At 50.1% G+C, this 71,740-nt stretch overlaps 1 non-coding gene across 1 annotated transcript; it reads left to right on the top strand.

The window, feature by feature from the left end:
* The first annotated feature begins 1,876 nt into the window (after window positions 1-1,876).
* Window positions 1,877-37,245, top strand: LOC123800064 (uncharacterized). Its single transcript, XR_015724659.1, has 3 exons — window positions 1,877-2,014; window positions 2,972-3,152; window positions 37,069-37,245. It is a non-coding gene; the product is annotated as an uncharacterized LOC123800064 (transcript).
* The last annotated feature ends 34,495 nt before the right edge of the window (window positions 37,246-71,740 follow it).

Genomic DNA, 71,740 nt, shown 5'->3' on the forward strand with positions numbered 1-71,740 from the left:
CATGCATCGGCAACAAAGTTCATGCTTCGACGTCCCGTTCTGCCTCTCGGCAGTTTTCGCGGCACGTCCTCGCGGTCCCTCGGCCCGGCGCTGGGGAGCCCTCGCCCCAAGGCCAGAGTTGGGACCGCCCTGGCCACAACTTTCGCCTGGGCCGGGGTCGCTGTCCAGAGAGCGGTGCTGAAGTAGCGGCCGCTGGAGCCCAGCGTTGCAGCGGCGTACCGTGGCTGACTTATCGCAGAGAAGTTAATACTTTTACAGTCTCTGCCAGACTTGAAAAGCAAGCTGGGAATCAATAGCTATTTCTGATTCTGATCTGGGTTTTTTTTTTTTTTTGAAAATAGACTCAGGACAATGCTTAAAAGAATTCAAACCAATGGAAGCCGGCAAGGAAATCCTGCCTTTAATATTGAGAAATATTGCCGGTGATTTCCCCTCCCACCCTAGGTCAGCCTGAGTCCACCAAATTAGCTAATGCCATATTGCACTCTAGAAGAGTTTGGGGTTTAAAACGTGGAATTAAAAAGAAAAAGTGATTGTACCTTTGATTAATGGTGCAACAGAGCAGGGCAGGCTGGTTTTGACAAGATCCATTGTTTGCTATCTAACTATGCAGATGCATTTAAATCAGGGAATAACATGTATTTTATTCCAAAGATTGTCCTCATTAGCATATTCAAATGAGTGGTGTGTTAGAATACATCATTTAATTAATTTAATTCCAATATTATCTTATGAGCTTTTCTAAAAGATGTTGTTAAACTCCTCCTAAATTGATCTTTAGACTTAATGATACATCACATATGCGGTACTGGATATCACATTTCGGTGTGTGATGCAGTTCATATTGGGTTTTATTGAATAAACGTTGGTAGCTTTTTCGATGTTTTGAAAGGGTTGTTATATCAGAGTCCTACCACTAGAGGTATATAATGTCAAGGAACTGCATTTTTTTTCTGTAGAGAACACTGCATTAGTGTGTGTGTGTGTGTGTGTGTGTGTGTGTAATTTAAAAAGAAAAATAAAAAAAACTTATCTCTTAAATATTTTCGTGCTACATATTTTCAGTTAAATGACAATATTTAGAAGCAGAAGAATATTTTCACATTAACAGGAAAATCAAAGATGCTTTTATGATTTTAAAACAAATAGATATCAAAGTGTTCCATACCATTGAACAATGATTTTATTAGTTCTTCACTGATGAAGACTCAGTTATTTGAATTAGGGAGACTGTATCCTAAATTGTCTGTCCCCTTGCAGTGTTTGCAATTTTATTCTGTGCATGGGGATCTTCAGTTGTGTGATAAGCTCACTTACAATTTCTTTGCCTTGGAATGTATTTGCCTTTGTGAACCTCGGGAAACTTTGAATCCTAGCCCCTGAGCTAATTTTATTTTGAAAATATTAGTTGTGTTGGTTTTTAAATGGTAAGTGTAATTAATACAAAATGTTGTATTGAAAGGATTATCATAAAATATAGCTGCCTGCTTGCTTGTGAAAATAATTCCAAAATTATAAAAGGAATACCCAGCATTTCATCTTTCCATTGTGGTTTCTCATTATCTCAGGGCAGAAACCAATTTCTTACTATATTCTCATGGCTTTGTGCTTAGAAATTCTTTTGAAGTATTGAAGAATGCAATGTTGGTGATGCTTTGTGATGATTCAAATATGAAAACTTTTATACATTTTTAAAATTTGTGAATATTCATGTTTTTTTCACTGTTGAAAGGAGGAATTTCTCTCTTAATTGAATACATACATTTTTAAATTATTTTCTCAAAGCAGCTATCATGGGATCTTGTGGTACAAAGTAGTTGATCTGTTTAGGCTAATGAGCACTCCTTTATCTTTTCTTGGGTTTCAGTGGCTGTGCGGTGGCCATTCTCCATCCATAGGACTGTCCCCCTCTTCCACTGTGGAGTTGGTGCCCATTTTCCCACACGTCTGTCCATCTGCTCTTCCACCTCCTGTTGGGAAAAGTTGGATAGACAAAAGGATACCTAATTGTAAGGTAAAATGCAAATAGTTTAATTAGATAAATGGACCTTTAATTATGAATTTGCTGGGTATTTCCATACCAGCAGAAAACATTGTGTGTGTTCTAACTGTAATATCTAGATCTAGAGATAAACCTTGTCAGAATAAGATCAATCTGTTCAAAAACACCAGCCGAGGTGGGGAGTCATTTTGTTTCAACTGGAAAATTTGGATTCCGTAGAATAATATAAAATTTCTACTTCTGAATCAGAATCCACTTTAAAATTTTTTTAGTTTTTAGATCTGTAAGCATTGATCAAACTCTAGTCTTTTTTTTTTTTAAGATTTTATTTATTTATTTGACAGAGATAGAGACAGCCAGCGAGAGAGGGAACACAAGCAGGGGGAGTGGGAGAGGAAGAAGCAGGCTCATAGCAGAGGAGCCTGATGTGGGGCTCGATCCCAGAACGCCGGGATCACGCCCTGAGCCGAAGGCAGACGCTTAACCGCTGTGCCACCCAGGCGCCCCTATCAAACTCTAGTCTTAAACATTACATGATTTAAGTATAAATTTTATGAGCAGGTTTTTCTTGCTGTTATTGCTTTCATCTTTCTGATGGTTTATCTTAGCTTTTGAATTCAAATTTAAAGGCCACACTGTGTTTGCTTGGAAACTAAAGGCGAGTGGTACGGTAACTTTTCTACAACACACTATTTACCTCACTGGGGTTATTCTTCAATCTGTGAAGTGGCTGCTAGGCTGAATTAACCAAGTTGATGGTGGAAGACCAGCCTTGGAGACTTTATCTCGAAGGGGATTGATGTCAGAGCACCGTGGATCTTTAGGTTTTAGAATGATGCTTCTACAGAGTCCTCACTTGTAGAATCCCCAATATTTGATCAATGTAAGAAAGAAAAATATGTTACAGCAGTGTTTAGCTTTTACCATGTGCCTTGTCTTAAATGTGATGCTTGCTTTATTTTTGGACAGATCTTTTTTAATAATTCCTTTTCTCTGGACTCAACGTGGATATATCCTGAAGAGTCAAGGTTGTTCCATGGCCATGAAAAGCCTCATTTGTTGGCAAATCAAGTCGCTCTGTCTCTGTCCAGACCAGCTCCTGCCTCCCGGCCTCTTCCCACTGTGCTGTTAGCACCTCAGCCAATACCAGGTTGGTGCCCCAAATATATATTATTTTTTGTTTCTGCTTTAGTTCATCGGTTAGTTTTAGGTATGGAAACTGTATTTGTCGTTTTAATGAAATGATTATTTCAAGTTCTAATTTTTTTCATGAGCGTGATTCCTTTTTATAAAGAAATTGGATGTTGAATAGCTCATTCATTGTGTTTTTAGACTGTGGGATCTGTTTTTCAGATGAAGGTATGGTTAGGGGATTTTGATAGAATCCTATTTTTCGGTGCTCCATTTTTAGAATTGGACTAAATCTTCTGCTGACAGCTCTTAACGGGAGCACTAACTGACGAGGCAAGTCACTGCCCACATTACTCGTGTGGGGCGAGGTGCCTGTAGCAGAGCTCCCTGGTCTGCAGGACAGGGGCACTTGTAAGATGTTTGTGAGTTTTGCCTGCATGCTGGGGGTGATATTGGGAAGGGCCTATAAAAATGTACTGTTTGGAAGATGGATTTTGTTCTATCTTTGGAGCCTAGTGGCCTGAAAGAACATTTGTCCTGGAACAGAGTCCCATGAAATTATCTCTGGATGAAAGATTGTATAATAACCTATATAGCAACAGAAGAATAAAATCATCTTATGAATTTTTAAATTGATTTTTAAAATCACCTTAACATAGATCATATTATAAAAGCAAGCATTGTCCATGCCAAGATTATCTTGCAACGCCTTCCATTATGGAATATTTTATGACTTCAGAATTACATTATCTTCCTGTAATTTCCTACCTATCAAGCTTTTCTCAATGTGTGTCTCTAAAATTTTGTAATAAGGACATGTTCCTGTGGATAGTGCAGTGCTGGTTTAGGAGATACATTTATTTTCTTCTCTCTTTGCCTACCTTACGCATTTTTAATCTGCTACAGATCTTGTTTAGTAATAAGTCAGGAAGAACAACTCAACTATTGTGTTTTTCACAGGCTTTCATGATTCTTGACTGAAACTTGCCTTCTGTCCCTGTAATTGTGCATTACTGAGTTATTAAAATCTGAATGCGTATCATACATACATTTATGAACTTTTTACACTAAGATGATCGTGTTGCCTATTTAATGACCATGAAAGATGACCAGATTGCATGTATTATGTAAGAATTCCATGGCTTTAGCTGGCTTGCGTACCACCCTTGAGTATCATAGAGACATTTCTCAGTATAGCTACTCCTCTTCTTAGAAAACCCGTACTATGAATGTGCTGAATACCTAGTTGAAGAAGCTTATGGCAACTTACAGCTTTTCTCTCAGATGGATATTGTTTTTTGTGTGGCAAACATCTCATACTTTATTCAAAGCATATTTATGTTTGTTGTACCTTTGACTTTTGACTACTCCATTTTAAAGGACAAAGTATTTCTTACTAACGTGGTTGATAATAGAATAACCATTCTGACCTGGTCTACCCTCTGTTAAATCTCTGCTTTTATTTTTCCCTGAGTTTTTTTTTTTTTTTTATAACCCATAAGAAAATAACACTTATAGTTTTACTTATCTTTTGGGGAGAAATGTGTCTGCCCCCAGAGGTAATTTAATAACAGTTAAATGCATGTGTTCAAGATGGGAGTTTCCAAACTCTTTGTGAAGATTTTGATTTTTTGATAAATTTCAGAAGTTTTAGGAATTCCTATTCTGGAAAGCATGTGTTAAATATCCTGTGTGCAAAGAACATATGCAGGGGGTTGTCTGTATGTTACTGACTGCTTAGCAGAGAAGCGGGGAGGGGAGCTGGCAACTGCAGGAGGTGAGGTCAGCTCCAGGTCAGCTAAAAAAGAAGATAACATCATTGCAGTTTCAGCATAGTTAACAAGAAAATGAAAATGCAATGAAACATTCTATATGTCAGTTTTCAGAGTATTGTTAAAAGTAATTATTAAGGGGTGCCTGGGCAGCCCACATGCTTGAGCACCCAACTCTTGATTTCAGCTCAGTTAATGATCTCAGGGTCATAAGGTCGAGCCCCATGTCAGCCTCCATGCTGGACATGGAAACTGTATAAGATTCTCCCTCTCTCTCTGCCCCTCTCCCACCCTCCCACCCTACTCACCCACACATGCTTTCTCTCTCTCTCTCTCTAAAATTGCTATTAAATTTTACATCCTATTATAAATCAATAAATTTAGATATTATATTTAATTTTCATTATATAGTTATACATTTTAAATGTAAAACATATTGCATATCTTCTATTAATATATCATGTATAAATATGTTATAGAGTTGTATTTTAAGTTGATCAAACTTGTTACAAATTGTTATATTCATAAGTAAATAGCCTCATATCATAGATATATTTTATTGATCTGTTTTCAATTCGTCAAAGACACACTATTAGAACTCCAAAAGAACCAGAAGAATGAGTCAAAGACCCTCATTTTAAATAGGTCTTAGTGAGCGAAGCTCATTTTCCTTTCCTGGATAGATAGTAGTTTAGTGTAATAATCATTTTTGAAGTAATGTTTTATACGCAGAGTTGTTTTGTCTGCAGTGCAATGTCAATATACACCATGAGCTCCACTGAAACGACACTAGATAGCAGCTTTGTTTGAATAAGCATGTTGTTTGTTGAACTGAATTAGAGGTTGTAACAGGTAGAGATGCCGGCCTTGGTGACCTCTGAGACTCATGTTAATATCGCACAACCCGATACATTGTTGGTTAACTGACTGCGCAGCAACAGGGTCTCCTGTAATATTAGCACAGCTGTGAATTTGGATAAGTCATCTAAAGTCTAGGAGGTATTATAAAGGACTTAACTTCATTTTGGTCTATACTAGACTCATGTTGACCGTAATAGTGATGATCTGCCATCATATGTGCATCTGAGAAAAGCTCATTGGCCACCTTTAATCGTGGAAGCAGATGGTTAATATCATATTCTTGCCTTCATTCACTGGACCCCTCCCCCCCGCCAGCCATGCAAGGAGGTCATGCTCCAGTGGGGAACAGGCAAGTCAGCAGATAAAATCACACAACATGGATCCTCCCCAGGGGAGGGGGGGTGATACCACCTGAAACACATCTCCAAGATTTAGCAGAACTTTAACAGGGCAGGAAGAGGGGAATGGAATTCCAAATGAAGGGAGTGGAATGGCCCAAGACACAAACACATGAGAAATGTGGTGTCGGGTCATAACACATGGTTGAGTGTGGCCGCACCGCAGAAGTAGACGGGGAGGGGCAGGGATGGGGCAGCAAGTGGACCAGGCTCTGCAAGATGAGCCCCATTACCCCACTGGAACTGTGTGGTGGGTACGCCCCAAGCTCTTTAAAGAGTGTTGCGGAATTTTCCATCCTTCCTTGGCTCAGGATCCATGGTTCCTTCAGTGAAGAGAAGCAGAGCAGACACAGAGAATACAGAGCCTTTTCTCATTGAGAAGTAAATCCAAGCATTTAAAAATATGCAAAGTTACAGCTGTACTAGAAACTTAAGTCTCTAATGAATAATTTAGCGGCTTTTTAAGGAATTATCCCTAATTACAGTATGAATGGGTTGAATTGAGAAATAAGCCAGGACTCACTCATTTCCAGACCTCGGAAACTGATTCAAGGCAAGACTGCTGGGGAGGAGAGGCAGCGTGCCACCAGCACGGAAGCTGTCCTCCTGAGGAGCTCCTCCACACTTAGGGCAGCCTCTTTGCTTGATCTCCTCCACTGACATCCCCTTTCTCCCATGCAGCACTGGGAGCCCGTCTTCCCAGGGAGGAGAGGCGTGGCACCACATCTTAGGACATGGGGATAATAGCAAGTGGAAGAGGAGACAGGGCTGCATGGAAATCATGCTTCCTAAGGAGGCTCTGTACTGTACTTGTAAAAATGAGAACTCAGAGCCCCTGCAGCTGCTCAGAAATAAAATGACTTAGATTCAGAGTATCACGCAGTGGGAAGGGGAAGATAATTAATTCAGCCTCTGTCCAGTAAAGATGCATGAAATAAGAGTTTAGTGGAACATGGAGATTGGCCTAAAAGTTGTCTGTATAACATTGCCCTTCAGCTTAAGATCAAAGAACCTGATTCTACCAACATCTTTTTGGGAGAAAAAACAAACCCACCTCATTCAAAGATGACCAGTGAGAGAGAGAGAGAGAGAGAGAGAGAGAGCGAGAGAGCAAGCATGCCAGTGGAAGATGAGGTGGGGAGACCGAACATACTCTGCTTCATGAAAGATTCATTTCCTCACAAGGCATGCAAGAAAAACAAACTTAGAAACAGGTTCTTGCACAGGAACTTGTCAATATGTTGGATAAATCAACTTCTGGTCTTAGTAGGAAAAAAAAAAGTATGTTATAGAAAAGCAGCAAAAGATAAGATCAAAAGTGCCAAGTTGCAAAGTCGTGCAGAAAGATAGTCGGACATGAGAAAAGAATGCAAGGGAACTTTTGAACACTGGCAATTAAAGTCATTAAAGACGAGAGCTGATTCTGGAGGTAATGACGGAAGACAGCATAGGAAAAGTCTCAAGCACGCGTGTCTGGGACAACGAGGGACGAGAATAATGAGAGGAGGTAATATGCGAAGTAGAAAGCAAACAAGGCATCTATTTGTATCGGACCTCCGTGGAAGACTTAGTGAGGCAGGAGCGTGACATGTGGCCACACCGTGTATCTTGCTCACTATGTCCTGATAAATTGCAGGAGAGGGAGAGGCACGGCTTGAACAGAATGGGTGTCGTTTCACATCATTCCTCAGCACCAGATGTCATTAGTTGGTGGGGAAGCTTTAGAGAATTATGAGGACAAAAGTCTGTGATCGAAGAAACGTATGCCAACAGGGAAGTCATACACATGCATAAGCAAGGAAAAGATGTTCTCAGATCAGCAACGGATCGGCTTTGTCACACCCAAGTTTTCACCTCAAATTCCACTTTGTCTACAGTGAACGTTGCTTCTCTTCTGCCTCTGCACCCATGCCCCAGCCCCCTGTTATCTTGCCTGTCAGTTTTGCCTTGTCTTTTGTTTAAAGCTCAGGTTAACTATTGAAAGGCATGGAAAAACATTTGTCTGTGTTCATGGATCAGAAGAATTAATACTGTTAAAATATCCATACTACCCAAAGCCATATATAGACTGAATGCCATCCCTATCAAAATTACAATGGCATTTTCCACAGAAATAGAAAAAATCCTAAAATATTTATGGAACCACAGAAGACCCTGAATAGCCAACGCAATCCTGAGAAAGAAAAGATCAAAGCCAGAGGCATCACATGTCCTGACTTCAAACTATAATACAAAACTACAGTAATCAAAACAGCATGGTACTGGCATAAAAACAGACACATAGACCAATGAAACAGACTAGAGAGCCCAAAAATGAACTCCTGCATATATGGTAAGCCAATATTTGAAAAGGGAGCCAAGAATATTCAGTGAGGAAAGGATAGTCTCTTCAATAAATAGTGCTGGGAAAATTGGATAACCACATGCAGAAAAATGAAATTTCCTAATATATAAATGTTGAATTACTATGTCATACATCTGAAACTATTCTAATGTGTGTCAACAATACTTCAATAAAAAAGGTAAAATTAGATCCCTATCTCACAATACTTACCAAAATTAGGAAGACTTAAGCATGAGACCTGACACTGTAAGACCCCTTAAAGAAAACAAAGAAAAAACTCCTTGATATTGGTCTTGACAACAAGGTTGGATATGACACCAAAAGCACAAGCAACAAAATCAAAAATTAAAAAGTGAGACTACATCAAACTTAAAAGATTCTGCACAGCAAAAGAAACAATGAAGAAAATGAAAAAGCAACCTATGGAATGGGAGCAAATATTTGAAAATCATACCTCTGTTAAGGGGTTAAGGTCCAAAATATACAAAGAACGCCTACAACTCAGTGACAACAAGCAATCCATTTAAAAAATGTGCAGAGGGGGCACCTCGGTGGCTCAGTCGTTAAGCGTCTGCCTTCAGGTCAGGTCATGATCCCAGGGTCCTGGGATCGAGCCCCGCGTTGGGCTCCCTGCTTGGCGGGAAGCCTGCTTCTCCCTCTCCCACTCCCCCTGCTTGTGTTCCCTCTCTTGCTGTGCCTCTCTCTGTCCAATAAATAAAATCTTTAAAAAAGTGTGCAGAAGAACTAAATAGACATTTTTTTCCAAAGAAGACATCCAGATGGCCAACAGACACATGAAAAGATGCTCAGTGTCACTGGTCATCAGGGACATGCAAACCAAAACCACAATGAGACGTCACCTCACACCTGCCAGAATGACTATTATCGGAAAGACAAGATCTACGTATTGGTGAGGGTGTGGAGGAAAGGAAACACTTTCGCACTCTTGGTGGGCATGTCAATTGGTGCAGCCACGGAGGAAAACAGTACAGAGGTTAACCCTAAAATTAAAGGTAGCACGGCCCTACGATCTGGCCATCCCACTTCTGGGTATGTATTCAAATGAATTGAAATCAGGATCGTGAGGGGATACCTGCGCTCCCGTGTTTACTGCAGTATTATTCACAGTAGCCAAGATGTGGAAGCAACCTACGTGTCTGTCTTTTAATCCCAGGGACTAATGGATAAGCCTGTGGGACATATGGTCAGCCATGAGAAAGAAAGAGATTCTGTCATTTCTGACCACACGGTGGACCTTGAGGGCATTATGTTGAGAGGAGTCAGATGGAGAAAGACAAATACTGTATGATCTCACTTCCATGTGGAATCTAAACAAGCTGGACTCAGAGAAGCAGAGTAAACTGGGGGTCACCAGAGTTAGGCGTGGGGGCTTGGGCAGATGTTGGTCAAAGTGTACAAGCTTGCAGTGAGAAGACAAATACCTTCTGGGGATCTGATGTACCGCCTGGTGACTATAGTCAAGAACACTGCATTAAATGCTTTAAAGTTGCTAAGAGACCAGATCTTAAATATTCTCATCAAAAAAAAAAAAAAAAAAAAAAAAGAAAAATCAAGAAAATAAGAAGAAAGGTCTGAAATCAATGATCTAAGCTTCCACCTTAAAAATCTAGAAAAGAGTGAAAGTTAATTAACCTGAAACTAGCAGAGGAAGGAAATAGTATTGACAAGAGCAGAAATAAAAAACAGAAAAATATAAAGAAAATCAGTGAAACCAATTGCTTGCTTGCTTGCTTGCTTGATTTGATTGAATGGTTAGGACGACTGACAAACCCCTGGTTATAGAGAATAAGAGAAAAAGAGAGGGGCACCTGGGTGGCTCAGTCGGTTCAGCGTGACTCTTGATCTCTGTTCAGGTCTTGATCTCAGGGTTGTGAGTTCAAACCCTGCATTGGGCTCCACGCAGGGCGTAGAGCTTACCTAGAAAAAAAGAAGAATAAAAAAGAAAAAAAGAGGGACAACACCAATTATTAACATCAGGAATCAGAAGAGGAATGTCACTATGGATCTTACCGTAAAAATCAAACAGGAAAATATTATAAGCTACTTCATGACAATAAACTCAATGGCTTCGATGAAAGAGACAAATTCTTCCTGAGTTGCAGCTACCTGTGCTCACTCGAGAAGTAGAAAACACGAGAGCACTCTACGTATTAAAAACATTAAATTCATAATTTCAGTCCTTCCCAGAGAGAACATGCCAGACCCAGACAGCTTCCGTGGAGTTCTACCACATGTTTAAGGAAGAAATGATACCAAATTTAAGCAAACTTGTTTGAAAATAAAAGCAGGAATAACACTGGCCCATGTTTGTTTGTTTATTCAGCACTCCCCTGATTCGGACACCAAATAGTGCGAAGAGAGACAACTACAGACCAACATACTTCATAAGCAGAGATGCAGATGTCCTCAACGTGGTATTAGCAATACATGAAACTGATAATACATCATGACCAAGCAAGGCTTTTTCTAGGAAATCAGTGCTGGTTCCACGTTAGCAAATCAATGTTATTTACTTTATCAAAAGGATAAAGAAGAAAAGCAACATGATCATTTCAATAGATGCAGAAAAGGCATTTGTCGAACTCACCATCTATTCAGATTTAAAAAAATAACAACAAATGAAGCTCTAAGTCAACTAGGAATTATTTTTTAAAGATTTATTTACTTGAGAGAGAGAAAGAGAGCACGAGCAGGGGGAGCGGCAGAGGCAGAGGGAGAAGCAGGCTCCCCGCTGAGCAGGGAGCAGGACACAGGACTCCCTCCCAGGACCCTGGGATCATGACCTGAGCTGAAGGCAGACACTTCACCGACTGAGCCCCCCAGGAGCCCAAAGACAACTAGGAATTAAAGGGCATGTCCTCAACTAAGAAAGGACGTCTTTTAAAGAGGCCCAACTAATGTTGTATTTAGCAGTGAATGCCTGATGTTTTTTCTCTGGGATGGAGAACAGGCAAGAGTCTGTGCTCTCCCCATTCCTACGTGAAATTTTACCAGAAGTCCTAACCAACTCAATAAGGCAAAAAGAAAACTTTGGAAAGCATACAAAGTGCAGACAATATACAGACAAAAAGATTACCATAGGGACTATCTCAAAGAGTCTACTACAAGCCACTAGTTCTCGTAGGTGAGGTTAGCAAGTTGCAGGACACAAGCTCAGTGTGAAAATTCCATTGTATTCCTATATTACTGGTGATGAACAACTGGAAATTAAAATAAAATAGCAGTATCATTAAAGCACTCAAACCATGAAACATTTACAGGTTAACCTAACAAAGCATATGTCCTGAAAACTACAAAACATTGATTGGAGAAATCAAGGACATTAATAAATGGAGCAATATTTTGTATTAATGGGTGGGAAGACTCCATAATGTTAAGATATTGGTTCTCTCCAAATTGATCTTATAATCTATGTAATTCTAAACAAAATGCCAGTTTATTGAAATTGACAAGCTGAATCTATCTGGAAAGCTGAAGAAAAGAGAATAGCCATAGTAGTTCTGAAAAAAGATGCGGAGGAATCATACATAACTGATTTGAATGCCTATGATAAATCTCCAGGAATGGAGGAGATATATAATTGGCAAACCCATAGGAACAAAGATCAATAGAACATAGTAATAGACCTTCCAGAAAGAGACACGCACATATATGGTTAATTTGTTTTTGACAAAGCTGCAAAGGCATTTAATAGAGAAAACTTGCCTTTCCAATAAATGGTTTAGGAACAATTCATCTTTAAAATAAACAAGTAGACCCTAACCAATACCTTGCATCATATAGAAAAATTAACTGAAAATAGATTATAGGCCTTATTATAAAACAAAAAACCCTAGAACTTCTGAAAGAATACATAAAAGAAAAAATTTTAACCTTAAATTAGGGAAAGATTTCTTAGATATGACACCAAAAGCCTGAACCATAAAAGAAAATGTATTTGATACATTGTACTTCATCAAAATTAAATGTTGTTTTTCGAAAGGACTTTTAATAAAATGAAAAGAAAAGTCACAAGGTGGGGCAGTCCGGTCACAGCCCACAATATGTTCGCAAAACATATATCTGATAAAGAATTGATATCTAGAATATACAAACATCTCTTAACAGTCAAGAATGAGAAAATGGGCGAAATATGTGACCAGACCCATCACCAGCAAAGATACATGGATGGCAGTTGAGCACGTGACAATACGCTCAGTGTTCTCTACCATTAGATGCAGGGGAAATCCATAATGAGACTCCCCCCTTCATATTAGAACAGCTGTGGATTAAACCCTACACCGGCAGGGCCACGTACCCGTGAAGATGTGGGGCAGCTGAAACGTTCATAACTTGCTGGTGGGAATGCAACATGATAGGATCTCTTTGGAAATCAGTTTGGCAGATTCTTGTAAACACACCCACGTCATATTATCGAGATCTCATTGCTGGGTATTTATCCAAGAAAAACAGAGGCACGTCCACACAAAAACCTATACACAAGTGCTTATACTGGCTTTCTTGATGAGCAGCAAACTTGGGGACAGGCCAGATACCCATTACCTGTTGAATGGATCAACAAACTTGGGCACGTCCCAACAATGGACTGTGACAGGAACGGACCTCTGGTGCATGGCAGCAACGTGACCTAATCCCAAAAACATTATGCTAAGGGAGAGTGCGGAATCAAACATTTGTGTTGGATATGACTCCCTTTTCAGGACATTCTAGGGAAAGTGGAACTGTGAGACCCAAACCACATCAGCCATTTCCAGGGATTGGGGGTGGGAGAGGGGTACTGACTACAGAGGGACAGACGGCACCTTGTGGGGTTGTGGTCAGTTGTCTGACTATGGGCGTGGTTACACGGCGGCAGTTGTGGAGAAGAGTGAATTCCACTGTATGTGAATTGTATCTGAATGCACCCAACCTTATTTTTTTTTTTTAAAGAAGAGTCATAAGAGACATTCCCAGTAACACATGCAAACTTCACGTGATCCTGGTTTGAACAAACCAAACCAAACAATTGTGAGACAACTGGAGAATCTGAGCACTGACCAGGTATTCAACAGTTCTAAGGAGTTATCGTTAATTTGGTTCATTGGTAGGTGTAACAAGAGTTCCATGCTTATGCTTTGGAAAGAACCCTCCTAGGGGAGAAAGAACCTACTGCAGCTCGTGAGCGGAGCTGGAGTGGGGAACTGGGGGTGGGAGTGTGAGCCCGAGCACGCCCGGCCGGCAGCCACTGCTTGTGGAAGGGGTGCTGGCGATGTGGGGGTCATCACACTGTTCTCTATGATATTACTGTTGGAAGTTTTCATAATGAAAATTGAAGGAAACAGGGTAAGCAATAGGACCAGGAGCACATTCAAGAAACCGCAGAGTGATGGAGCACAGTCCACCTGCAGGCCCCAGTGCAGCGAACTCGGCGATTCAAGGTCAACTGTAAAGAGGCACCCAGCCCCCATGAAATTGAAAGACCACTGAAAAATAAATGAATGAGACAGAAATCAGCACGACAAAAATAAACCTTTTATGAAATAACCGAACACGATGTGCGCATATTAGAAGGGAAAGGTTGCGGCCCGTGGTACCGCTTGGCAAACCTAAGCCCCAAAATGACGATGATGTCTCTACGGGCACAGCGTAAACCGCTTTCAAATCAAGGCATTAGGGAGTTAGACAAAACTAAGGAAATTGATAAAAAATAAAGACAGACATTCATAGTTTTAGAAACAAATAAATTGATTTAAAAGAAAAAACACCCCACCCATAGTCAGAAAAAAATAAACATATCAGGTGGAAACACTCCTGGTCAATATCAGTAATTTTTTTTTTTTTTTTATGATTAGTTGAACTGTTTTGGGGACATAATGAGCTATTCAACTTGGATCAAGGTGGGGCAGCCTGGTCACAGCCCACAGTCTCCTGCCTCCTGTGACGGCCGCGAGCTCATGGACCTCACTGCCACGGCCCCTCCACCTGCGTCCCTTGCGGGGGGCTCTGCGGGTGACACCTGTCAGGTCTCCAGACTCCAAGGAGAATCTTCTCCTGACACGGAGCTTGTTTCGGAACATAGAAAATGGTAATATGCTGGTGTAGATTATAAAGTCGGCTACCCATTTTACCAATGTTTCTCAAAAACAGGAAAAAAAGAGAAGCAAATAAATTACTTGGACAAGCAAATAAATTACTACAAGATCTCAGTTGTAAAAGTGGCTGCAAAAATCCTGAAAGTATTAATGAAAATGTGACAGTATGGTAGCGATAACATCTGCCAGGATCCAGTGGGGTACATTTCATGGCAGCAGAAATTGTATAATAATAAGAAAGGGATTGGCAACAACATCACGTCAGTAGGTTTAATAAGAAAAAAATACTCTTTAATTGGATTTTAGGAAGATGTATTGTTTGATAAAATTCAACCGCCATTTAAAAAATGAGGAAACTAAAAACTGAAGTGTAATCCCTCAACAGGATACATATTTATCTAAACTTGCCACATCACACAGCAGACGTCACTGTCATTCCCATGAAAACCAATCACTATGTATCTTTTACTTGGCTGTTTCCTGGAAGTTCCAGCCATTGCAATAAGAAATGAAACACAAATATGAAATTCTGCTTGAAGTTTGCCGTACCTTTGTATTTTGAAAACTCATGACATTCAGCTTAAAAATTCTCAGAATTAGAAAGGCAGTCCAGCAAAATGGGTTGATAAAATATAAGCATACAAAAGACAGTATGTTTCCTATGTGTTAATAGTTAGAGATTGTAGTGGGGGAGATACTTTCTTCCACATGGAAAATGCATAAAGTACATGCACACAGCCATCGACACAGGCAGGTGCGTCAGACCTTCACCTGTGTTTGAATCCAAACAAAGGAAACTAAGAATTTGCTGAAAATGGTACTTTTCAACTGAAGAGACTCACTATACGTTTGGATAGGACAATGGGGCATCGTGAGGGTATCAATTCTTCTCACATTAGTTTATGGATATAATATAATGCTAGTTATGTTACTTTTTTGAAATGTGAGCAAATCATTTTAAAGTGTTGATCAGGGAACACACACATGAGATCGGCAAATATATACTTTTATGGATTTAGTTTCTTACTCTGAAGTTGCATCAGTTTTTAAAGATGTGCTGATATACTAATCTACATATAGATTAATGCAATGAGTGTTAAAAGAACTGTTATATAGGATGATATTCTAATACCATCATAAAAAATAGACATAAACAGATGACTCACAGAATAATTATCAGTGATCATTATGCAGTTTGTGGTTTACTCATAAGCAATTCAAGGAATGCAAATTTAAACCACCAAATATAATATTCCCATTAAATTAGCACAGACTTTCCAAAACCTTGGCGCTGCTCGTGTTTGCAAGAGTGCAGTAGGGTGTGCACTCATTCTTAACGCTATTAAATGTAGTGTGTAATGGGTCATGCATCTGACTTTCTGATCTTTTAAAAAAGTTAATATAATTTCACTCAGTGATTCTACTTCTTGGAGAAAGAACAAATGTGTATGTACAGTGATTCAGCACATCATTAGTTAGAATGCCAAAAAGAAAAAATAAAATCTCAAATATCCATGATTAGATAGTTGGTTAAGCGAGTTAGGCTATGTCAGTATTAAAATAGTCTTCAACCATTAATAAAATAACACTTGGAAGGTTATTTAGACAAAAGGAAGTGCTCTTGTTTTGTTTTGGTGAGTTTGAAAAGCAGCTTGCACAGTGTACGGACGGGGTGATCCCAGTCTCGAGAGCACCGTCCACACGCACGCTGCTGAAGACAAGGACGCGCACCGGAATGATGGTCCCTGTTTCTGGAGCCTGGAATGGGGAGGCACCATACGTCCCACTATAGAGTATCTTTTATTTTCCGTTTTTAATGAACACGTATTACTTCTATAATCAGAAAAAAGGCCATGAAAGACATGAAAATGCTTCTTTCGCCTTCATGCCATTGAAGAGAATGTTTCCTGCTGCTGGAGCCTCTCCTCAGCCGCGTACCCCTGGCAGAGCGACCCTGGAGCTGTGTCCGCCTGCGCCACAGAGAGACGGCCGTGGGTGCCACTCCGCTTCCTCTAGCCCTCATCCTGTCTGGGGAAGGAGCGGCGTCCCATTTTGGGGCCCCAGCCTGAGACAGGTGTCTCTCTTATTTCCTCCTTGGAAACATAACCTTGTGGATCCTTGGGGGCCCACACAGGTGGCGGCACCACCTTCCCATCAGTGGTGTCCCCATGGACACCCCCCCGAGCGGTCTGATGGGCCCCCCCAGGACTGGACGTCCAGGTCCTGGGGATGGGCCAGGGCGGGAGAGCAGAATATGTGCAGAGCTCATCACTGCTCGCCAGGACTCGGCCCAGCTTCCTAGGAAACAAAACCATGACCTCCCAGCCGGCTGTCCCTTGGCCTCAGCTCTTCAACTGGCCACCCAGGGCCCAGTGATTTCTGCAGAGAGAGCATAAGCAGATAGATTTCGAGGACCCCACACTTCATTGAGAGGGTTGGGGGAAACATGCTGCTTTTATATGATAGGAATCCAGGTATTTTTTTAGTAGAAGATGCTAATGTGTTTGACTCAGAACACGGAAAGCCCTCAGGGGACTACAGACTTGCAGCGACCAGTGTAGGGTCTGCCTGCACCCAGCGAGTACGTTCACACTTCCCTCCAGCCCCAGAGACTGTGTGTGTGTGTGGCGGGGGGCGGGGGGAGGGGGTCCAAGAAGCACTCTGAATTGTGCCCTCTGCAGGAAGTCAGAAAAACGCTGGCATGGGAAAGACATGCATCCAACATCATCTTTTAATAAGTGGCTTAAAAGTTTGTTTTGGAGAAATGGATCACAGATGGCAGGCGGTCTGGGTTCAAAATGACCTTGCCACTGGCTAGCGGTGTGACCTTGGGGGCAGTATCTCTCATCTGTAAAGTGGGGCTATTTCCAGAGTTCAATACATTATTATGACTACATCAGTAATCAATACACATGCTAACATCCCCATCGCACCTTGGATGCTGGCATATCCCAGCTGCTTTGCAGAGATGTTCCCACCTGATGTTTCTCCAGACACAGTGGATGCAGTGCCTTCTTGGAGATCATTGAGTGAACCCACTATCCCTTTTGATGACTTTGTATTTTCTCTGTGTCTAGACTGTACTTCAAGGCTCCACTTCTAGGAAAATTAGTTGTGCCCCCAGAACCACTGGTATATTATTCAGACGTCAACAACAATCGAGAGGTTGCCTAGATAATGAACAAATATCCAACATAACTCATACCTTTTTACAGAACTGGGGGTTTGCATCCCGTGATCTTTTTGTCCTTGAGTGTTTGGGGACATTCCACAAAACAGTGAAACACTCTGTTGAAAGATGAGAGTCGTAGGTTACAGATTGGATCCTGAGTCATTGTATTCGTGCTGGGCCTATCCAGAAAATAACGAGGGAAATGTCAGAATTTCCTAAGTGTGCACTTAAAATCTACATTAGACATGATTATTCCCTACTTTCTTCTCAAGGGAACTTTCCAGATGCTCGTACCTATTCTAAAGCACTCTTCTCTTTTGGAAATGTACTGTGAATCACTTACAGAATTTTAAATGTTCTGGTACTCATATTTAAAAAAGTATAATGAAACAGGTGAAATTAATTTTAATAATTAATTTTATTTAGCTTAACCTATGCAGAACATTGTCTTTTCAACATGTAATTGGTATAAAATATTAATGGGATCTTTTTCTTCTTCTTTTTTTTTTGTATCATCTTGGTATTTTTTGTTTTGCACAGCACAGCACGCCTCAGTGCAGACCAGCCAGTGCTTGATGGCCTTGTGTGGCTAACATCCCCCGTGTGGGACAGGGCAGCAAAGGAAGATAAGAACCAAGTGTGTGGGTGGAGACCGTAGAGATCTTTTTGTCAGGATATTTTATAGAATAGCTAGTCAATAAGGTGTGAAGACAGCATTGCAAAGAAATTGACCCAATGCCCGTTCTGCAAACAACTTGAATTCAAACGTGACCTTTCTATGTCCATGATCTTATAAAAATAGTTAAAGCACCAATTTTATCCAACATCTAGAATACTTACAAGGTAATACGCGTGTGTGATTTATACGCACAAATGGTTTGCCTTGCATTTTAAGACATTTCACTTTTCCCAATTGAAGAATTACCCGTATCTGTTAGGTATGCAGAATTTGGAAACTATCAAAATGTAGAAGTTAGGGAAAAAAGTCACCCAAGGCTCCAGGATGGATGGGTTTCCACGCAGTGCTGTTATGTTGCTGCAATGCCATAGCTACCGTGTGGCATTCTGCTCTGACTTGGTATTTTAATATGTATTTTGCCATGATCGAATACATTAGTAAATGTCACCTCTAATAATTTTTTCAAAATCTAGCGGACAAATCAGAGCTTACTTAACATCAATGCACCAGAGGACACTATTTCCACATTTTCACTGCGCCTACGTATTTTCTAGGCATTTAGCATCCCTTCTTCCTAAGTCCCCAGACGCCTTAAAGACCTCTCAAGCCAAGTTGCCACAGTCTTTCCCCTGCTTTAGAGGACACGAGACTGCTTTGCAAGAACCACGCCAGTGTTGATGATCAGGAAAAGGGTTTGTTTCTTCCTTTCCATTCTCATGTTTTTCAATTCTACTTAAAAGATTTTTATTTTCGCCTTTGCTGTCTAGGCCTTTAGTGCAGTAAGTAACGTACGGATGACGGTGGGCACTCTGGGCTGGCCCCACTTTGAAAGGAGGCTTTTAATCCTTTCCGTCAAACCCGGATGTGTGTTGCAGGTTTTATTAATTCCCTGTCAGGGAGCTTTGGAAAGTTCCTGCTGTTCCTAGTCTGTTAGTTGTTATTCCTTGTTATCATAATTTAGAGGTAAAATTTTTTCCATATTTTTTCCTATTAAGATAACCACACGTTTCTCATTTTAATTTGTTTTTGTAGTATATGTTATTAAAAAGATTAATAACGTTCACTCACTTGCATGCCTTGGATAAACCCGAGTTCTTCGTTGCAAATTGCCTTTTCTATATGCAGTGCTGCGTTACTGTTATTCCCTCATTTGGGCCGGTGGGTCTGTGCTCCTGCTCTGTGGGGTCTTTCCTTCTGCTCTGCTCACCTGCTTTTAGTGTGGAAGTTATATTGGCTTCATAAATAAATTGAGAGGCGGACCCTCTTTTTTAATTCTTTGGAAGGGTTTTATATTAGAATGGGATACTCCTTTAGAAAACAATTTTGGGGACTTTCCTCTTAAAATAGAAGATCCTATTTTTTCATTTGTGGAATGATTTTAAACACCTGATTTAATGTATTTATTTGCCATATGACTATTCATGCTTTCTGTTTCTTATTCCTGCAAGGATCAACACGTTCTAGACGGTTTTCCTGGAATTCATACTTGCAGTAACATTTTCAACTTGGTGGTGGTACAATTGTTTGTGACATTTACTTATTGCTTGAAGATACCATACTAATAGTTTTGTCTTTTTTAAACACATAATATTGCTATTTATACCTCTTTATTAAAAAAAAACAATTTACTTGTTCAACTTCACCAGAAATTTGCCCGTTTTATTAGAGCTTCAAAGAAACAACTATTGCCCTTTAAAAATATTTTCTATAGATATTTTCATCCTTATTTATTTCTGATTTTGCCTCTAGTTTCTTCCATTTTCTTTGGATTCATTCAGATTTTTTCTTTTGTTACATCCTTAAGTTATGTATTTGTGCATTAATTTTTTTGTCTTTTTTTCTAGTAAAAGATTTAAAGCTACACATTTCTCTCTACATATCATTTTCACTGCTTCCCACAAATTTGTAAATGCATTTTCATCATTCAGTTCTATAGATTTTACATTTTTATTGTAATTTTATGTCTCATGGATTTTTAGGATATATCTGATTAATTATATCATTTATAAGTTTTGTAATTTCCTTTTCGTTATTCATTTATAATTTAAATAAGTTGTGGTTGGATACGTGGCCTATATAACAACAATTCTTTTGAAATTTGTTGAGATTTATTTTGTGGCTGATACATTTGTCATGTTGGTTAAGAATGTGCATTGGTTAATGGTGGATGCAAGGGTCCATACGTGGGCATTAGAATAGGCTTGATAATTACATCGTTTAATTACACTTTTTCCTTTTGAAAATATTTGAGAAACATATGGTTAAATCTTGTACTGTGGTGGTGGATTTCTCCAATTCTGCTGCTCTTATAAATTTTGACACGATTTCATTAGGTTCATTCATATTTTTTCTATTTTTATGGTGAGTTTTGTCTTTTTACCAATACGCGGTCACTTCCTCCACACTCAGTGCTTTGTTCTCACAGCACTTTTGCTCGTTACCTATTTCATAGTAGTGTAATACACGTGCACTCTTTTCTTCTGCTCGCCTGTCTTTTTCCATATCTTTGCTGTCCACTTTTCTGTGCGTCCTTTCAATTTAAGTGTACCTTTTTCAAACATTAAATAGGTGGATTCTTTTCCAATTAGCAATCTATTTTTAACTGGTCAGTGGGTCGGTTTACCTTTGTTGTAAGTATTTGTCTATCTGGACTTTGCTCTACCCTCGGGTGTGCATTCCTATTTTCCTAATTCTTCTGGCCTCATAGCTTATCTTTATTTGCTATTAACTAAATTTTTTGTTCATTTAAAAATTCTATTTTCTGCTATTGTTTAGAATTTGTACAGTGTATTTCTATTATTTAAAAGTACTCTTTAAAAAAAAGATTTTATTTATTTATTTAGGGAGAAAGAGAGAGCAGGGGGAGGGGCAAAGGGAGAGAGAATCTTAAGCAGACCCCCCACTGAGCACAGAGCCCAAGGTGGGGCTCAATCTCAGGACCCTGAGATCATGACCTGAGCTGAAATCAAGAGTTGGATGCTCAACTGAGCCACCCAGGTGCCCCTCTCTTATTTAAAAATACTCTTAAACTTATGCCATAAGTGGTTAACTTGAAAAGTCTAAAGTTGAATACTGTCTTGCCACTACTCTCTTAAATAGCACAAGGGCATTGTAAGTAATCTAATACTGACCATCTTTTCTACCTACTTTTTCTAAGTGAGGTGCTTATATTGTTCATTACTCAGTTTTTTAAAGGACATTTATCATTCTTATTGCTCTTGCTACTCATTAACTATTTGATTTTCCTAAGTCAGTCCTTCCAGGATCATTTTTTCTTTTTTGTTAAATCTTTCAGAATCTTTTTAAAGTGAAGGTCAGCAAGTAGTAAAATCTCTCCGTTTCTGCTCATCTGAAAAAATTACTAATTTCCCTTCGTTTTTGAAGGACGGGTTTTCTGGTTGATGGTAATTTTTTCTCAAATCTTTACTAATATTAATCGAGAGATTTATGGGATCTATTTATTTCTGCCAAGTTTTCCATTATTCTTGATGACGTTCCTGTGTAGGTCATCTGTCTTTTGTCTCTGGAGGTTTTTAAGATTTTTCTCTGACTTTAGGATTTATAATTTCATCACAACATGTCTAGTTGTGGTTCTTTTAAAAATTCATGACTTGTTGAATGGTATGCTTCCGAGGCTTTGTGTCTTTCCTCGTTTCTGGGACATCCTTCAAATGCTGCCCTTCCTCTGCTGCTGAGATGTCGATAAGAAATATTTTCAGTTTTATTTAAAATTTCCCACCTTTCCTTTCATGCTATTTATCTCTTTGTTCTCTATGCTGTGCTCTGGGCAATTTCTTCAGGTGTATTTTCCAGTTGCTAAGTCTCTCTTCATCGGTCTCTAATATTCTGTTTCAGCTTTCCAAGAAGTGTTTTATCTCCACAATTATAATTTTAATCTCTAGAAATCCCATTGGCTTCTTTTTTCAAATCTGTGTCTTCATGGCATACAGTGTCTGTACTCTTGCTTCTCTAGAGAACGTGGCGCACGCGATTACTTACATTCTGTGTATGAAATTCCAATACTGCTGGTCTTTGAGGACCCGGATTCCAACACTGCTGGTCTTTGAGGATCTGGATTCCAACGCTGCTGGTCTTTGAGGATCCGGATTTGTTTGTTATTTGGTTGAGCGTCACCCCAGTGGCTTGCTTCTGCTGTGATCTGGGGTACTTCAGTGATGAGGTTATCGCTTTATCGTAATATGTGGAACGTCAGTGGGCCTGAGTTGGTTGTGCTTTCCTCTGAAGAGGTTTTATACTTACTTCTGCAGAAATAAGGGGTACCACTTACCCAGGATGAGACAAGTCCCCCATGAATATACAACTCCTGCCCAATTCTAAAACCCTAGACTCAGCTCTCCCATCTCACTGCAGGCCAGCCCCCAAGAGTGCCTCTGCTGCATCCTGCCCTCCTGTCTGCTACCTGTAGACCTGAGACCAAATACTTGCTCGTACGTGAGAAGAGATGCAGTCTTCGGAGACCACTTCTACTATTGGCAAGCTTAGCAAAGCGTCCCAAAGTGGAGTCTACCTGGGGCTGTTCTTTTCAGTGACTGGAGAGTCCGTTAGTTAGAATACCTAACTCATCACACGGCTGGAAACGTAAGTCAGCTCAACTCTTTTGACTGAGAAGACCAGCCAACTCAGTGGCCCATATCCACTTACTCCAACAATTGTGTAATAAGTATTCCTCCAATAGAGTGTACGTTTTTTTCTCACATTATATACCCTTATGGTCAGACAGCCAAGCAGAGTATCCTAGATTTCTCTTGAAATAGGAATATCACCTGCACTGTATTTCAATCAAAAGTTAGTTTCAAGACTTATAAGGAATTAACTTATGAGAAACAAAGTTTTTGATAAAAGTTAAATATTCAGCTTGTCCAACCATAATTTTCTTCCTTTAAGTAGTCAGTATTAGCATCATGCAGGTGAGAAGTGAGTTCTTCAAGAGCAAAATCCCTGTGCTGTTTACTGCTGGATCTCTAGGGCCTGGCAACGTGTCCTGCCTCTAAAATGTGCTTGGAAATGTTAAACAATGATCAATACCACAAGTATGGATTGAGGACCTACCACATACCATGCTCTGGGGGATAGATGGTAAACCAAACAGATTAAAAAGTCGGCTTCCATAGGTCTCGTATCCTAGCTGATTTTGTTAACATTTTAGTGTCTCACTTGTTGTAGGAACAGATTAAAATACCTTTGGCAGAAAGTTTTCAGATAGGGAGACCCAGTCTTTCTGGTATGACTCCCCAGGCTACTTTCACTGGTTTCTATAAGGAAGAATTAGTTCCCTTCTGCTTACCATGTATTACCAACACTGCAAATTAAAACAACAGAAAAACTGCACCAGGAATCCTAAAAAAATGCTGCTTGTGTCTAAAATTTCCTGCAATCATTGTTAAATTTGTTGAATTCATGTGAATGTGATTTGTTAGAATTCTGAGAAATTTGCAAGCATTTAGACCTGAATATCCAGCTCTTATGTGTACTCTGGGACGTGGGAATTGGGTCAGTTCTTTCCAAATGGCTTTTCAGAAGCATGGGTTTTCATTTGTCTTGGACAATATTTACTTTTAGATACTGAAGGTGGTAAGAAGGGGCAGACCAGGTGTTTCAGAAAAGAAGACAAAGTCACTAATAGGAATTAAGGATGGAGGCTTGAGAGAGTTTGCGTGAATGAGCTCCCTGGAGGTTAAGCCTCAAGAGCTTCAAGTCAGATTTGCCTTTGGAAAGAATAAATATGTGAATATTTTCCCATGACCAGTCCTTGTATTTCTTCTCGCGATAATGACCTGCTGGTCCTGAGTTTTACTTGCAACTTCCTGGTTCCTCCTTACATCAGTGTAAATGCCTTTTACATAAGCAATACATAATTCACTCATTTAAGGAAAATAAGTATTCATTTCAGGTAACATTATCTTCAATATAGTGGATTTTTTTTAATTGGAAATGAACCTTGAATCTCTTCTGTTCTAATTAGCCTATTTACATTCATTCTTCATGCTAGAGAGACAAGCCTGCATAGCAGATTTACTTATGCAGTGTGGGGAATGCAGGGTATCCTTCAGATGCGTTTTTGCAAGACCTTGCACATAATGGACACCCAAAAAGATGTCTGCTGATTCAGTAAAAGGAAGATTGGACGCAATTTGGAATGCAGAGAACGGAGTTTTACGATTGCAAGAGAAGGAAGGAGGTTAGTGACTGTTGGCAGTAGATTTTTGCTTTTGAGACCATGAGGAAGAGCAGCAGGGACATTCATGCCTGCTTGGGTGACACTTAAGCAGCTCTCACCGACCACACGGCAAATTTTATAAATGAACTGTTGTGACTGACTCTAAAGGTCAAGAAAAGAGCATTGAGATGGAAGAGGAAGGACAGGACCCCAAGGTTTGTTTGGATTCGATGGATGGCAAAACTTCTTTCCTTTATACTGGGGAAAGGAAAAGATAAGGCCCAGGATAGCCCGCCTCAGGGGGCCTCTGCCTGCAGAGCCTCTGGTGACAAGGCTTGCCACTGCCTGCCCTCAGCCTGTCACAGGTGCCTCTCCAAGGACACCCGATTCCACAGGTTGCCACCGTAGACAGAACAGGTGTGTTCCTGTGCAGACACAGACGCCACGTGTGGCTCCACACTTAAGGATGCAGGCTAGCTCCTACACGGGAGAAACTCCCACCCAGTGAGTCCCAGTGGGAGGTCCCGTGGGGACAGGATGTACTGCTTGAGGGTGTGGCTTACCCAGTGCAGGGACAGGCAGACCCAGCTGCTGGAAGTGGGACATGAGTTTAGACAGGTTGCCTTGGGCTAGGGCCATCTGAGACCCATTAAAACTCTGAACTCTTCCATTTTCCATTCCTTCGGATGATTCTGGGACTCCAAAAATTGAGGTGGGTCTGTTGAAGGGTGACTGTCCTCACGGGCACACTGGGTGGCCTGTGTTCCTCCTGGGTCCCTCTTGGTTTCCCATCTCCTCTGTTGGGCGTGTTCATGGATGCCAGACTAATGTGACTATGGGCCTCTCGGCTTTGGGCACCCTTCAATGTGCGACTTGCATCTGTCTCCCCAAATGTCACTTCCTCCAGGGCTTCTGCCCTCTGCTTTTGACGCCGATGGTACTGAGTTTCTTTGGCCCCTCCTGGGAATGCTTTCGGTGGTAAGAAGTCGAGGCACGCGGAGAGGCCTGGGGTTTACGGGCAGGAATGGCGATTATGGTGAATATGTTGCCCCAAGCATCTTAGGCTCCTGCTTACCTGCCTGCGGCTCCCTTCCCTTCCCCCCTTCTGTCCCTTTGTGAAGTCAGCACCGGTTCACACTGCCTCGGAGTTGCAAGGATAATGAGCGGTTTTTACCCGAGCGTGCACGGTGTGCAGGGACTCTGTGAGGGCCTTCCCCATGCAGGGGGATTAGCACCGACTTCTCACACAGGCTCCCGCAGGGGACACTGGGTCCTGCCCCGAGGCTGGACGGGTTCCAGAAGGGGGTTGTTGCAGCTGCCGCGAGAGGTCTCCCGGCTGTCGTGGCTCTGGGGCTGCGAGGGGCACAGACTTTCCTGGGATGAACTCCTAAGCGCAGGGGCAGCTGCAGGTGTCCTGGCAGCGTAGGCAGGACTGTGGTCGTGGAGGGGGGAGACAGGAAAGCGTCGGGGTGACTGGCAGAGCTCGGGCGGCAGGACGGACGCAGCCCGAGCCTTCAGAAAGCCACTCGCGGGGCAGGCGGCCCGGATGCAGGAGGTCAGTCGGGTAAGGATGCCTACCGAACTGACGGGGTCGGTTTTGAGTGTGGAGAAGGCCGCAGTGGCTCAGGTGTGTAGATTAATTGGCCGGTGGGGGCCGCCGCGCCTGCGCAGCACACATGCTGCCCGGAGGAGGTGGCCCGCCTCGCGGATAGGATAGCCGACTGCGCAGGCGCTGGGAGTTCAGGCCCTTCCCATGGCCCCAGGCTCGGCGTTGTGGGGTCAGAGTCCCAGATGGAGGCCCTGGGGGCCGGGTGGGGCCGGCGGCCGCGCGGCTTCCTAGGGAGCATCCAGGTTCTCCCGGCCCCTCCCCAGGAAGGCCTGCAAAGCCTCGCGGCCTTTTCTTCAGCCAGAGCCTGGGTGAGTGACCAAAGCCCCCGCAGGGGGAAGGAAACGCACAGCCCGGGTGGCCCCACCCCTCCGGCTCCTTCCACTTCCGAGCACCAGCCTGCGGCCTTTGACCTGCCTGTTCTCCTCCTGGATCGTTCCTCCAGAAATCCCCGCGGCTCACGCCCTGCTCCCTTAAGGTCTCTGCTGAGACGTGACCTCAGGGGCTAGCCTCCCTGCCCCCTGCGTGGGAGAGAACCCTGCCTCGGCGGGTGTCCTTCTCCGGACGTCCTTGCCACCCAGCAGCTGGCGTGGCCACGAACCCGTCGCTGTCCTGCTGGCGGCCACCCGCACACCACGCCGAGGCTCCCGAGGCCGGGCTGCGGGTTCTGAGCGTGCCTGCGTGCGGGAGTGCTCCATGCGTGCGCACTGAGCGCTGAGTGCGTGCCCTGGCCGCGGGGACCCGCCCTGCTGGCAGGCGCAGAGAGCGGCCCCCGTGCGGGGCTGCGGCCTGGCACAGGCCATCTCTCAGGGCCCCCGGGAGACCCTGGCGGCGTGTCCGCGTAGCTGCGGCAGCTCCCTGGCCGGCCTCTTGTTGAGGCTCTGGGGCAGGCTGGCTTCGCCCGGGAGAGAATCTGCACGATTCAGGGGCCGGAGCTCAAAAATGCTCCAAAACCTGCCTTGTATCTTTCGCGGTCTCTGTAATGGGGCTGCTGATTTTAGTTCCCCTTGTCCTTGGCGATCAGCCTGTGGGGTAGGAGCTGAGGTTCTGAGCCCGGCGCGGGCCTGCTGGGCCCGGTCTGCCCAGGAGAATTCTCCAGTGTGAGCAGGGCCGTCATGATCCTTGCTTCTACCGGCGTCTGCATTCGGAGCACTCAGACTCCGGTCTCGTGGAGGGCATCGGTTCCACAAGGACAGACACAGTGGCTCCATCCTTAGCCATAACCCAGCGCGAATTCGGTGCTGCATCTTTGAGCAGCAGCTACTGATGATGAGAACGTTTTTATGAACATTTCTGTCTTAAATTGTTTATTCCCAAGTGCTGTGCGTCGTCATCAGGGACACGTACGGAACCCTGTTCCAGAGGCTCTTGTGGGGGGCAGCGCTTGGGTTCTGAGGAGGAAGGTCCTCGGTGCAGACATGGTTGCCCTGACGTCATCCGTGAAAGCCCCGCCCACCGCCCTGAACCTTCTAGCCAGGGAACAGCCGCGCGCATTTACCTGGGGAGGTTCAGGGGACAGAACCACTCCGGCAGGTGGTGAAGGAAAAGGCATATTTGGTGTCTCCATTATGAGACATTCAATCATCTTAATTTCATAATGAAGATAGGCACGGCAAAGCAGGAAAATTCCTAAAAATCGTCGGCTGGTTGATGGCATCGCTGTCTAAATGTGTCTCTGAAGAGAAAGACACGGGCTGAGAATAATTTCCTGTGCTTTGTTACTGCCAGGGGGTCTTCTGAGTCAGGTAAGAGGTGAGTGTAAATCATGTGTGCCCAGAGCATAATGAAGTGCTTTGGAAACAGCTGTGCGACGATAAACAGCATAGTTTTGCTTCACGCATTAAGGAACCCTCCACACAACTTTTGTTGTCGTGCAAACAGATAAGCTTTTGTCCTGCTTCAAGGTCAGCAAAACCTCGGGCTTCTTGTCGGGAGTGTAAATACACTTATTTTAAGGCAAAAGGTTAATCTTTCACAGGTGCCACTGCATTCTGTAGAAAAAGGCACTTCCTTTAGGGAAAGACATGCATCCCCCGGGGGACCTGTAGGACAGGCATCGCTAGACCCCCCAGGAGCGAGCCCCACTCAGGAGTGAACTCTGAAGTCCGTAGGGACCCACGGAACCCACTAAGCCACTTATGTAGTGAGTCCTTCAGAAGGTGAATGTTGTCTAGGAGCCATTCTATTGGCATGCATCTGTGAAGCACCAACTGCATACCCATTACCTGGACATGTCCTGTGCATACAGTCCTGCCCCCAAGGAGCTTATAAGTGTGTGTGAGGAAAGTGGCCAGGTCTTGGATGTTCTGATGGAAAGTGAGTCCAGAGGAGACAAGGGACAATGCCGAGCCAGTGCTTGGGCTCAGCTTGGCCAGCTGTCACCATCTGCTTCCCACCTGGGGCACCTCAGCCTGGTCTGCTCACACCCCTCTCCTTCCTGTGGGGGCGCTGGGATTCTAGAGAGCCGGCTGCCATGGAAGGGTGCTGGCCCAGAGCGGAAGACTGGGCTCACGGCGCTCAGAGGAAGCTACTGTCAAACGGTCCATTGTTTCTTAATGAAGAAAATTGCTCCCCTGTTCTCTCTTCCCCTTTCCTTCCCTGACTCAGTTTATTACAGCAGTCAGGACATTTAGATTACCTAGTATTAGTGGCAATTTGTTCTTTGGGGTAGTATAATTAATCTCTAGTTTTAATAAAATCAATATTCAAATTATTGTGTACCAAGTTACATGAAGTCATAAAATTAAAACAAATTAGTATTTCTAAACTGATGCACGGAGCTAAGTGAATTTGCCACCGTCTTGGCATTGAATAACTCATGTGTCCTCGTCTCGTGCGGGGTCTACGGGGCCGCGCAGGGAGAGCGAACTCCATGCTCCTGTTCTATGCGCGCTGCCTCCAGAAGGTGACTTGTGATTAGGTATTTGGGCTTCTGTCCAGTTGGGGGCTGGGGTGCTCATTCATATTGGCCTGGTGGCATCCAGGGAACATTCTGAGCTCGCATCATCAGGTGTCCTTGCTCGAGACACACACGTGTGAGTCAAAGCTGTATCTTTTGCTCTCAGCTCCTTGGGAGGAGCCCCAGAGGTGCCCATGGCTGTGAGGAGAAGGAGCTGAATTAATCCTAGCTGGAGGCCCCTTCAGTGCCGAGAGCCAGGAAGCGTGGACCCCTTTCATTTTATGGTCAGTGACCTGGAGGGATCATCAGTCAGGGGGTACGGGGCTCAGACCTGCACCATGGGATCTTCAGGGTCTGCCCCCACAGCTGTGGGCTTGACTCCGAGACCCTGAGTCCACCCAGCCTCACCCAAGGTAACAATTCAGGAGGGGGGTCTAGGGATGGGGATGGACACTCTGTCATTTCCACGCTCACCACAGCTGGTAAGTGTCCACACAAGGACACAGAACACCACCGTTTCTAAAGTAGCTCCTTGGGAAAAGCAGGCTCATCGCATGAAGACACAACACCGTCCCCATCTTGCTGAAAGGATGTCCTCGTTCCTGGGAGCGGAGGTCTGGGCTCTCGGGCCAGGAAGGGAGATGGCATCTGGACTCTTGATGCCGAGCCCCGCAGCCCTCCCATCTGCCCGCTGCAGACCCCAGACTCGCCTCCGAGAACGGCGCCCACATGCACCGCGTGCCTGAAGTCACTGCTCTGATCAAACAGTCGTTTTTGCAGAAATAATTACCAGTTGGTAGATATATTGCCTGAAGGATTTCCACCGGAGCTGAAATCATTTGCTAAATAGACATAATAAACTAATGATTGTTTATTTTTTTGGATATGTGCCTCAGCGCAGAGAAGGGAGCAGCTGGGGTTGTCAGTGGAGGTTCCCTCCCGGCAGAAGACTCATCAGAAGTCCCGTGGTTCACACGTCCCCCTCTGCCATCCTGGACACCTGCGGGTCTTTGGCTCCACCAGGCTGGGGGGGGGGGTTCTCACGTAGACCAGGTGTGTGCGGCCTTCCTCCTGCTCTTCGGGGAAGATGCAGGAGCTAACCCTTTAGCGGGAGTTTGCTCCGCAATCCGCTGCCGATTCGAATCCCCAGCTTAGGGTTTGGTGATGCCCTGACGCCGGAGCAGCCCTGGGAGGCTGAGCGTCCTCCGCGGGGACAGTGGCCTGGACCAGGGGTGCGTCCTCTCCAGCACCGCCTATGCCCCGCGGTGGCTGAGGGCCCCCTCCGGGTGGAGAGCACACCTGGAGGGGGGCAGGAGAGACAGCACAGTCCAAACCTGGAAGCCGCGCTGCTGCTGGGCAGTTCTGGAGTCCCCAACTGTCCCACTGTTCCCGTTCCCATGGCCACCAGCCTTTCTCTTGTTTCCTCACTGTATCCTGAGAAAAGCAAAATCCAGCTGCTGGCTGGGTACCCGTTCGGGCGGCAGGCTCTGGAAGGGTACGATAGCAGACCGCCAGAGCCTGCCTGCCCTCCGGGGTCACGGAGGCCAAGGGAGGTGAAACAAGCCCGCGTGGGGGCTGTGGCCACAGGCTTCCCATGGGCTCGGCGAGCGAAGGGGGAAGGCCTCCCGCCGGGCAGTCCCCCCAGCTGTCTCAGACTGGAGGCGGCACATGGCCAGCCCGTGGGGCGCCAGCGCCAGGCCGGCGGGGATTCGCGTCAGACGTCCTGCTCCGGAGTTCCGGCCGTCCTGCTCCGGGGCCTTTGTGTGGTGCCTGAAGCCTCCCCGAGCCCCACTCTCTGGCTACGGAGGACAGTAGAAGTTCTCCTTCGCAGGGCTGCCAGAGCGATTACTCAGAATGAAACATGCAAACAGCGCTTGTGCAAGTTCAGAATCGGAGAAGGAGGCAGACGATGGGAGCAGTGATAAAACAGGAGCCCGGGGCGAGGCTCGGGCCACATGCACTCCCCCCGCTGCTGGCCTGCACTGTCTCCTCAGCTGGTCTTCAAGGGAAGCTCAGGGTTCATTACGGTTTTGCTTAAAACATTGATTTTTTTTATAAGTAATCCTTATGGGCCAGCATTTCTGGCTTATCTCTTAGCTGGCTTAGCAGGTTTTTTGGCTGCACCTCTTATCTCTCTGCTTATTTACTCAACTAAGGGATTCTCTGCAGTCCTTTGGGGAAGGGAAGTGATGATAATTATTATCAGTCGACACAATTTACTGAGTGCCCGCTCATCTTCCAAGACTGGGCTCCAGAGGCCCCCTCGGGGGAGCAGCTGGCGTCCCGGGCTCTCACGGGTTCTGTGCACCTGCTGGCTGCTGTCCATGGGCAGCACTTATCTGTTTGCATGGGTGTCCCCTTTCCTGTCATGTCCCAGTCCCAAGCTGGGTGCAGTCTGGCAGGTGGAGATGCTCGGTACATGCCTGGCCCAGGTGTGCGGGGAAGGAAGGAGAGAGGAAAACACGAGGCGGCCAGCAACTTCCTGCCCAAGCTGGGCTCCCTGAATTTTATTACCGTGTGCTCACCTGAAGCACCAGGTCCCGACGTGTGTTCTGCTCATTCACACACACGCACAGGTGCGCCTGGGCTCACGTGTGCTCTTGGCGTGCGGGGTGCGGGGTGCGAGGTTCTGCTTGCACACCGGGCGCCTGGCTGGGATGTCAGCACAGTGTGCCCTGCTGCGGCCTGGAGCTGGTGGAACCCTGGCAGCAAGAAGAGCAGGGCACCTTCCATCTCGCCCACCAGTTATGAGCCTCATTTTGTGGCCGTTGGTTATGAACGTCCTGACTTCACTGATGCGGTTCAGTCGATTTTGTGAACTCCCTGGAGAGGCTGCATTTTTATATGTAACCAGATGATTTCAAAGCAGTTTAAAAACTATCTTTCCAGGCTTTTTTTTTAAGAGGTAGATAAGGTATACTTATCTATTTTCCTTTTCAGCTGACTCTTTTTTTTCCGGTTTTATTGAGAAGTCATTGACATACATCACTGTGTAAGCGTAAGGCGTAGGGCACGCTGGCCGGATTTACGTCCATTGTGAAATGGTCACTACAGTAGGCCCGGCTGACGGCCATCTGCTTGTATAGAGATGACACAGAGAAAAGAAAGAAGGGAAAACATTTTTCTCCGTGTGGTGAGAACTCTCAGGATTTATTCTTTTAACCACGTTCCTGTGAATCCTGGGCGGTGTCGGCTGGGGCGTCCTGCTCTAGGTGACATTCTCAGCACTGTCTCCACACCTGCAAGTTTTCCCTTTGACACCTCCCCCCCCACCCTCTGGGAACCCCAGGGCTGATCTTTTTCTGTGAGTTTGGGTTTTTGTTTTTATTGTGTGTTTTTCTTAGAGATTCCACATATCGGTGAAATCACGTGGCATGTGTCTTTCTCTGACTTATCTCACTTAGAATAATGCCTTCAGAGGCCATCTGTGTTGTCACAGATGGTAAGATTTCCTGAGTTTGATGACTGACTAGCAGTCCATATATTTATACACACACGTTCTTCATCCATTCACCCATCGATGGACACGGTGCTCTCCACACCTTGGCTGCTGTGAATCAGGCTGTGCGCCTGGGAGTGTAGGTTTTTGAGTTAGTGTTTTCATTACCTGTGGATATATTTCCCAGGAGTGGAATTGCTGGGTCACATGGTCGCCCTGTATCTAATGTGCTGGTGGACCTTCCGTGCCGTCCACCGCGGCTGTACCCATCTGCACTCTCACCAGCAGCGTACGAGGGCTCCGTTTCCTCCACATCCTCGCCAACATCTGTCGTCTCATCCTTGGGGGGATGGCCATTCTCGCAGGCATGGGGCGATCCCTCATTGTGGTTTTGATTTGCATTTCCCTGATGAGGAGTGAGTGGAGCACTGGTGTACCCACCTGTTGGCTTTTCATACATTTTCCTTGGAGAAACTTCTGTTGAGGTCCTTTGCCCATTTTTAAATTGGATTATTTGTGTGTTTTCTGTTGAGCTGTAGGGGTTCTGTGTATATTTTGGATATTAACCTTTATCGGATGTATGGTTTGCAAATATATATTTTTCCCATTCTGCGGGTTGCCTTTGCACCTTGTGGACAGTTTCCTTCGCTGTGCAGAGCTGTTTGGTTTGATGCGGCCCCACTTGTCTGTTTTGTTTTCACTGCTTGTGCTTCAGGTGTAATTCCAAAAAATATCGTCGGCAAGACCCACGTCAGGGAGCTTTGTTCCCATGTTTCCTTCTAGTTTCATAGTTTTGGGTCTTGCATTTCAGTCTTTAATCCATTATGAGTTGATTTCTGTGAGTGGTGTAAGACGAGGGTCCAGTTCCATTTATCCCATTATCCCAGAGCCGTTGAAGACAGTCTTTCTCCACTGAGTGTTCTTAGCTCAGCCATATATGCTTGGGTTTATTTCTGGGCTCTCGATTCTGTTCTCTTGCCCAGTTTGTTTTTAGGCCACTACCACACTGTTTTGGTGATTATAGCTTCATAGTAGAGTTGAAATCAGGAAGTGAGATATTATTTTTGACAACAAAATCACATGGTAATAAACATGTCCGTGTATGTCCATCTACAAAACACTCTTGTCTTAGCGTCTGCTTCTTTTAAAACACCAGTAATTACTTTGTCATTTATTGCTAAAAGGTCATGCTTATTTTGAACGGCAGGTCGGGATTATTAGACAAATCCAGCAGGCAGCATGTCATCGAGGTCATGGAACTTGGCGGTGTATCTCACCAGCCAGTCCCTAAACAGTGCAGACTGGTGGCTAAACCCCAGTGAACACACCCAGGGTGAGATCCTATAACTGTGGGTCCTGAGGGACAGCAGCCGAATTTAATAAGAAACCTTTGTAGAGGGCTGTTATGGTGTGCTGGCCTTCACAGATTTACCTCATTAAACTGACACGTGCACACCCAAAATACTCACACTGCGTCAACCCTGAGCATCTATCCCAGCGCAGTACATGCAGAAATGAATGTTTTTGCAAACGGTTGTTTATGTCATGTTTATTTATAATAGGAGGCGACACCTGTTATGATGGGGATTGTAGTCAATGTGGCAAATTTGTGTGTCAGCTGTATTGCCTGGAATGCTAGGCTCCGATTAGTAATTGGACTGGGTAAGCCATTTAATGATAAGGGAAGTGTTTATTTTGTAACATCTCCTGAAAAAGCTGCCCCTGCAGCCTGATGGGGACACCAGTGCAGCCAGCGCCCCCAGGAAACTGCTGGCTTGCCGCACGACAGATGATCAGCCGTGTTCAGCCGGGGAGTCTGCGGGGACCTTTTTACACACTTATTCCATTTTATAAATGTTCTATGATGGGTTTTTATTATCAAGTAAGAGAATGTATTTCGAATAGCGAGATGTTTTCTGACTGCAGACGTGTGTGTGACAACAAGGACGTGCTCCCGCACACCTGTCAGAGTGGCCGGCATCTGGATGCCGACCCTAGAGGCCTCGAGGGGGAGGTGCAGCGGGAGGGCTCATTCCTGGCTGCGGGGGAGGTGACGCGGTGCGGCCACTTTGAGAGACAGGCTGCCCGTTTCTTACGAAGCGCAGTGTCGTCTTCCCGCACGATCCAAGATCCAGCAGGCACATTCCGCGGTGTTTACCCAGATAAAGAACTCGCGTCCAAACAAAAACGGCACGCACATGTTTGTATCTGTTTTATTCATAATTGCAAAAACTTGGATGCAACCACAATGCCCTTCAGTAGCTGAGTGAACCGTGGTCCCTCCAGACAACGGAATATTTTTCAGTGATAAAAGGAAAGGTCCTATCTTGCCATGAAAAGACTGAGAGACTTCAATCACATGTTGCTGAGTGGGAGAAGCCGGTCTGAAAACGGTACACAATGTGTGGTTCCAATTATACGAATCCTGGAAGAGGCCAAACTGTAGAGACAGTAAAAGGATCTGGTTGTGGGGGTGGGCTCGGGAGGGGGACCAACAGGCGGGACACAGGATTTCAGGACAGTGAAGTTCTTCTGTATTCTGTGGTGGGAATGCATGACAGTCCGTCTTCGGCAAAGCTCAGAGAATGCGCAAAGCAAACCCGAACCTTGCTGTCAACTCTGGGCTTTAGTTGACAACAGTGTATCAGTTTTGGCTCCCCCGTCGTTAACAAGTGCACCACGCTGATGCAAGACCGTAAGCATGGGGGCAAGCTGGGTGTGTCGGAATATGTGAACCCTGTACTTTCTGCTCCATTTTTCTGGAAACTTAGAAGCTACTCTATAAAAGTTAAGTTACATTTTTAAAATTTGTATATGCCCGTCAAAGGGAATTTGAACACTATGGAAAGATAGAATCAAAGACAGACTCAATAGGATCTGGCAGAGTGTAGCCAGGGCTCAGCTGGCCCCCTTCCTGTCTGTTGCCAACAAAGCAGCCAGGGTGATACATTGAAATGAAAGTCAGAGCATGGCCCTCCTCTGCACCGCACCCTCCTCTCATCTACATGCCTCTGTGTGCCTGCAAAGTGTAGTCTCCTCCCGACCCCATGCTCAAATTTCCTCATCTCTGCCCCTCCACGCCATCTCCCTGATCTCCTTGCAGCTTCTGGAACCCACTGGATAGGTGCCTGCCTCAGGGCCTTTGCACTTCCTCGCCTCTCCCTGGCCAGCTCTTCCTGTCTCGCCTCCTGCAGGCTGTGACCTGTAAACTCTCTTCCCAGGGCAGACCTTTCTAACAACGTGTGTGAAGATGAAACCCACATGTCAATTCCCAATCCTTTTTCTTCCCTGCTTTACTTTTCTGCATTGTGTCCATACCTACAACACAAAGCAAATAGAGAAGGGAAGTGTATACCGTGTGTCTCCCTCCTTGGGAGCTGTGGTCCCTGAGGGCAGGCCCTCCACCTGTTCGGTTCTCCGCTCTGTCCCTAAGAGCCGGAACATGGTTGGCATCTAGTCAACCAAATTAGGAGTTGTTGACTGGATGACTATATAGTGTAGAAATAGGAATGATTTTGTAATTCGCTTTATTTACTGAACAATTGTGAGCCATCCCTATGGTACCCAGTGCTCTTTCTTGTATGATTCTGTCGGCTGTTCGGTGGCTCCTTGAGTGGACATACCATTGTTAATACAAGCATCTGCCCTTTGCTGGTTTTTCTAGTTTTCTCCCTCTAAATCTTAGGCATTGAGCACATGGGTCAATTCTAGGAAGGGAAACATTAGATCAAAACTTGTAAGCTATATTAACATTTTAAAGACATATTTCCAAATTGCTTTCCAGAACTTGCACTATCAATATAAGCTGGTACCTACAGAATATTTCTCAGAAACCACAGTTATTTTAGGGACTGAAGATTCCTTAAAAAAAAGAAAAAACAGCAAAAAACCCCCAAAAGAACCCAAAAAACCTTTACAGAAAAGGCAGAGACAGAAGCAAACTTTCATGTTTTCGCCAGGAAAGACGAGCTGAATTGCAAGTTTGGAGCCTGACTCCTCACAAGGGGCTGCCCAAGTTGATAGGGGTATCGAGTTTCTCCTCTGCGGAGGCCGGGCAGGGGGCAGCCACATCCTCAAGGATCAGCTGAGCCTCCCGGGCTCCGGAGAACCCTCTCCACCCTGACCCACAGCAGCCCATTTCCTGCCTTATGCGCTCCTGTCTTGGCCCTCATCCCCCGCTGCTCCGAGAAGCTGCGTGCTTGTCACCACCGTCCCTGGTTATGCACGTAACGCGTGTGCACCACAGCCAAGGAGCCGCTCCCGACGGCCCACGTGTCCCCGATGTGACTCACCAAACATCACGCAGCGGTGTGCCTGTGCTCTGCACAGTCAACACCTGGACAGATTGAGAACTCATGCCATTTGTTCTAGGTTATCGGCACATGGCATGGGTTTCCTTGTTTTCCGGGCGATCATATGCTGCATCAGGAAGTGGCACATCCCCCTGGGGGACACCGGGCATCCCTGTGCTGACCTCCCTGTCTCTCTTCTGCAGGTGGTTGTCACAACAGCCTGAAGCCCGTTGGCAGCGGCCCCAGCATTGCCATCACCGCCGCGGCCGCCATGGTGTCTGTGGACCCCGAGGGACTTGGGGGCCCATCCCCCTCCAGCGTGCAGCCCTGCCACTTCCTGACGTTGGCACCCATCAAGATACCCCTGAGGACCGCCCCCTTCTCCGGTAAGCACAGAGCATGTCTCTCAAAGCCCAGAGCTGGTTCGGAGCTCACAGTGCGGGGAACAAGGCGGGAACCAGCCGGCCTCTGGCTTTGGGGTTCCCTGGATTCGTGTGCCGAGGGGCACCCAGGGAGGGATGTGCTGCAGGGCTTGCCCAGGTTCTGCTCATCTTCACACTACACAAATGAACCTCAACTCCATGGAAGAAGGCCCTGGTAAGCTGACCTGGGTGATTTCTGTCATGAGGCCAAGTTGGAAGTTTCTACTCAGAGAAGTGAGACTTCCCTTTACTAAGTTTTTAGGGGGAGTAATGTAGTCACTGAGAGTGTCAAGGTACCCAGAGGTTTGTGGTTCCTTCCACGGGCTCAGAAGGAAGCAAAGACAACATGCCAGAAAACAGCTAAGTATCTAAGTGAGTAAAACACAAAGTGCAGTGCTGGGGCTCACCAAGTCACCCCCCTGGGCTCGCCGGCTGGCTCGTTCTGAACACGGGGACGGGGACCGCAGGGAGTCCCTGACGCGTGTGGCTGACTGAGGGGCGTGGATGGCCACAGAGGTCCTTGGCTTCCTTTGTGCGTGGGCCTGCGCTTCCTCTGGGGAGTCTTCAGGTGGACATGGGGCTGGTGGACACTCTGGTACCCGAGTGGAGCCGTGATGCATGTTTGGGGGCTCAGTAGGGAGACGAAGGGCCCCAGGTCCTGGATGGGTTGCAACTCCGGGGTCCATGTGTGTGTTCAGAGCTGTAGGTACATGTCTGTTAATGGTGACCGGCACACTCTGTGTCCAAGCCACTGGTGAGCACGAGCTTAGGTCCCTCCCTTAAGTGTAGCAAGAGCGACATGAATTTGGAATGACTTTCAGTAAGTACTCAAGTCTTGAGAGCTGGTACTATCGCTTCCGTGTTAGGTTTGCTTGTGATGTGGTAAGACCCGAATACAAATTCTGTGGGTTCTAGTATTAGATACTAAAATTCTCATGTTAGCATTAATATCATCGATGGCTAGGTTATCAGTAATAGGAAACATCGCTACGTTGTGAGACACGTGCACGCGCACATCCAAGTTCATGGGAGAATGAGGAATAACCCAGTTTCGTCCTTTCCCTGTTTCGGTTTGCTGACATTGTTTCTGGAAAGTCAGATGTGGTCTTTGGTGTCCGTGTTTCTCTATTGGCTTGATAAATTAGTTGGTCAGTAGAACATTGTATTCTCAAGAACAAAATCTTATTTCAAGCTGTTAGTGAACATGCATTTAGGGTGTGATGGGGAAATAAATAAAACACATAAATAATCTCATGTGGAACATAATTTACAGCTGTGTCAAGATTTCAGTTAAAATCCATCAGTCCATTGGCATTTATTAAGGATGACTTACTGTTTTCTGAGAAAATTAATCTTAGAAGGAACCTAAACCCATGTACCCCAGGGGTGGCTTCACTTTCCATGCCTCGTATGATTTATAAAGTGCCATAATAATTAGGTGTCTTTCTGTGTTTGCATTTTATAAGGTGCTATAATCAAATCTGCCATAATGTGCATTCAGTTAGAGGACGACTGCGTCAACATGATCTGTCTTGTAGGTAACCACCGAAATGTGCCTTCAGGAAGAAGGAATGGGGGGGCACTCCAGACGCAGCCTCTAAAACGGCCCCTCTGGTATTGATCTGAAGACCTGAAAACTGTGCACTGTGGCAGAGGGACCGGCTGGGACTTGAAATAAAGGCGGTGGGGTGGGGGGACTGGTCCAGATGCACGACCCCAGCCCGGGGTGCAGCCTCTGAGTTCTGTGCCCACTTCCAGCACCAGTGGTGGCTGTGGTCCTACCTTGGCCCCTGCTACGGGGGTCCTTTGGGAGATCAGACCACCTAGCAGTCTGTCCCTGGCAGTGTCCCCCTGACGTCAGCAGAAGGCATCTGGGTGAGACTGGCCATGCCTGTGATTAGCCCTTTCCAGAATTTCCTGGAGTACTTTCTGACAACCGTGGCTCAGAGGCACTTGAGCAGACAGTTTGTCCCTCAGAGCTCGTTTTAAGCCCCGTCAGGAGCTCCATAGAATGAGATTCAGTGAGGTCGAGGAGTTGCCAAGGCCGATGAGCGTTCTCGGTGCTAGGACATTCCTGCCACCCCTCAGAACAGGTGCCTGGAGGGGGACGGGGATGGCAGAAGGGCTAGGTGGGGCCAAGACGGAATGGCGTCCCCTGCGAAGCAGATTTCACTCACCGAGAAAAACGCATGTCTGCGAAGTGTGCTCGATGGTGAAATTGCTTTTATAAAAGCATGTGAATTTTAATTTATCTGCAAATGGATAATCTTGTGTTTATTCAGAGAATTCACATATTAGGTAAAGGAGCTGGACTATTTTATTTATACTCTTGGCTTGGTCAGGAAAGCCCGATAAGCTTAGAAGCCCTCTGGGGTGTAGCTCTACGCTTCTCACTGGGGGCAGATGGTTGGCGACACTGAAGACATTTTTTTGGTCACCACAGTTGGGGGGTTCTATTGGGATCCGGCGGGTAGAGGCCAGGGAGACCTCCACACCCCCACAACGGCCGGGACGGCCCCCACGATGAGGAATTACGTGGCCCAAGATAGTCGTGATTGTGTCGAGAGGCCCTGGTTTATAGTCTAGACGCCCCTTAAGGAGGTGTGGAAACCCGCGCTGGTGTGTGGATACGCTCACTGGGGAGCGTGAGTGGTGCAGTAACGGAAGGACCCAGAAGGAGATTGGCTTATCGCTGCCAACATCAGGGGAGGACTTACACTTAACTGTATGCCTTTAACATGAGTTAACATTTGGAATAAGGCGCCGTATTGAAGAGCCCCACAAGCTGGTCCACCTCAGTTGTGACCTGGGTCCCGCAGAGCGCTGCGGGCACACGTGACGCAGGTCCTCGCCGTCCTCTTCCCCGGGACCGCGCAGGCTGCAGGCTCCCTTCTGTTCACATGTCTGTCCCCTTCGTGGCCCGTACGTCGGATGTGGCGGGGCCGAGTCTGCCTGTCCTGGCCCGGCCTGCGGCAGGCACCAGGCCGGGTGCTCCCGTCTGTGACCTTCAGCAGCCTCCCCCGCGCGGCCGGTGCTGGCATTGCCACGGTCTCTGCCACTGTTTCCCAAACCCTTGCTCCTGAGTCAGGGTGTCCGCGGAGTGCCCGTCACCGTGCTGCCAGCACTGCCACCGCCTGAGGGCCGGCCGAGCGCGCGACCTCCTGTCCGCTCGGTCCGCGGGCTCGCAGCTGGTTCCAGCCGCTGCTTTAAGTGCCAGGCCTCAGGTTAAAGAAGGCAGCGTTCGGAGGAAGATGGATCGTGTGTCGTATTTATTTCCTGGTTTTTAAGGAGACCCCGAGGTTTCTGGGGGAGACTGCAGTGTGCAGCCGAGGGCGGCTCCGCCGGCTGCCTGGGCTTGTACCTGCCGCCGGCGCTGCTGTCCCCGACCCCCGGGGGTGCTGCCCCGCGTTGAGGAAATAAATGAAGTTATTCGCCTGCCTTCCTCCCTCCCTCCCTCCCTCCCTCCTTTCCTTCCTTTTTTAAGACTGATGGTAGTTAGTTTTAAACCTTGGCCCCCATTTTGCAAGCATTCAAGTGAAAAAGGTAAAATAGGAGTGATGGTTACAGCCGCTCATGGAGCGGCCGACGGTCGAATACAACTATTAAAAAGTACCATCTGCCTCGGAAACCATTTACCACCTGTTCTTTGGCTTCCAGAACTATTTAATGGTTTAAATTCCGCATTGTGTCCTGCCACAGAACAGCTGGGAAGTGACTACTCTTGTTTCTCTGGGGAGGTAGCATCCGAGCTCCGTAACAAGCCAGGGAAGCCCGCACGCCAGCGCCCTGCCACGCGGCCTTCCGTGGGCCACGGCTGCCCTCGTTAGCGACGTCCGCAGATGCCAGCACGGTTCATAACGACAGTCACCCGGCCGCGGCCGTGGGGGAGGAAGGCTTTTCTCTTTTTATCCAGGAATTATTTCCTCCTCCACTGTAATCAAAAACGTCATCATTCGTATTCACATTTTAGAGATTTTCGGAGACAAAAAAGCTTATAACAATGAAATTTCTTTTCTTTTCTTTTTTTTTTAAGATTTTATTTATTTATTTGACAGAGACAGCCAGCGAGAGAGGGAACACAGCAGGGGGAGTGGGAGAGGAAGAAGCAGGCTCCCAGCGGAGGAGCCCGATGTGGGACTCGATCCCGGCACGCCAGGATCACGCCCTGAGCGAAGGCAGACGCTTTAACGACTGCGCTACCCAGGCGCCCCAACAATGAAATTTCTGACCCTCCGGAGGGCCTGGGCCTCAGCTGGCTCTGTGAGGAGGCATACGTGTCTCTAACACAGGGATAGCGCTGCTTTTCATAGAAAGATTGTTGGATTTAAACAAAAAGGCTTTGTGTGTAGTCTGTCCTTAACGTGAGCTCATGTTAAGGGGAAGCTGCGAACAGTCAGGTGGGCATCCCTACCTCTAGGCATGCGAAGTGCAGGTTTCCCTAAATGGAGATCCCAGTCTGGGGATCCCGAGCGGCTGCCGGGATTTGCTCCCGCTGGGAGTCCTCCTTGGGAGCGAGCGCATGTGCTCTCGAGTGTCCATGTAGCAAAGGTCCTCCTCTGACCTGTCTTCCCCCTGGCCTGCTCCCTCCCCGCTCCCTTCCCTGAGAAGTGCCTGGCTCTTCAGCTCCGGTAGCCGTCTGCACTGTTGGCTCCACTTCTCTCTTCCTCTGAAAAGAAACACTGGAAATCCATCACGCACGCAAAAGCACGTATGCGTCTATGCCAGGTATAAAGAACGCCCATACAACAGAACCCCCAGACACCTCCATCGGAGCCTGAGAGGGTGGATGTTTCCACGCCCCCCGTGCTCCTGGGAGCCTCGACTCCTGATAACCCGGGGGGTAGTTGCTCTCCTGAGTGTGTGTGAGTCCCTGCTGTGTCTTAGAAACACGTTACCATATATGTATTATCTCCAGACAGTGTCTCCAGTACAACGTAATCTAGGCTTTTTTGAATTTTACGTAAATATCATAATCCACACATTCTTCTCTGATTGCTTTTTTTTTTTTTTTTTTTTTGCTCAAAATGATGGCTTTGTTGTTGTTTGTTTCTTTAAGCCATCCCACTGATGCTTGGAGTTGTCATGCGATCGCGTGCCCTTGGTGAAGCCTTCGTTCATTAGCGGGAATCCACGCATCCTGTGTTCTGCTGTTGGCGGGCATCTGGGCTGTTTCCTGAAATGCCAAGCATGGTGGGCCCCTCCTGCTGGCATTCTGGGGTGGGGGGCACGTGCACAGGACTCTGCAGTGTCCCAGACGGCCTCTCTCTGGCATCCCAAACCCTCTTGGCCAGCCTCATCTCCGGGGCCCGTTTCTCCCCTGAGCGCTATGGTGATGGATCCGGTCTCCCACGGGGCACCTGCTCTTTCTGATGGACGCCTCACACTGCACTTTCCTGTAAGGGGAGTGTCGATTCCCAGCCCATGGTCCTGCTCAAAAAGCAGAACATGAGAACCTGTTGCTCCTGCAGCCTTCCAGCTAATCCCCCTTCTTCCTGAGGACCCCCCGGTCTGCCTGATCGGGGGGCATCCTTGGCTCCTGGCTTTGCCTGACCCCTCACATCCAGCCTGTCAGCTGTCACCCTCCTGACACCCACACCCGAGTCCGCCTTCCTCGTGCAGGCCAGCACCCCTGGCGGACATTGGCTGCCGCACGCCGTCTCTCTGCTCCCACCGCGCCCTTTCGTATAAGCCGTTTTCCACGCAGGAGCCACGGGTCACTCCTCAAAAATGTAAACCACACCAAGCCTTCCCCTGCTTAGGACTCCTGGGGTTGTCTCCGGGAGCTGGGAGCAAACCCCAGACTTCTGCCCAGGGTCCCTGGGAGCCACCATTTATGACCCCAGTCGGCTTCCGCTGCTGCTTGCACCACTCCCTGCTTTCCCACCCTGCCTCAGGGCCTTTGCACAGGCCGATCCCTCTGCCTTCAGCTCTTCTCCTGGCGCTTCACATGCCAGTTTCTCCTCCGTCATTCAGGCCTCGGCTCTGAGACCCGGGTCTCCCGTTCTGCAGCATCTCTGGAGTGAACCCCACCTCACCTGCTTATTTACTTGGTAGCATTGCTCATTGTCCAGAATTCTCTTCAGTGTCTGTTTCGGGCTTACTGTCTTCACCCTCCCCACCCTGAATGTTAGCTCTAGGAGAGCCGCGGCTTTCTGGGTCTCATTTGCCGAGTCTAGTGCCGAGGCCGGCCCCTGGGGCACGGCTGTCTCCCGGAACCTCTCTGCTGGGGGGGGGGGCCCAGCCAGTACCAGCGGTGCTGCTGAGGAGTGGTGACAGGCGGCTCTGGAGGTGTCCGTCCCACAGCCCACCCCACCCGGCCTCCCCCACAGGCTCGCGGCACAGGGAACCTTCCACCCGCCCCAGGCTTTCTGGGCCGAGTTGGGGCCCCAGAAGTGGCTCCTGACATTGTCCATCCACTCAGCGTTGATGGTGAAGGACGTCGCAGGAGTGGTCACGCCCCGTCTGCTACATTCTTGCAAGATTGGAACTTCCCGGTACCCCAAACTTTCACCCTGAAAAGGCTCCTGGACCCCATGAAACTGATCCCATTCCTTAAAGCTGGGAGCCAGGGTGGGAGGCTGGGGAGGTCCACCTTTCCTGAGTGCTGGTGCCTGGAAGGGTAGGGCCGGCGGGGACCCAGCCCCTCGTCCAAGAGCCTCGCCTGTTTTTCTTGTGTACTGCCCGCCCTCCGTCCCTTCCCCCGCCAGCCAGTCACACTCAGCCATACAGCCATTGCGCTAAAATCAGTGATCGGGACTCTGGAGGTGGGGCCACTGGCACTGTGGGGACGTTGACCAAATCCAGCCCGGTGGCCAGGTCTGGCTGCACCGAGGGCCTTAATGCACAGTCTGTGGCCAGCCCTGACAGAGGAGGGTGGAAAGCCACACTCATGCTCACACGCACCATCGCACGCAGTAGGAGCCCTGTGGCAGGCCTGGTGATCTTCTAGGAGCCATCGTTACGGGAGGGCCTGGAAAGGCTGTGAGAAAAATAGGCTGGTCTGAGATGCAGGAGCGAGCCGAGAGCCACGTGGTGGCGGCTTTAATGGAAAACGTGCTCCAAGGAGGCTCGGTTGCTATAGCCACGGGCCTGGGCATTGTCTTAGCGTGCTCGCTGTCGCTGGGGACCCGATCCTTCCTGGGCTGGGCCGCTTCGTTCCGTCTGTGACGTTGGAAACAGCATCCGTGGCCTGTGGCCGGTCTCGAGTACCGGATGGGGACCCTGATACGCACTCGCTGGAGGCAGCCCGTCTAGGGGCACACCCAGAAGGATCTCTGGGCTAAGCTGCTTTGGTCTGAACTCTCAAACAGACCTGTTTGGTGAGGAAGTAAGATCAAGGCCACACAAACATTATGCACACAGTGTAGATGCCCCAAGTCTAATTTATTTTAGGGATTCAGAAAGTGCCAGGGGAATTGCATTAAGTAAGCTGCAGAGACGGCATCTTACTGCTGTGCCCTTGTTCGTAAGTCGTATCTCTGACAGTATGGCTTGCACATCTCCCCTGATTAAACCCGCACAACAGCTTTTCCGTTAGCCAGATTTCTGGTACACTGCAGAAACCGAGGCATGCAGAGGACGGGAGTCCTCCGAGCACGCGGGTGGACAGCTGTTGCAAAGTGCACGAACTCTCCTGGCTCCGGAGGTGGCCAGGCAGACCTTGGGTGGGACCGGAAGAGAGCAGGGGGTGGTCGAGACCCAGGGTTGGTCCGAGTGGTCTCCACCGGTGGGATTGTGGTCACTGGAGCAGCAGAGGGTGGAAGGACCAGGTCGTCCTGAGGTAGACCGGGCATGAGAGGGAAGGAAGGGCAGGCGAGGGGAGAATGGGGTAGAAAAGTCGAGGTTTGCTGTCAGTGTGGACAGGCAGACCCCCAATGCTGGACTTCGGGGCCAGGGCAGAGGGTGGTTGGGGACCCAGGCCAAGGCACAGAGGACTGAGAGTGTGTCAGTGTGGACAGTGGGAGATCCCCACGAGGGTGAGGGCTGCTGTCCACGTTCTCCTGGAACTCCCAGGGCCCCGTGCACTATGCAGTAATGATGAGTGGGATCCCTCACGTGGACCCACGGACTGTCAGCACGCTGACGTAACACGCCGGAGAATTCCGGCCCGTCCTCAGCCCTCCGAGGCATGAGCAGCTGGGGGGGGGGTGCTCACGTTGACCCTGAGATGCTGCAGCTGGGGAGGCCGTGCTGGGTCGGGGTGACGTCTGCACACTTGGGGAGGTCTGCACACTCGGGCCAGTGTCTGCACACTCTGGGCGGGGTCTGCACACTTGGATAGGTCTGCACACTCAGGGTGGTGTCTGCACACTTGGGGCGGGGTCTGCACACTGGGGCGGGGTCTGCACACTTGGGGAGGTCTGCACACTCAGGGCGGTGTCTGCACACTCGGGGCGGGGTCTGCACACTCGAGGCTGTGTCTGTACACTCGGGGTGGCGTCTGCACACTCGGGGAGGTCTGCACACTCAGGGCGGGGTCTGCACACTCGGGGCTGTGTCTGCACACTGGTCTGCTGCGTGCTCGGCAGGAGGGGGCTCCTGCTGGCCCAGCCCCCTGACCTTGGTGCTGGAGCGAAGACCCCCCTGGTCCCTGCTTAGAAGCATGTCCCATGGACAACTTCCGCAGGTTTTCTTCTCAGCTCCTGAGTGAGGCTGATGTGCAGTTTTCACTGAGTTCAGGTTCACAAAGTGTAAAGTGACCCTTCAGCTGTTTGGCAGCGTGCACTTCAGTGACATTCGTCCACCGAATGCTGGGTCCCCACCACCACCTTCTAGTCCAGGACGTCTTCATCACCCCAGAAATCCCTGAACCTATTGACTAGCCCTTCCTCTCGCGGCCCCCGCCCCCTGCCAGTCCCTGGGCAGCTCTGAGCTGCTGCCCTTACGGGTCACCTGTCCCGTGGGTTCCACACGTGCACAGACGGTGTGGGACCCCATGTGATGGCTCGTCCTGGCCTCCGGGGGTGTCTCTTTCTTCTGGAAAATCTCTGTGAGTCAGGAAGGGTTTGCTTCTGGGAGGACTGCCAGAACTCTCCTATGAGTCTATTCGGCTCTAAGTTTTTTCTTTGTCTGAAGAGTTTTAAGTAATAACTTAATATTTTTTGAACCACATGACTATTTAAGTTTTCTTTATTTTCCTGAGTCAGTTTTGGCAAATTTCTCCTCCCCTGGAATTTGTCCTTTGCTTCTGAACTTTCAGATTCACAGAGGTAAAGGTATTCCTAGGCTTCTCATGAGTTTTAAATTTCTGTCATGCCTGCATAGCTGTGCTCGCATAAGAAGGGTTTTTGGTAGAATGACTGTTAACACCTTCTGCGTGCCCTGGCCAGTCTGCTGTGTGTGGTCAGGGCACCCAGATGCGCACTGGACGTGCCTGTAGCCACCACGCCCTGTCCCTGCTGAGCCCATGAGGAGACACCTGTCAGCACCTCCACCTGCAGCTCATCTTCCCCTTTGTGTCTGCGCAGCCCATGCACCAGAACAGCTCTGGGGGCAACTAGCATCATGTGTCCCTTCACGCCGTGGCAGAGACCTGGTGGTAGTGGCCTCCATTTAGCTCTTGGGGAACCGAAAGCATCTTTCTTGGCTGTTGTTTTCCTTTTCATTATATCCTTCATAGATTTCCCCAATTATTAAAGTGATTAATGGTCGCTTAGAACACTTAGAAAATAATCAAGAAGCATAAATGAGAAAATTAAAATTGCCCATAGTCCCTTGGCCTCTACAAACCGTCGAGACATTTCTTTGTAACAGAAGTAGTGCAAGTGGGATTAGGCTGTGCGTGCAGAGTCGGGCCCACTGCTCAGCACCTGCTGTTCCCTCCCACTTTACAGTCAGGCACGGCACAGCCGCTGGAGGAAGCCCCCGCACACGGCCAGGGTTGGTGGTTCTCGGTGGGCTGTCTCTCGGGGGATCACGCGGGGGCCACGTGGGCTCTGGTGGCTTGCTGTGGGGCGTGCAGGCGGAATGCACTATTGCGTCTTCCGTCGACTCAGCGGGACCCCACTCCAGTCCACCCACCCTCATGGTTAAGCACGTCATAAAACCTTGCTGCTTTGATCTCTCCTGGCGGCTCTGCCAGCCCCGGAGCCGAGCTTGGGTGCGGCCTTCATGCTGGGCGTTTGTGCAGGTGCTCACTGCTTCCTGCAAGGGCAGCTCTCTTACGGGATGAAGACCCGTGTCTGAATCATTCCAAGAGCAAGGGTAGAGGACCGTGCCCTGTCCCTAGGTTCTCCTGTGCCGGCAGACAGCTCGTGTGTTCCTGGACCAGTTTGGAAGGGAAGGAGGACACTGCTCGTGGGGCCTCTCTAAGCCCGTGCGCAGCATGCGTGAGCGAGCGCGGGTGCTGCCGGCTGCTGTGACGGCCGGCAGGTGAGCATGAGTCAGTGCTTTGAAGTTTTCACCGGGGATGTAAGTGGTTCGGTCATTGACGCGGGGGGAGGAACACTTATGGAAAGAGGATCGACGGTATAAAAGGTGGAGGGTATGCCGTGGACAGCGGCTGAGGGGCAGGCAGCACGGACGCGTGTGGGGTCTGTGTGTCAGAGTTTCATGGTCATTGAGGCTGTGCCCTCATTCCTGGTGGGGATCTGGAGACTTCGCTAAGAAGCTTGTGGTCGAACAGCGAGGGACTCGTGCTTACCACACAAGCCGTCCAGTCTGCATCTGTTACGCAGGCGTAGCTGTCATGTTCCCCATGCTCTAGAATGAGAAAGTTTGGACTTGGAAAAGTTTACGTGCAAGAGAAAGAACCCGATGAATAAATGAGCAGAGACTTGGAGTAGACGTTTCTCCCAGGAAGACACACGGGTGGCCGACGAGCACGTGAAGAGATGCTCAGTACCCCTGAGCCATCCAGAAATGCAAATCAAAACCACGGTGAAATGCACTTTGCACCCACTGGGTGGCTAAAATGAAAGGGGAGGGTCGTGACCAGTGCGGGCGACGGTGTGAAGAGCCTGGACCCCCTTACGGGCTGGTGAGTGCGGAACGGTGGGAGACGGTCTGGCAGCTCCTCGGATGCTCAGACCACAGGCCCCGCAGCTCCACTTCCAGAATATACTCAAGAGAGGAAGACATCTGTCCGCACAGAAGCGTGTACACGAGCCTTTGTCGCGGCATCACTTACGGCAGTCAGGAGTGGACACAGCCCAGATGTCCGGGAAGTCTGACACCTGCTACCGCACGGAGGGACCTGGGACACGTGATGATCGGGGAGCCAAGCCCGTCACAGAAACCGCGCAGTATGTGCTTTTGTTTATACGAAACGTCAGAACAGGCAAATCCAGGGAGACAGAAAGGAGAATCTTAGAGGCTGCGAAGGGTACAGGGCCGGCGGAGGCTCGGGGGAAAGGGAGGGGCTCCTAATGGGCACAGGGTTTCTTTTTGGGGCGACAGTGTGCTATCAGTGGTGATGGAGTCACAACTCTGGGAATCTAGTAAAAACCACCAGCTGTATTCAGACGGGTGAATTATATCGTAATAAAGCTGTTACAGGAAAACAAATACGTGCAGAGCACCCACTTCGTTTCCAGCCCCGCAGGCAGCTTTGTTGGGGGGCGGGCGCAGCCTCGCACCTTCAGGTGCCAGACTTGCTCTGGAGTAAAGTGGCAGTGAGACACACTCCAGAGCCCAGCAGTGAAACACCCCTCCTGGGGAGAGAGCAAGGCTGGTCCGTCAAGTCGACTAATTTCAGTGATTTTCTATTTGAATGTTTTCAAGTAATTTTCAGCTCTTTCCTGGTGGCTTTGCAGATCTGCATGACCATGGGCATCATCCTGTCAGAGGCCCGGGCTGCTTGTAAAGGGACCCTGGGCCTGCAAGGGGAGGTCTCAGGTCTCAGACCCTTCACTGCCCTTCTGCGTTTGTCTGGCCACCTTGAGGTTCCAGCTTCCTCCCTAAGATCGGGCAAAGGGGTCCCTGGGCATCTGGGATGCAGGGATGGGGTACAGGTGAGGGTCCGTGGGTCTGACGGATGGGAGATGGGAGTGCAGGTGAGGGTCTGTGGGTTTGGGGGATGGAGGGATGGGGTACAGGTGAGGGTCTGTGGGTCTGACGGATGGAAGATGGGGGTACAGGTGAGGGTCTGTGGGTCTGACGGATGGGAGATGGGGGTACAGGTGAGGGTCTGTGGGTCTGGGGGCTGGAGGGATGGGGTACAGGTGAGGGTCTGTGGGTCTGGGGGCTGGAGGGATGGGGGTACAGGTGAGGGTCTGTGGGTCTGATGGATGGGAGATGGGGGTACAGGTGAGGGTCTGTGGGTCTGACGGATGGGAGATGGGGGTACAGGTGAGGGTCTGTGGGTCTGGAGGCTGGAGGGATGGGGGTACAGATGAGGGTCTGTGGGTCTGGGGGCTGGAGGGATGGGGTACAGGTGAGGGTCTGTGGGTCTGATGGATGGGAGATGGGGTATAGGTGGGAGTCTGGGGGCTGGAGGGATGGGGGTACTGGTGAGGGTCTGTGGGTCTGATGGATGGGAGATGGGGTATAGGTGGGGGTCTGGGGGCTGGAGGGATGGGGGTACTGGTGAGGGTCTGTGGGTCTGATGGATGGGAGATGGGGTATAGGTGGGAGTCTGGGGCTGGAGGGATGGGGTACAGGTGAGGGTCTGTGGGTCTGATGGATGAGAGATGGGGTATAGGTGGGGGTCTGGGGGCTGGAGGGATGGGGGTACTGGTGAGGGTCTGTGGGTTTCGGGGCTGGAGGGATGGAGTGCAGGTGGGGGTGGATCTGACGGATGGGAGATGGGGGTACACATGAGGGTGTGGGTCTGGGGGCTGGAGGGATGGGGTACAGGTGGGGGTCTGTGGGGTCTGGGGGCTGGAGGGATGGGAGTGCAGGTGGGGGTCTGTGGGTCTGGGGGCTGGAGGGAAGGGGAGGGCAGGAGGGAGGACTGGAAGGCCCCTGAGATTGGGGTGAGGAGGAAGATGCTGGGTCTGGTTCAGGTGGCGGTTCTTACGCAGTTAACATGGGGAAGGGATTATGACTGGCCCTTCCTTTCCTGCCCACTCAGCATGAGTCATCGCCTGGTACAAGGTGAGGGGGTCCTGCAGAAGGAGAATGTGGTGCCTGAGCCATGCACACCCCTGCGTGATCACGCGCACGTCCTCAGACACATTTTAGTAACTGGTAAATCCGTGGTTTCGAAAGTGATTTCATTATTTTCCCAAATGCACATAAAATTATTTGAGTTACTTTACTCATGTTTATGGAACATTTTCGAAATCCTTTTCTCGTAGCGATAACGCAGGAAGGTGACCTGTATTCTAGCCCTGTTTGCAGAGGAGCGGTCTCGGCTAACCCCTCGGAAGGGCCTCCACCATCTTCCAGAAGGAGTGGACTCTTTGCCTTAAGAGCGGGGCCCGCGTGTATCGGGGTTTTTATTTACTTCCTCTTCTTCAGCCCAAAGGGCTGCTTGGTCCTGTGTCTGTCAGGTCCTGTCCTCACGGGGGGCCGGGCGCTCCCAGAGATGAGCGAGGGCCGGGTGGGGACACTCGCCAGCTACACTGTTCCCCAGAAAGCAAACACCTTCGCAGGGAAGTTGGAGGGAGAATGAGTCTCCACCCAGGGGGTCAGGGTGTCCTGGGTCCAGAGCGAGGGGTCCCTGCCCCCAGCCCTCACTGACACATGGGCTCTGTGGTTCCAGGCTCCTCCTGCGGACGGTCCTCCCCGGCTCCGGACCCCGTGGCCCCCCGCGTTCACCATCTCCCCGTGGCTCGGGTGACACGTGACCCAAGGTGCTTGCCAGGCCCTGGGGCCTTACTGTGGTGCTTTCTGGCGAGTTTTCCAGTTGCTGGCCTCCCAGAGCTGTGGATCACAGCTGCTCACGTGGGAAGCCACACACACACACACACACACACACACACACACACACACACACGTGCGCACTTCCTCATGTGAGCCTGAGCGAGGAACTTTCTTAATCCTCCCTTGAAAGAACACGGGGATCAGAAGCCCTGGTGTTTGTGCCCAGAATTCATAATGTTCCCTGGTTTGCTCAGCAGCCCCCACAGACTGGCCAGGGTACGTGTGCCAGTAAGTGTGAGCTGTAAGGTGTGTGTGCGGGTGTGAGGGTATATGTGAGTCACATGTGCATGTGGGCGTGATTTTGGCCACATGGGGGGCCGGGTGACCTTGGTGACGCTGGGGCTGGGGCGGGGGACAGAAGGGAATAGCTCTGGGAAGCAAATCTGAGGGCCTGGGAGACAGTAGAGGGACAGACGTGGCCGGCCCAGGACACACTGTGGGGAAAGGTGTCACAAGTGACCCAGGCTGACAACCCTTTGTGATGTGTCCTCGTCCCTGAGGACCTGTGCTCCCTTGTGCTTCCTACCAGCATTTTTGTCCCACCTGTCTTCAGGGGATGAAGTGACCCTCCCCACGGCTGGTTCTGTGCCCCAGGGGCTTGTCCAGTGGGGTCCTGTGGGTGCTCAAGGTCATTTCAGGGACAAGTCCCCGGGGCAGGAAGAGGAGAATGAGGTCAGGCCAGGCCTGGTAGACCACACTGATTTATATGCAAAATTTGCAAAATTTGATAATGGTGAGCAAGAATGCACAGATAGAATTTGCTATAGCTCATACATGGTAATACTTAAGTATATAAATACTTAATTTACAGTAATTAATGGAAGTGAATTTACAGACAAGACCCTGGGCCTGCCTGACACCGGGTAGGTCTGAGCATGGCGACATCATCTGCTACTTGTAATGGAAATGTGGGGGCGCCGTGTGTGGTGGGGGACGCCCGCCTCCCCCCACCTGCATAATTCATGTTTGCATCTCATCTGAGAGGGGCTGCGACGTTATCCATACTTCGTGTTGTCGAACTTGCCTGTCTGCCTCCCCACACTTCTCTCTGCTTGGGAATTCCTTGAGCCACGGCTCCGGAGGCTGGGAGGAGAGGGTATCGGGAGGGGCTGTTTGTGAGTCATGTTTGCGTACAGGCTGCTCGCCACCCTGTTCCTGGAGTGCGTAACCACCTGCCAGCAGTGCCCCGGGAAGGACGGGGGGCCTGCAGTTGGGAGGGAGTCCCACCCACGGATGGTCCCACCTGAAGGGCAGGAGGTAGGTCCTCAGTTTCCCCTCTGGAACAAGCCCCTTGCCATTGCTGGGACGTGTGCAGCGTCCCTGGGGTGGCCCTGAGTTCCAGCATACGTAGGCATAGAGGGCCCCATGGAGGAGCTCTCTGCAGGAAGAGCATGGAGGATGGAGATGAGGGGTTTCATGGGCCCCCAACTTTGTCTTTGCTTCCCACCATCCCTTCTCCAACTGGCAAACACCCCTTAGCTCTCCCTGCCTCTGGCTTGCCCATAATTTCCAGGGCCACACGCAAACTGTAGTGCACCGCCCAAACCACTTGGTTCCCAACCTACATCCCCTCGGTCTCCAGAGTCAGGCCCTGGCCTGGTGTGCGGACCTCTCCCGGCCCAGCCCCTGCTGCCCTCACCAGCCTGTCTGCTGCCCTCACTCTCCATGCTCCGCATCCATGACATCTCTCAGGACCCTGTGCCTCTCTCCACGGTGGTCCTGGCCAGCTCTCGCGCACCGTCAAACTTCGCGCTGGCATCACCGCCAGAAAGCCTTCCTGAGTGCATGTGCCCCGAGCTGGTTATGTGCCCCGTGCGCCCCGGGCAGCGCTGCTGTCACTGAATCACGTAGCGCTGCTCCCCCGCTGGATGGGGAGTCGCGGAGGGCCTGGCTGGAGTGTCACCCCCGCCCCTGCCGCGCACAGCCCAGCCCCGGGAGGCGCCCAGTCCACACTGTGGCCGGGATGGGAACCCTTTCTGAGGCTACCAGCACCTCCTCCCCGCAGTGGTTCTCGGGGTCAGGAGCATCCGAGCCTGGAGGTGCCTGAGGCTCGGGGACAGACAAAAGCAGGAGTTTTGTTGCCAGCCGCACCCCTCTGCCCCAACACCCATGCGCCACCCAGCCCTCCTGCCGGATTTCTAGTGCAGCCTTCCACAGGTCCCCCTCACACAGCTCCCTTCTCAGACGACAAGGGCTGCGAGCGTTCCCTGAATCTGTGTGACAGCCCGCGTCCCTCCCACCCACGCAGACCGTGGGCTGGCTCCTTGTTAGGACCTCGTATTTAACTGTTGGGATGAACCACAGTAGCTGCTCTGGGAAGCCCCCCCCCCAGGTCTGCGCTGTCACCGTGCCAGGCAGTGGGAGGCACCGTGTGTCCGAGGCTCTGGGGGGCGTCCGGGGCTGCTGACTTGGCTGTGTCTGGGGCTCCCACACGGGGCGGGCGGGGGGCGCTGGCTGATGCGCGTCACACGTGAAATTACTGGCGGCCCTCTGGAAGCTAAAGCCCGTGTAAACCTCTCACAGCGTTTTTAAAACTTATTATTTTAAGCCTATTAACAAGCTATGATGCCGGCTGTTATTTCCAGAAATAATTAATCATAGACGAACCATAAGAATTCCGAAGAGGTTAAGCTGGCAGCTCCGCCTAATGGATTAAATGCTGTAATTAATGTGCTCCCGCAGCCTCCGAAAACTGGACGCCGTGGTTACGTTCTGCCCACCCTTCCTCCCGCGTGAGGTGGGGCGCGGTGCCCCCTCCACGCGCTGTAGCCGGCGTGCCAGGGAGACCCTGGGAGAGGGTGCTGGGTCCTGCCGGCCCCCATCTCTGATGGGGAGGAGGAGCCGGAGTCAGGCTCACCCCGCACAGCGTCCCTGGGACCTGGGTGTGATTGGGGCGCCACCACAGCCGCCCAGGATGGGGCTTCTCTTCACCCTGTGTCCCCCGGGGGCCCCTCCAGGACCCTCTTTCCTCAGTTGCCACGGCCCCTCCTGCTCCCTGTGCTGCTGCCCCAGAGTGTCTTGGGCAGGAAGACAGCTGACCCCACCCGTGGTCACGAGAAGGGAGATGGTCACGAGAAGGGAGATGTGCCAGGTCCCCCTCTACCCAGGGGAATGGCCCTGAGAGTCTGCACAGGGACTGAGCGGGGCTGGGACCCAGCACCCTGCGGCCCACGGTGTCGTCGAAGCCACACAGACGACTCGTGCAGAGGGAAGGCGCGTTCACACTGCGCCATGAGCTGGGGATCATGAGCTGGAGAAGCCCTCCCGCTGCTCGTCTTGAGCAGAGCGCATCCGGGACGTGCCCCCGCATCCCTGAGGCTGAAGTACAGGCTGTGGTTGGTAGGGAACGCAGCGCCGTGCGCTAGCTGGCCGCCGCCCACTCCAGAGCCTGACTGAGTCGTCCCCCGTCCCCCCACTTAGTGAATCTTGGTGACATGATCCTTCCTCTATCCCTCCACCCACCACACTTCAGATGACCTTGCCAAGAGTGCCGTCCCTCACGCACCCCAGCCACCCCCCCCTTGCACAGCTTCCTCCCGGGGGGCTGCCTGCTGGCACCGAACCCCCAGGTAGAGCACATGCCTCTATAGCATGGGGTGCACCTGGCACCTCTGTTCCCATGGCTCTGATTTCAGACCTTTTCACATTTATTTTTATTCACACACCTGTGTTCGTGGGGACAGGAGACCGAGACGAGGAGTGAGGGTCTCCTGCCCCGGGGACCTCACAGACCCACCCCAGAGGCGGCTTCTCCCAGCGGCTGCTACTTTTCCCTCTGTCTTGCATTTCTGTCACTTACGTTTTCCACTGTAACTAGACCAGTCATGTCTTTACTTCTTGATTTGTCACTTTCAGACAGTGTCTGTGACCTCATATGACAGATGAAGATTGTTGCTTGTTATCTGTTTTCCGTAATGGAAAAGTGAGCTGGTGCTGACTAGCCAACTATCCCAATGGATGGGAGCTTCAACGAGTGACCCCTTATTTCACTCACGACGTTTTGGGCCAGCGGTTTGGGCTGGGTTCAGGCAGAAGGTTCTTCTGTGGATACAGGGCTCTTAAAAAGTGTGTGGGTTTCCTATGCATTAGATTGAACGGAAGATCTCTTCTTCAGAGCTACAGCCCCTGTGTGATTAGGCCTCTGCAGGATTATCCCTGCAAGGTATTTTGAAAGACACCTTTTCTTTTCTTTTTTTTTTTAGAGAGAGCACGAGTGGGGGGAGGGCTGAGAGAGAGAAAATCCCAACAGGTTCCACCCCCAGCACAGAGCCTGGAGGCGGGGCCGGATCTCACGATCCTGAGATCATGACCTGAGCGGAAACCAGGAGCTGGACGCACGGCCGACTGAGCCACAGGCATCTGGTCTTACGAGACTTGCTGTCTCGCTCCAGACAGGCCCCCGCCTCCCCGAGGTCTGCCAGTGTTTCCCAGGAATTTCCTTCTCTGTCTCTGGCTCAGCCTTCGCTGCACACGGAGAATCTCTTACCAACTGGGGGACAGGGAGTGAGCGGTTCCCCCCAGCTCAGCACATCTCACCCCTCTCAGTGCTTCTTGCAGACCAAACGCTCGGTTCTTCAGCTGCTTTGCTCTCTGTGTCTCATCACAAGCAGACCACAGGCCCACTGACACTTAGGGTCTTTTTCTCGAAAATCGTCCCCCGGGGCCCACAGGTCAGTGCCGTGTTCTATAGGCGGTGGCGTGGCAGGGTGTTCATGCCACGTGATGGCACGGCGCCCACTTTCTGACTTGTCCTTACACACGGGCTCTGCTGTGCCTGTGCATGTGACAGTCCTATGCAGCTGTGTCTTCCACTGCCCGAAATCCGGGGGCTTACAGCAGCCAGTGTGGATTTAGCTCGTCATCAGCACTGAGGCTGGGCCCCACTGGCCAGCTCTTCCATTGCTCCTGGCTGTGTCCCTCGGTGTCAGTCAGCTGTCCCTCTGCCCCGAGGCTGGATGACCTAGGATGGTATTAATCACATGCCAGGGGCGCCTGGAAGGCTCAGTCAGTGAAGGGTCTGCCTTCAGCTCAGGTCATGATCCTGGGTCCTGGGATCGAGTCCCACACCAGGCTCTGCTCACCGGGGGGTCTGCTTCTCCCCCTGCCCCTCCCCCTGCTTGTGCTCTCTCTATCTCTCAAATAAATTAATAAAATCTTTTTCAAAGATCACATGCCAGTCAGTTGGCGGCCTTCTGCCTGGGAGAAAGGGGGCCTGGCCACCTGCTTCTCCTGAGTGAGACCACATTTTTCATGTGCCGATTGCAATTCTAGGAGGAGGGAGAGAAGGTAAGAATCAGGGTGCGAGCAGTGGGCAGGTGTGTGTGTCAGATAGATAGTTCAAACCAAGGACTCTTTAAATGAATCTGTATGTAAACAGAGTACTTAAATCTCTAATTCTTCTTCCATAAAAGGGTGAGTTTTTCCCTAAAATGGCAATTCTCTTTTTAGTAGCAGGAGGATATCGACACCCCCCTCTCCCGCCAGCTTTCTGAGCCCTACGCTCTGCTTTTCCATCGCCAGGGGTGTGGCTGCTTCGATCCCGTCCGCAGACTGCAGCCACGTTTCCGGGCCTCGTTCACAGCCTGGTTCCTCACCTTCATCATTAGGAAAACAGTGAACACATTTCCAGGGTTGTGATGGACGCGATGCTGTTCCCCGGAGAACGCCCACCCTGGGAAGACGCTTCAGCGTCGAAGTCCAGCCGGTAGATACCGCTCGTCACCTCAAGTCGCTCCGATCACACGCGGTCGGGGAGCCTGGCTGTCCTGCCATCCCTCTTGCCTTCGCTCAGCCATACCACCAGCGTGGCCTCCCGTCCCTCCCTGTGCCTTCTGTTCTCTTCCGCTTCCTTCCGTCTTCCTGGTTCATCCACTCTTGGCAGAGCCCCCACCCCGTGGCTGAGCGCTGAGTCCCTGCTCCCTGGCCCGGAGCCTCTGCCCCGAATTCAGCCTGGTCACAGCCGCCATCTCCGCGGCGGGTCCGAGCGTGACCTACCGACGGGAGTGGTCCTCGGGGCGGGTCCGAGCATGACCTACCGACGGGAGTGGTCCTCGCGGCGGGTCCGAGCGTGACCTACCGACGGGAGTGGTCCTCGCGGCGGGTCCGAGCGTGACCTACCGACGGGAGTGGTCCTCGCGGCGGGTCCGAGCGTGACCTACCGATGGGAGTGGTCCTCGTTTCTTTGACGTTCACCTGTCTCAGGTACCTTCGCACGGGATTGATAGGTCGTCGGGTGGTGCGACAGTTGCGGGGACTGATTTTCCCTCAGTTGTAGGGCAGCTGCTCTGTCACCTTCTGAAATCTGAACTCACCAAGGGGCTCGATCCAGTTTGTGTGGCCGCCCAGGCGGCTTCTATTGGTGGGTTTTTTGGAAAAATACTATGGTGATAACATTGTGCTTATCTTTGACATTCAGTGATTTTCTAATGCTATCTACACATTCTTAAATATTCTGTGGAACATTCTATGAGCATTTCGATAGCAGGATTCATGTTCTTCTGGATAATTCTCTCCTGTTTATACACACACACACGCATTCACGTATATGCTGACAGTACATGTTATACATACGTTTTTATATCATTCTACATCACATTGCATATTACGTATTACATATTTTGTGTCACACCCTGTATTAAATACATTACATTACGTGACATTATGTGAGTACACATCATTTACAGTGTGGTGGGATCACGTGCTGTATACACCCCCGCCCCAGTGTGTGCTTTGTTCCCGGGGCGCCTGCCCGCGGGCTGCCAGCGGTCCCGGACTGTCCTTCCTCGTCTCTTCTTGTCTCTCTTATTTTCTGCCTGTTTGACCTCATCCCCATTCCGGGAGACCTCCTTATCTTTGTTTTCCAAATCTAGCGCACTTTGAAAGCGGGTGTGTGCCCTCTGGAGCGCTTCTGCCTTCTCTGAGCAGGTCTGGCTCTGCGTGCTTCTCCGTTCTCCCCGGGCGCACGCGGCATCGGTGCGGTGCTCGGTGTCACTTCCTGCCCTGTTCAGACCCCTGGCGACTTTCTCTCGGATCATCTCAGTCTCTCTTTCCTGCGGCTTCCTCGCCTCTGCCTCGTCTGCGCGGCTCTTCCTCCGGAGTTGAGGAGAAATCCGGGGCAGACGTGTAGGTCTCGCCTCTGAGGGAGCAGCGGGGCAGAGCCTCCCGGGGTTCAGCCCAGTGACCCGCCACCCCACACCCCCCGAGGGACCCCGGCTCCTTCTGCCCCGGCCGCTTCACTGCCGGCTCCTGTCTGCGTCTCCTTCCCGAAACCTGTGGGAGTCTCTCGCCAGCGAGGGACCCCTTTGCCCCCCTTCCCCGGTCCTGTCTCCTTTCTGGCTCCTTCACGTTTGCATCAGGAGGCCCCGAAGCACAGGCGCCTCCCCCCGAGACTGAAGTCTGTCCAGCTGGGATCGTGCTGTCCTCTCCGTCACATCGCCATACCTCGGGCCTGGCCTCCGGGGTAGGTGCTCATTCATGCATTCATTCGCTCATTCGGTCATTCGCCTATCCTTTCCTTCATCCACAATGTACTGCGCCCTTACTGTGGGCCAGGCATTGGGCCAAGTTCCTGAGACTGTCCGTCTCTAGAAGAGGGAAGAGCCCCGCTCTCCGGAAGCCAGCAGGTTAGCCAGAGGACAAGGACTCCGCTCCATAAATGTGTTCCATAAGTGAATGGAGGAGGAGGAACATTGCTTGATTCCTGTGTGCCTGGTATGAGAGGCGGGAACAGACATCCGCCACGTCCCATGGACGCTGCTGGTGGTCTGAGGCCTGCCTGCCCCGTGCATGGTCCGCGCTCAGCACCGGACGTCGCGAGGGACTGCATCAGGCTGGGGATGTGCTCCCAGGAGAGGACGTGCATCTCCGCACGGAATTAAAGACAGGGTTGACGTGGTGCTGCTGGGCTCCCAGGGACGGGCGTTCTAAGGTCTAGGGTCATGTCCCTTCACAGGGAGAGGGCAGCAAGGATGTCTGCGGAGGGACCCTTTCCCCCGACCCCAGGTACCCCATTCCTCACACCACCTGACCTGTGTCTGTCTGGATGGGGTTGCCGTCCTCCAGGTCCTGGGAAGTTTTACGAAGACCACCCATTCTGGGGGGCCATGAGGAGCCCCGAAAGGGTCCTGACTCTGACCCAGGTTGGGGCAGGGTCTCTGCAGGTTGGAGCCTGGGCAGAAAAGCAAGCTTTCTGTAAGATTTCCTTCGCCCTGAAAGCGGTTTCCCCTGTGTGCCTGGCACTGAGGTCTTCAAGGTTAGTCCTGTAAGAAGCCTCTGGCTGCACTGCCCGTGGACCACCAGTTACTTTTCCTCTCGGCGTGTGGGGTTGGGACACGCCGGAGCGCTCGGCAGTCCTGCCGATACAAATCACGGAGTGTGCTGTTTGGGAAAGATGTCTGATTATTGCCAAACTTGTTTCCCTTATTCGGCCACTGTGAAATCTGCAAACAGCTTTCTTTGGAGGTAATAAATAAATAAGAAGATAACAAGGGAATGTATTCTTTGTTTGACATGCCTTTATTTTTAGGCGATAAGATGTATGTTGACATTTAATTCTCATTTTTAATCTGGGCGTTACATAAATGTCTTATGCGGCAGGTCTCTTTCTATCTGCATATCTTTGGTTCCCATATCAGCAAACAATTTTTGGACTGTTATTATTTTTTTTAATGCCTGATAAAGGCTGCATTCAAGTGAAAGCGTGGAATTAGACCTTCAAAAAGGCAGCTGCAGACAGGACTGCTGTGTCTGGGTGGGAGTGAAGGGGCTCAGCTCTGTGCTTCTTTATATCCCGGCTTCCTGGTGGCTGGCAGCCCCCTGTGGACGGCCCTTTGGGGACAGAGCTCTGTTTGGTTTACAGCAGATGAAAAAGCATACGTGCTATTTATGTGCTCAGAGTTCAAGGATGTGGCAGGCGAGGGGATTCAGGGGCCAGTACTCAGAGAGGCCAGTGTCGCCAGGCAGAGGGGCTCCTGGCACTGCCAGGCTGAGCCGAGGCTGCAGCCGGCCCCCCACCCTGCTGCCCTCCTGCCCAGCCTTCCTGACGAGGAGAGGGTGGCCCATGTGGGGGCAGCTACCTTTCTGGAGCAGTCTCTACAAGCCTCCCCCATGTGTGCTTCTGGTCAAGTCCTTACTCTCCTTGTTGGCTAAGGCTGCAAGGTTGCCAACAGAAGCGTGATTTCTGTTTCATAGACTGTCACAACACTCGGACGAACACCGGAGATCATGAATATCCAGAAAAGCTCCAACTAGGAACCCATGTAACTTCCAGAAAGCCGCTGTCTTACAGGAGACTTCCTGCCGTGTTTCATGGTGGCCATACAAGAAAGCAAGCCCTCCTCTCTGTCCCGCGGGCACCAGGGCTGCTGAGAACCAGCCAGCAGGGGCAAAGGGGAGAGCAGACGTCCCCATCATGGAATGTAGAAACAGCGGTTCGCGGATTCATACCAAACTAACGTGTTGGTTGAGCCCTTCATTGGCACCAGCCTGTAGGGCTGTGGTTGGCCGCAGTACCTGCCTCAGCTCGTTCTCCGCAGAGCCCCAGCTTCCTGCACGCTCCCATTACAGACTCCGCGCCCTCTGTTCAGGGACCTCACCCCGGGGAGTCTGCAGCTGCGATACAGGGTGGGCCGACAGCTGATAAAAAGCTGTAGTGCCCTCCACCCAGTGGGGCTGGACGTGATGGATACTTGTCACGTTTAGCGACAAACGGGCTGGATACTGTGAGAGGGGTGCGTGGGCAGTGGTAACCCCCTGGAGGCGTGACATCGTGTGTTCCGTTCTCACCGTGATGCTGGCTTCCGTGGCCCTTTACCAAATGGCTGCTTTAATTAAATAGTTTGAATAAATAGCAGTAATGGCTCATTTTCTGGGAACCTTTTTTTCCACAGTCTTTATGGTTGAAGCCCGGATTGAGGTGCGTGACCTTGTACATGTCGACATTGAGGACCAGGGACCACGGCAGGGGCAACAGGACAGAAACCCGGGTTTGCACGTAAGCGAGGTCCACGGTGTCTTGGGAGATGGAGCGTGGAAGAATCATCCCGGCGTTTGGGGCTGAGTTAGGCCTCGCTGGGAGACTCACTGCCTGGCGCGAGCATCTGGGTCCCCTCCAGTGATGACAGGCCTCTCGTTTGTTCACAGTGAGGGGCGCTGTTTGCGTGTACCTTCGGTGTAGTTCTTTAATTCAGAAATTATTTCCTAGAGACGTATCTGTTGTTTTAAAGTAGCAGACCAGTGCCTTCTCCCGTTACAAGATTCATACAGAGCAAAGGTTCCCAGCCAGAAATCACAGCCCTGGCCTCATGTCTGCCTTCGGTGGCCCCCCCAGAGCTTCCAGACCCCCTTCTGTGCCACAAACGCGCACCCGCCTGCGCAGACGGGACACTGTAAGTGCTGTTCCACAAGTACTTGGTTGTTTTTACTTCGGGCTAGAACAGGTAACGTGAGGGCTACGCGCTTACCGTGTCGTTACGTGTGCGGCGCAGTGTTGTCCGTTACAGTGTCACGTTGTACAGCAGGGCTCTGGAGTGCGTTCATCCTCCGTAACCAGACCTTCAGCTCCGGTGAGCATCTCTCTGTGTCCCCGGACCCGAGGCCCCGGAAACCACCCTTCTCTCTGCTTCCAGGATGCAACGATCGTAGATGAGTCCTGTCGGAGGAGTCACGCGGCTTTGTCCTTCTGTGACTGGCTTCTCTCAGCGTCCCCCACATTCATCCCTGTCGTCACGAATGCCAGGACTCCCTTCTTTTTTAAGGCCGAGTGACGTTCCGTCGTATGGGTACCAGGTTTTCTTAGTCCCTTCGTCGGGAATGCACGTTTAGGTTGTTTCTGTGTCTTGGCTCCTGTGAGTTGAGCTGGAAGTCACCCAGGAGAGCAGACAGCTCTCCAAGATCCCTCGGGGCACACATATGCCCCCAGGAAGGACCGCCGCATAATATGGGAACTTCTGTCTCTCGTTTCTGAGAAACCTCTGCAATTTTTCCTGTAGTCACCATATCATTTCATGTTCCCGCCAACAGCGTGCGAGGGTTTGATGTTTCCATGTCCTCACCAGCACTGTCTCTGCTAACGGCCGCCCTAACCGGGGCGAGATGCCAGCTCATGGTCTTGACTTCGAGGACGGCCAGTGACACATGTACATTCTCACACGCCTGGGGGCCCTGTGTGGAGCTGCTTTGGAGAAATGTCTGTTTGAGTCCTTTGCCCACTTTTTAATTAACCCGGTTGTTTGTTCAGCTGTTGAGTTGTAGGACTTCCTTATAGACCTTGGACGTTAATCTCTTATAACATGTGTGGTTTGCAAATACTTTCTCACACTCCGTGGATTGTCTTTTCAATTAATTCAATCAGTTGATAGAAATAAATAAATTTAATTTAATTTAATACAATTCAGTCCCTCTTGTTGACTGTTTCCTCTGCAGAACGGTTTTAATCTCTTTATGCTTCCTTGCTTGTGTTTTTGGTGTCAGGTCCAAAAAATCATAGCCAAGACCAATGTCAGGAAGCTCTTTCTCTGATTTCTTAAAGTAGTTTTATGGTTTTGGGTCTCATATTTCAGTCTTTTTGTCCATTTCCAGTTGACTTTTGTGTATGGTGTGAGACGAGCGTCTGATTCATTCTTTCACGTGTGGGCAGGTTTTCTGACCCTGTTGAAGGGACCACACGGGAAACCATAAAAGTCAATGAAAGACAATAAAGACATAAATGAATGGACAGACATCCATGTCCGTGGACTGGAAGACTTTTATTGTTGAAATTTCCACATACCCCAAAGGATTGGTAGATTCAGTGCTGTATTTATCAAAATCCCAGTGATACCTCTTACAGAAGTAGAAGCAAATTCTAAAATGTAGATGGAGCCACAAAAGGCCCAGAATAGCCAAAGCCATCCTGATTTGAAAGAGCAAAGCTGGGGGCATCAGCTTCCTGGCTGCAGAACGCATCACAAAGTGACATAATCGACATGGCGTGGTCCTGGCCTGAGGACAGACACAGAGGCGGATGCAGAAGGATGGAGAAGTAAGCCCACACCCAGTCAGCCGATCTGCAACCCGGTGCCCGGAAAACACAGTGGGGAACGGAGAGCGTCTTCCACTGTGGTTCCAGGAAAACCTATTTCTTACCATCATCATTTTATTGGAATGGCTCCCATCTTGGCCCTCACCGGCCTCCCTCGTTCTGTTGAAGTTCACTGGAGCACTCCCTCCCTAACTTGGACCTGCTGTGATTCACTGGCCTATCAGCATTGTTTTAGGTTTTGCTCATTGCAAACAATGGGCACGTGTCTCTGTGCTGCGTGCACTGCCTGTAGGACAGACTCCTAGAGATGGAGTTGCTGGGCCAGTGTTAAGTACGTTTTAGTGCTGCCCATCGGCTGTCCAGAAGGCCCCACCGTCCCCCTTCAGGAGGGTCATCATCACCATCATCACTGAAATTGTTTTGGACAACAACTCTGCTTGGACACTTGGTCCGGGAGCTGGTCTAGGCATGGGGGTTGTCCTAGGTGCTGGTGGTAGGAACCGACCCCGGTAGGAACCACGTTGCAGGGGTGGGAGCCCTCTGGCAGCACCGCGCTCACACTCCTGCTGCTCACGGACCCACCACCAACAGGAAGTGGACAGCTCTCAGGGCAGCCTGCCCTCTCCTTCCAGAGCTGTCCTCACGCTGTGGATGCGGGCCTTCAGCTGACCTCCAGATGGCTCTGTGGACCCCTGGAGTCATCCTACATTTCTCAGAACTTTCCCAAAAGAGATTTTTGTAATTTGCTCCATGGTCTTCGTATTTCATGCACTCTTTTAACAGTTTGGTGTTGCTAACAGCCGGTGATAGACTGCGAAAAATACCATTGGTCATAGCAACCATTCATGAAATGACGTGTGTAAAATTATCTTATCCTACGATGGAGTACTTTTCCCACAGTGTCCTTGGAAGGTGCTTTGAGTCTCTTAGGAGCAACGGATCGGGGTTGGTTGGAGTGGGAAGTGATGAAAACAAAAACACCTGATGGTCTGCCTTCAAAAATTTTTAAGGAATTAGGTACTTTCTTAGATGTTTAATGAGAATTAAAATGATAGATTCTCTCTCCACTGCAATATGTATTTCATAGTTTCAAACCGTATGTTTTCATGTAGCATTAAAAATGGATCATGAAGTTACATACAAAAACCAGCACTGATGAGAGAAACTATGTGGACAAAACAGGACTAGTAAACTGTACAAATGAAAAAAAAAGTTACAAAAAGACAGAAATGGGAAATGCACACTTTTCTAAGTATGTGAGTACAAATATGTAGATACAGGTATTATACGCACAGGTGTATTAATTGTAGCTATTACGTATAAGAACATAGTGCTATGAATAAGGGGATCAAGACAGCAGAAAATACATGAGTTAATAAAAATACAAAATCAGGGTAACTTTGTTAATAATAAGACAATACAGCTTGTAGCACTGAGATCTCAGTGTTTTACTACCTAATTTCTCCCTCCTGCCATCCCGGGCTCCCGCCTTCCGCGAGGTCTGACCCTCTGCTCCAGAGGAAGTGAACAGAGGCTCACACACTGCTTCGATCAGAGTGAAGTATCTTTTAGGAAACACCGTGGGGCCTGCTGTCATTCGCCTTGCGCGTGCTGACAGCCCCTGACCGACCATTTTCCTCGGGGAGTTCAGTCTCCGGAGACAGGAAATTGACTCCAGGCAGAGCTATTTGTGATATTCAGACTGGTCAGCAGCTTGCATCTCCCGGGGTGCCGTCTGTAAACGCTTCTCTGCAGTAACTCTTCTCTGCCTTTTCTGAGAGCTGTTTACGAAGACTACAGGGTCGCACAGGTGCTGCTCACACGTGGCGTTTTCAGATGCAGAGACTGGCGGGGATGTCTTCCGGAGGCGAGTCTCGCTCCCCGGCCGCTGTCCTTGGTGAGCTGAAGCGAGGATGTCAGCGTGACAGCGCGAGAGGACGGGGACTTGGGCTGCGCCCGCCACAGCAGCTCCTGCCAGAGGGTTTCCAGGCACCTAGCGCTTCACTCTGGACAATGTTTCTATATGCTGCAATTTTAAAGAGAAAGAACAAAAACTATGTTTAAACTTGTTTCAGGATTCATCAACCTGTCTAACTCATTTTTTTGTGAACAAACCCAGGCTGCAGACAAAGCACGCGCGGTCACTGCGGTGTGCAGACTGCCCCGAGCCTCTCCCGGGAGGCACAGGTGTGCTCGCACGAGTGCCAGGTGTGTGGCCGTGTCGCTGATCCTTTCTCCCTGCACTGCCGTGGACAGACAAAACCTTGGTGGCGGGAGTGACGAGTGTCCAAGGCCGCCCATCTCGGGTCAGCTGGGGAGCAGCTCACTTTGACCAGGCTTCTCCCAGGTTCTGGTCTTGGGGGGGTGGCCGTAGGACCTGGATGGCCCCACGCGGAGTGATGGCCGATCCACCTGGGCTCGGCACGCCCCTCCTCCCTCGGCCGCCTGCCAGCCGTTTCGGCTGCATGGGCAGGGCAGAGGCCTGAGAGGGACCGCCTTGACCAGAAGCAGCATAGCCACGGCGACTTGGGGTCAAGTTCTGCAGTGGGGTCCCGGCAGATCCACGTGTGGCTGAGGCCTGCCCAGCTCCAGGGGTGCAAGCTCTCCGAGCCCCAGCTGCTGACCTCTAAAGTGAGACCAGTGACATTGGCCTCTGGAGGGCGTGGCTGGACCGGGTGCATGTGTGTCGGCCACACAGTAGGTGATTAGAAAGCGATCAGTAGGCACTGTTGACCGAATTCTCTTGACACAGCACGGATCACGGCACGGCGGCCTCCCCAAGGAGGGACGCACTGGTGGCTCACTACCGTCAGAAGCGCCAGGCGTTCATGCTTAGCATCAACGTGGCCTCCCACAGGCCTGCCCCGGATCGGTGCGTGACCCTAGCAGAGGGCCGTTCCCTCCCACTCCCTGAGCGCTGGTCAGTGGATTCACCCGGGCCTGGCAGCCCTCCTCCCGTCCTGTTGGTCACGCTGCCTGAGGTCCTCTGGGCCTGACCGCCGATTGACCACACTGGCTTCTATGGTTCTCAGGCCTGATCCCAATCTTCTGTACCTTCAGGGCTGCCCCCCACCATGGAGGAGCTCTCTTCTGGCCCTGTACCCAGCTCCTGGCAGCGGCCGCCCTGCGCCGTCTCGGGGCACACTGCTCCCCTCGTGAGTGGCCACCACACGCCTGTCTGGAGCCGCCTTCCCCGGACCCGCAGAGGCCTGTGTCTCTCCCAGCAGCACGTGGAGCTTCGTCCTTTAGCTACTCCTGGGCCCTGCGGCCGTGAGCTGCCTGTGAGCAGGCCCCTGAGATGGCTGAGCGCCCGAGGATAGCCCAAGGCCAGGGTGTGAACAGACCTCAGGTGGCCTGCGCTGCGGTGGGATCCTGCAGGCCTCAGTGGCCGCCCTGACAACAGGGTGTAGGGTCAGACCCGTCCGGAAGGTTGCACTGGGTTTAGGTGTGTTGATGTCCTGGTCTTTAATTGAGCAGGAGTTCAGTGGGAATACTTCTATCATTGTCGTGATTGAAGGCTGCTGCTGAGCTCACCGTCGGTCACACGCGGCGGTTCCTGGTTATGGCGCAGCCAGCCCCCTTGAGTGCAAGCTGCCCCGTGGCCTCAGCTCAGAGGCAGGCAAGGCACAGGCGAGCTTGGGAAGGAGATCTCACGGAGGCAGGAAGAGGTGCTCGCTGGTGTGCAGGCAGATTGGGGGCTGCGCTGGGCTGCATGTTCAGGCCCTGACGGCTGCAGGTGGGAGCTGCTCCGTCCAGCCGGGAGCCTGAGGTGGGGTGCAGGCAGGAGGGGGCTTCTGAAGCTCCGCACGCCCGTGGGCTGGGCGTGTGGGGACCGAGTTTTCTCCGGGTCAGAGTGTGTTCTAGGTCCACACGCCTCACGTCCCTGCCCTTGGGGATCCCCTGGGACTTGGTTAAACCGCAGCTTCTGATTCTGGTGCGCACGGCCGAGAGTCAGTGTTCCTGACCTGCTGTCGGGAGGCCCAGGGACCACCCAGCCACGGCACCCCAGTTCGCGTTGGGTTTAGTGTGGCCGAGAGTCAGCATTCCGGACCCACTGTCGGGAGGTGCGGGGACCACCCAGCCACGGTGCCCCCGTTTGCATTGGGTTTAGGGAGGATGGTCCGTTCAGTGCCCCCTAGGAATGGGTGAGGTTTTCCTTCAACACAGATTTTAATATTAACGATTAGAATTTCAAAATTGTGGAAGCAAAGGTCCGTCTTTAAAGGTGTATGTATCATATATATAGATACATGCGTGTGCACTCCCCATATACACGTGTCCACGTGCACACCAGTGCACATGTCTGCATATCGTACTCGGGTCCTCTGGGGAAACGGAACCAACAGGATATACGCGCACATCTGTGTATCTGTGTAACTATATAGACATATCCTGAGCTTATAGGATGATAATGGGATTTATTAGAAGGCACCGGCTCACAGGAGGCTGCAGGCTCAGACTCGGGCAGGCCAGAGGCCTGGTCTGAAGGCCTGAAAACCGGCAACACACAGGGCGAAGGATGGATTCCTGGCTCATTAGTCTGGCAGAGCGAAGTCATACTTGTTCCATTTTTTGTTCTGTCCGGGCCCTCAGCCAACTGGATAGTGTCCATCCCGACTGGGAGAGGCATCTTCACTCGGCAAGGCTACCGGCGTCCGGAGCACTCTGGCAGGCACACCCAGACGGCGTGCGGTCAGGCACCTGGGCACCCACGGCCCAGGCAAGTTGGCACAGAAAACTGACCATCACTTGTGTAGACGTGAAACTGCTGAAGTAGAAACTTCATTATGTATGGAAGGTCTTAACGCTCTTTGCAGAATGTTCTATGACAGTGTCTTCAAGTAGCCAAGCTCCCAGGGGATTGTCACAGGCTGTGTCAGTGTCTGAAGGTGCCTTCAGGACCACATGCTCGGACGGAGCGGTGGGCCTGACCCGCGGGAGTCGGGCCTTCTGCCCGCCCCTCCCAAACCTCGGTGCCGCCTTCCATGCGGGCTTTGCCCACAGCCGGCACGTGTCTGGAGTGAGAACCAGGACGGGTTGCAGTCCGCAGAGCGTGCAGGTGTGTCCCCAGCACAGAAGCAGGCACGGGGATGCACAGCAGGTGTTTGCTTCGTGCCTTGGGGAGTGTCCTGTTCACTCTGCTCTCTTGGGCTGCAGGACGGCCAGCAGTGGCGGGGATGAGGGCTCCCCGGGATGGTGGTCGTCCACCTGCTATACGGTGCTGCCACAAGAATGTGTTGGCCATCAGTTCGTTGTGCCGAGCAGCTGAGGGCTGAGTTGGTGGGCTACCCGGGACTGTCCTCCCCTCCACTTCAGAGACACTCAGGGGCTCAGGACCAGCCTCTGTGGGAAAGACAGAGGCCACTGCCCTGTCCTCATAAAATGCAGGGACAGGAAGCTACAGTCACGACCTCCCAAAGCCGGGCTGCTCTGAGACTCGGAAGGGTTCTCCTACCATTCCTTGATTTTTCACCATCAGCTTTCCCACTGTAGAAGAGCCCTATGTATCTGGGGTTATTTGGGGGTTTCCTTCTGCTCCCAGAATCAGAAGTTGGTGAGAGTGCTCATGAGTAGTTGGCATTTGTACCTAACATTTCTTAACCTTTACTGTGACGGCGACCTTCACTCGTGAGTAGTGAGGCTGAACAGCCTTAGTGCTGTGGCACGAATGTTCGAGTAGGCAACTTGGCAATCGGCGCCGAGGGTGGGAACCATAACGCATGTGTATGTCGTTGGCCAGCAAGACTTGCTCTTCTTAGAGATCTCGATGTGGTATGTGAAGGCATTTAACTTCCCCTGTCCATCCCTTCAGAAGGAAATAAGAAATGAGAAAGGGAATTCTGAAGGAAGCATTAGTCCCACAGTCTCTGAGCTTCGGCCAAGGTCATGCTGAAGGAGCAGGGCTCCAGGCTGGGCTCCGTGGTGACAGAGCAAACCAGGAACAGAGACCCACAAGGGAGTGAGAGTCCCTTCCCCAGGCTCCGAGGCACGTGGAGGCCGTCCAGGTTCCTGCTGCTGGGAGGCCCCCGAGGAGCACAAGCGGGTTGGCTGGGCCGGAGAGGGGGCAGCCTCGCTGGGGAGGAGAGAATGGGTGTCAGGGTGCGGGGACGCGGGAAGACCGGGCAGCAGGAGGGTCTGCTGGCAGCCAGCCGACGGGACTGTCCATGAGCGAGCAGGGTCTCCAGCCTGTCCCCACTGCCGTGGAGCATTGACCTTAAAGATAGCGGCACTCAAGTCAACATAAAATGCTCCACAGATGCCCCTGAGAAGAGTTCCTGCTTCTGCTGAAAAACAGACATAAGAACGTTGTAAGTGATCGATATTTTAATGGGTCTGACTCATCTGTTTTGAAAGATCACAGTGTATGTCTGAGAGGTGCGCTCCTGTCCCAACCGGCCAGTGACACAGCGAGCTTGACCCATTCACGCTCTTGGGCTGGTCTGGTCGTGTGGCTGAGCTGAGCGGTCAGCCCCGTGAAGAGCTTCATGACAGCACGCGTGGCCCGGCTTCTCCTCTGAGCCCGAGCCCGGTGGTCCAGGTGGTCCGTGGGGGTGTTGGCTGATTCAGGTGTGCATCAGGCCTGCCTGTGCGGGGTGGACAAGGGGCTCCCCCCTCCTGCCTGAGGGTGGGGGAAGGGCTGCCCCTGCCCCCCACCCCGTCCAAGACCCGACAGCAGGGAGACCGAGGCCGGCCTGGGACGAGGCAAAGCCTGAGGCCGGTCCACCTCTGGCCACACATCCTGGCCTGCCTAAGTGTATTCTGCTCTTCCCATTTGCTAGCTCTGAGCCCAGCTGGGTGGTCTTTCTCGAGACCACCATGCCCAGGCATAGAGAGGGCAGCCCTCCGTGGGGACACGTGCTGGTTTGGGCTCAGAGCGGCCATGGCATCTCCAACCCTGGCGGAAAGCTCCACAGGAAAGGAGAGCTCCCTTCCTGTGGGCAATGGCCACACCCACAGAAGGCTCTGGGGAGCAGACCTCTGAGTGGAGAGTAGCTGTCTCCTGGGGCCTGTGAGGGCAGAGGGCCGGGCTAGTTTTCAACATTGCTGTTGTGAGGAAGCCAGAGGCCGAGAACACAGCTGGAGAGCAGGTGAGCACCTGGGGGAGAGGGAAGGGCGAGTCCTTCCTGCCCGGAGACTACCTGGCCTGGGGCAGTGACCTCTAGCTGCAGGGAGCGACAGAGCCCACAGGCGTAAGGACCCCCACATTAGGGTCTTTGTTTGGTTTCGGTGCTTTTACTTTGAGGCAGGAAACCTGAGTCCCCTCCAACTTGTACAGGAACAGTAAAATACAGCATTTTATCTGTCCATCTGCCCTCAGGCAGGAGCAGGATTCCTCTTTGTTCAAAATGAGCCTAGATTTTGCTGCCTGGGCTTTAAAACTTATAAACCATAATTATTTTTGATTACATGTATTTACTATGTGGCTAATTTACCTTGAATGCCTTGAAATTGAATTTGTGGGATGTTTTTCTCTCTCTCACGCCAGCTGTCCCATTGATTATTTCCCACTTCCTTTGCTTGTCTGCTTAATCAGACCACGCTTCAGTTCCCTGGCTGCCGAGCAGAAAACCTACTTCTGCTGAATGCTGATTTTCACGGGGATAATCCGAATTCTTATGGTTCTGAAGGAGATGTTGAAAACCCAAACATTTTCTGGATTCCCCACTCTTCTGGAAAGGTAGTCACCTGCAATGGGGACTGACTGGGGTTCTTTGGAGTGAGGAAACATCACGCCAGCTACATGCTTAAGGAGAATTAATATCCGGGGCCCAGAGTGTGTTCCTCTGGGGTGCGTATCTGTAAGTCATTTCATCTCGCGGGATGATTTGGAAACAAAGTCATTAATGTTGAGTCTGCATTCATGAGGCTGACTGCACTCAGTTTTGGCCCAGTGCTCACCTCGGGACTCTTGCACGCAGGGGTCAGAGCTGGTGCCCTGTGAGGGGCTCCTGGGTGGTGTCCGGTGTGCATCAGTATGGAAATGTTCTCCCTCTGCTTCTCGGGGAGGCCCTACTCCTGGACTTTGGGCGGAGCCCTTCCATACTGGCTGTGGGATGCGGGGTTTCCCTTCAGACGTGCTGCTTTGGTTGTCAGCATCAAAGTGCACGCTGGGTCTGAAGGAGACGCGCTGGGTGCCTGAAGGCGGCTGGAAGGGCAGAGGTTAACGCTCTGAGCTGGTGTCTTGGGGTCACTACAGAAAACCGTGAGGAACGCCTCTGTTTTCTCCTTCCTGCCTGTGGGGAGAAGACGGTGCTCTGTAAACAGGCAGTAGCTCCTCGGAGCCCGTCCTGGAAGGCCCTTCCTGAAGACCCGGGTGGTTGCGCAGCGTTTACGGCCTGCCCGGCCCGGCCAGGCTCTGCTCTTTGGCTTTCCCGTCCGGCGTGTGTGCCCGGGGCGTAGGGCCTGTCCCAGAGCAACCTCTGTTGGGCTTTTTCCTCCAGAAGCTAGTGAGGTGTGTGAGGTAGAAGAAGCTGTAGCGTCCGGGGTCTCAGTGCCGCCGGCTGCTGTCCCGGGTTTCGGAGCCTCACTGTGCCATCTGTGAAATGGGATGGTACGCACATGGCTCCTGGGTGACACACAGACGGCATTCCTGGGTCAGAGCGCTTGGTGCGTAGCAGACAAGCCACA

This window comes from Ursus americanus, chromosome 6, assembly GCF_024610735.1.
Source record: "Ursus americanus isolate L20-20 chromosome 6, mUrsAme1.1.p, whole genome shotgun sequence".
Taxonomy (NCBI): domain Eukaryota; kingdom Metazoa; phylum Chordata; class Mammalia; order Carnivora; family Ursidae; genus Ursus; species Ursus americanus.